A 72,089-nucleotide genomic window follows, 5' to 3' on the forward strand; every position below is an offset into this window, starting at 1 on the left:
TTGTAGCTCATTATAGACATGATAATGATTAATGTGATGCATTATGAGCGTAATAGCATAAAAACTCACTTGATTATAAACAAAATTAGTTTCTATAGGGTGACCAGATGGCCGGAGATGTAAAATCGCCCAGTATGGAGTCAATGTTAGTTTTATGTACTTTCTCTACATCCTAGAGGCATTTAATTCGGCATCCTGCAGTGGGATATTCTATAGAATGTGTTGCATTTGAAAATGAAGCTCTATCTAGTATGGATCATGAATTATGACACAATATACGTGAAATATTTGAAATAAATTGAGATTTTTTGTATTTAAAACATGCATTTAATCACTGAAAGATTCTCACCACTTGTAAGCATGGCACAAGCATGAAAACGGACACAGAACAGTGGCATGATGTTAGCTTTATGCGGCACTTTGAATTGAGGATCCAGATTGTATAGTTTTAGAATTATGGGCCAAAATGTAAGGCATACTTTTTCGAACTTGTGACATAATTGAAAAACATCATACATTCAACTTCACATTTTGACTACTATCCAATATGCCACATACATGATAATTCATGTGGGTAAGTAGCACAAGACTAGGAACAATGTGTTGTTTCAATTATGTCTCTATCATATATAGATTGTGAATTATAGCCAAAAGCAAAAAGAGTTATTCAACATACATGAAGGTGAAAGAGAGAAACCAACCTGAAGGTTACATTTGATTTGTACCTTGTCCCTATAAGCCACAAACATCAGAGTTGCCACTATAAAGTGTACATGTCTTAGCTACATACTGCAATTCGCCCATGTTGGAAAAAAAAATCGTGCTCAATCATAATATTTCGACGCCCTCTTTCATATGCACCCCCTTTTTTCAGAAAAAAATATTCGGGCGTGCCTTTTTTCGGAGAGCTACACCAATGCAGCTTTTTGAAAAAATAAATTTTTTTTCTGGGTCAACCAAAAAATTGAAAACATGTGGACCCGAAGCCTAAGTGTACAGTGACCATAAAAAACTTTATCTGGTGAAAAAATCTCAAACGCTCACTTATTTATACTAAAAATTACTATTTTTGACAATATTTTGAGAAGAAAAAAAGTTCGCAGGACATTTTTACATTGTTCGATTTTTGAAAACAAAGGTGTTGTTGGAAGCCTCTTGGATTTAGGCCAAAGAAACAAAAGGAATTTTTGACATATGTATTTCAGATTTTTTTTTATAGCTGTTTCCGTTTTTCGACTTAACCTTTCGTTGCACTAGTGCAACGGATGTTTTACATTGAGCTTGGGAAAAATGCAAAAAAATCAATATTGTGATTTTTTTTTTAGGGTATGTGACATATCAAATTAAGCCTTTTGTTATGTTGATTCTCAAGCCGGAAACGTTTTTAAAAAAAAATGTACCCTGACTGATTTATATGCTACTTTCTCAGGAGATGTTTTATGTAAGTGGTAAAATGGTGAAATTTGGGAATTTGTTTTTTGTAAAGTAAAACATTGGTTTGACTTGTTTTCACATTAGGCTGCATAAACAGATGCAAAAACACCTCTATGTGTCATTTTCACTTTTTTATGGCACATTTTCTTATTACACATAAGCTAAAAGCTGCATAGGTGTAACAAGTCTATTTCAATGAGGATTTTTAAGGTTAAAAAAACATGGTTTAGAATGCATTTTCATCTATTGTTCAATTGTAGCTCATTATAGACATGATAAGGATTAATGTGATGCATTATGAGCGTAATAGCATAAAAACTCACTTGATTATAAACAAAAATAGTTTCTATAGGGTGACCAGATGGCCGGAGATGTAAAATCGCCCAGTATGGAGTCAATGTTAGTTGTATGTACTTTCTCTACATCCTAGAGGCATGTAATTTGGCATCCTGCAGTGTGATATTCTATAGAATGTGTTGCATTTACAAATGAAGCTCTATCTAGTATGGATCATGAATTATGACACAATATACGTGAAATATTTGAAATAAATTGAGATTTTTTGTATTTAAAACATGCATTTAATCACTGAAAGATTCTCACCACTTCTAAGCATGGCACACGCATGAAAATGGACACAGAACAGTGGCATGATGTTAGCTTTAAGCGGCACTTTGAATTGAGGATCCAGATTGTATGGTTTCAGAATTATAGGCCAAAATGTAAGGCATACTTTTTCGAACTTGTGACGTAATTGAAAAACATCATACATTCAACTTCACATTTTGACTACTATCCAATATGCCACATACATGATAATTCACATGGGTAAGTAGCACAAGACTAGGAACAATGTGTTGTTTAAATGATGTCTCTATCATATATAGATTGTGAATTATAGCCAGAAGCAAAAAGAGTTCTTCAACATACATGAAGGTGAAAAAGAAAAACCAACCTGAAGGTTACACTTGATTTGTACCTTGTCCCTATAAGCCACAAACATCAGAGTTGCCACTATAAAGTGGACATGTCTTAGCTACATACTGCAATTCGCCCATGTCGGAAAAAAATCATCGTGCTCAATCATAATATTTCGACGCCCTCTTTCATATGCACCCCCTTTTTTCAGAAAAAATTATTCGGGCGTGCCTTTTTTCAGAGAGCTACACCAGTGCAGCTTTTTGAAAAAATAATTTTTTTTTCTGGGTCAACCAAAAAATTGAAAACATGTGGACCCGAAGCCTAAGTGTACAGTGACCATAAAAAACTTTATCCGGTGAAAAAATCTCAAACGCTCACTTATTTATACTAAAAATGACTATTTTTGACAATATTTTGAGAAGAAAAAAAGTTCGCAGGACATTTTTACATTGTTCGATTTTTGAAAAAAAGGTGTTGTTGGAAGCCTCTTGGGTTTAGGCCAAAGAAACAAAAGGAATTTTTGACATATGTATTTCAGATTTTTTTTTATAGCTGTTTCCGTTTTTCGACTTAACCTTTCGTTGCACTAGTGCAACGGATGTTTTACATTGAGCTTGGGAAAAATGCAAAAAAATCAATATTGTGATTTTCTTTTTAAGGTATGTGATATATCAAATTAAGCCTTTTGTTATGTAGATTCTCAAGCCGGAAACGTCTTTTAAAAAAAATGTACCCTGACTCATTTATATGCAACTTTCTCAGGAGATGTTTTATGTAAGTGGTAAAATGCGGAAATTTGGGAATTTATTTTTTGTAAAGTAAAACATTGGTTTGACTTGTTTTCACATTAGGCTGCATAAACAGATGCAAAAACACCTCTATGTGTCATTTTCACTTTTTTTTGGTCACATTTTCTCATTACACATAAGCTAAAAGCTGCATAGGTGTAACAAGTCTATTTCAATGAGGATTTTTAAGGTTAAAAAAAAACATGGTTTAGAATGCATTTTCATCTATTGTTCAATTGTAGCTCATTATAGACATGATAAGGATTAATGTGATGCATTATGAGCGTAATAGCATAAAAACTCACTTGATTATAAACAAAATTAGTTTCTATAGGGTGACCAGATGGCCGGAGATGTAAAATCGCCCAGTATGGAGTCAATGTTCGTTTTATGTACTTTCTCTACATCCTAGAGGCATGTGATTCGGCATCCTGCAGTGGGATATTCTATAGAATGTGTTGCATTTACAAATGAAGCTCTATCTAGTATGGATCATGAATTATGACACAATATACATGAAATATTTGAAACAAATTGAGATTTTTTGTATTTAAAACATGATTTAATCACTGAAAGATTTTCACCACTTCTAAGCATGGCACAAGCATGAAAATGGACACAGAACAGTGGCATGATGTTAGCTTTATGCGGCACTTTGAATTGAGGATCCAGATTGTATATTTTCAGAATTATGGGCCAAAATGTAAGGCATACTTTTTCGAACTTGTGACGTAATTGAAAAACATCATACATTCAACTTCACATTTTGACTACTATCCAATATGCCACACACATGATAATTCACATGGGTAAGTAGCACAAGACTAGGAACAAAGTGTTGTTTCAATTATGTCTCTATCATATATAGATTGGGAATTATAGCCAAAAGCAAAAAGAGTTCTTCAACATACATGAAGGTGAAAAAGAGAAACCATCCTGAAGGTTACATTTGATTTGTACCTTGTCCCTATAAGCCACAAACATCAGAGTTGCCACTATAAAGTGTACATGTCTTAGCTACATACTGCAATTCGCCCATGTCGGAAAAAAAAATCGTGCTCAATCATAATATTTCGACGCCCTCTTTCATATGCACCCCCTTTTTTCAGAAAAAAATATTCGGGCGTGCCTTTTTTCAGAGAGCTACACCAGTGCACCTTTTTGAAAAAATAATTTTTTTTTCTGGGTCAACCAAAAAATTGAAAACATGTGGACCCAAAGCCAAAGTGTACAGTGACCATAAAAAACTTTATCTGGTGAAAAAATCTCAAACGCTCACTTATTTATACTAAAAATGACTATTTTTGACAATATTTTGAGAAGAAAAAAAGTTCGCAGGACATTTTTACATTGTTCGATTTTTGAAAAAAAAGGTGTTGTTGGAAGCCTCTTGGGTTTAGGCCAAAGAAACAAAAGGAATTTTTGACATATGTATTTCAGATTTTTTTTTATAGCTGTTTCCGTTTTTCGACTTAACCTTTTATTGCACCAGTGCAACGGATGTTTTACATTGAGCTTGGGAAAAATGCAAAAAAATCAATATTGTGATTTTCTTTTTAAGGTATGTGATATATCAAATTAAGCCTTTTGTTATGTTTATTCTCAAGCCGGAAAAGTTTTTTAAAAAAAATGTACCCTGACTCATTTATATGCAACTTTCTCAGGAGATGTTTTATGTAAGTGGTAAAATGCGGAAATTTGGGAATTTATTTTTTGTGAAGTAAAACATTGGTTTGACTTGTTTTCACATTAGGCTGCATAAACAGATGCAAAAACAACTCTATGTGTCATTTTCACTTTTTTATGGCACATTTTCTCATTACACATAAGCTAAAAGCTGCATAGGTGTAACAAGTCTATTTCAATGAGGATTTTTAAAGTTAAAAAAAAACATGGTTGAGAATGCATTTTCATCTATTGTTCAATTGTAGCTCATTATAGACATGATAAGGATTAATGTGATGCATTATGAGCGTAATAGCATAAAAACTCACTTGAATATAAACAAAATTAGTTTCTATAGGGTGACCAGATGGCCGGAGATGTAAAGTCGCCCAGTATGGAGTCAATGTTAGTTTTATGTACTTTCTCTACATCCTAGAGGCATGTAATTCGGCATCCTGCAGTGGGATATTCTATAGAATGTGTTGCATTTGCAAATGAAGCTCTATCTAATATGGATCATGAATTATGACAAAATATACGTGAAATATTTGAAATAAATTGAGATTTTTTGTATTTAAAACATGCATTTAATCACTGAAAGATTCTCACCACTTGTAAGCATGGCACAAGCATGAAGATGGACACAGAACAGTGGCATGATGTTAGCTTTATGTGGCACTTTGAATTGAGGATCCAGATTGTATAGTTTTAGAATTATGGGCCAAAATGTAAGGCATACTTTTTCGAACTTGTGATGTAATTGAAAAACATCATACATTCAACTTCACACTTTGACTACTATCCAATATGCCACATACATGATAATTCACGTGGGTAAGTAGCACAAGACTAGGAACAATGTGTTGTTTCAATTATGTCTCTATCATATATAGATTGTGAATTATAGCCAAAAGCAAAAAGAGTTATTCAACATACATGCGGTGAAAACGAGAAACCAACCTGAAGGTTACATTTGATTTGTACCTTGTCCCTATAAGCCACAAACATCAGAGTTGCCACTATAAAGTGTACATGTCTTAGCTACATACTGCAATTCGCCCATGTTGGAAAAAAAAATCGTGCTCAATCATAATATTTCGACGCCCTCTTTCATATGCACCCCCTTTTTTCAGAAAAAAATATTCGGGCCTGCCTTTTTTCAGAGAGCTACACCAATGCAGCTTTTTGAAAAAATAATTTTTTTTTCTGGGTCAACCAAAAAATTGTAAACATGTGGACCCGAAGCCTAAGTGTACAGTGACCATAAAAATCTTTATCTGGTGAAAAAATCTCAAACGCTCACTTATTTATACTAAAAATGACTATTTTTGACAATATTTTGAGAAGAAAAAAAGTTCGCAGGACATTTTTACATTGTTCCATTTTTGAAACAAAGGTGTTGTTGAAAGCCTTTTGGGTTTAGGCCAAAGAAACAAAAGGAATTTTTGAAATACATATTTCAGATTTTTTTTATAGCTGTTTCCGTTTTTCGACTTAACCTTTTGTTGCACCAGTGCAACGGATGTTTTACATTGAGCTTGGGAAAAATGCAAAAAAATCAATATTGTGATTTTCTTTTTAAGGTATGTGATATATCAAATTAAGCCTTTTGTTATGTTGATTCTCAAGCCGGAAACGTTTTAAAAAAAAAATGTACCCTGACTCATTTATATGCAACTTTCTCAGGAGATGTTTTATGTAAGTGGTAAAATGCGGAAATTTGGGAATTTATTTTTTGTAAAGTAAAACATTGGTTTGACTTGTTTTCACATTAGGCTGCATAAACAGATGCAAAAACACCTCTATGTGTCATTTTCACTTTTTTATGGCACATTTTCTCATTACACATAAGCTAAAAGCTGCATAGGTGTAACAAGTCTATTTCAATGAGGATTTTTAAGGTTAAAAAAAAACATGGTTTAGAATGCATTTTCATCTATTGTTCAATTGTAGCTCATTATAGACATGATAAGGAATAATATGATGCATTATGAGCGTAATAGCATAAAAACTCACTTGATAATAAACAAAATTAGTTTCTATAGGGTGACCAGATGGGGGGAGATGTAAAATCGCCCAGTATGGAGTCAATGTTAGTTTTATGTACTTTCTCTACATCCTAGAGGCATGTAATTTGGCATCCTGCAGTGGGATATTCGATAGAATGTGTTGCATTTGCAAATGAAGCTCTATCTAGTATGGATCATGAATTATGACACAATATACGTGAAATATTTGAAATAAATTGAGATTTTTTGTATTTAAAACATGCATTTAATCACTGAAAGATTCTCACCACTTCTAAGCATGGCACAAGCATGAAAATGGACACAGAACAGTGGCATGATGTTAGCTTTATGCGGCACTTTGAATTGAGGATCCAGATTGTATGGTTTCAGAATTATGGGCCAAAATGAAAGGCATACTTTTTCGAACTTGTGACATAATTGAAAAACATCATATATTCAACTTCACATTTTGACTACTATCCAATATGCCACATACATGATAATTCACATGGGTAAGTAGCACAACACTAGGAACAATGTGTTGTTTAAATTATGTCTCTATCATATACAGATTGTGAATTATAGCCAAAAGCAAAAAGAGTTCTTCAACATACATGAAGGTGAAAAAGAAAAACCAACCTGAAGGTTACACTTGATTTGTACCATGTCCCTAAAAGCCACAAACATCAGACTTGCCACTATAAAATGTACATGTCTTAGCTACATACTGCAATTCGCCCATATCGGAAAAAAAAATCGTGCTCAATCATAATATTTCGACGCCCTCTTTCATATGCACCCCCCTTTTTTCAGAAAAAAATATTCGGGCGTGCCTTTTTTCAGAGAGCTACACCAGTGCAGCTTTTTGAAAAAAGAATTTTTTTTTCTGGGTCAACCAAAAAATTGAAAACATGTGGACCCGAAGCCTAAGTGTACAGTGTCCATAAAAAACTTGATCTGGTGAAAAAATCTCAAACGCTCACTTATTTATACTAAAAATGACTATTTTTGACAATATTTTGAGAAGAAAAAAAGTTCGCAGGACATTTTTACATTGTTCGATTTTTGAAAAAAAAGGTGTTGTTGGAAGCCTCTTGGGTTTAGGCCAAAGAAACAAAATGAATTTTTGACATATGTATTTCAGAGTTTTTTTTTATAGCTGCTTCCGTTTTTTCGACTTAACCTTTTGTTGCACTAGTGCAACGGATGTTTTACATTGAGCTTGGGAAAAATGCAAAAAAATCAATATTGTGATTTTTTTTTAGGGTATGTGATATATCAAATTAAGCCTTTTGTTATGTTGATTCTCAAGCCGGAAACGTTTTTTTAAAAAAATGTACCCTGACTCATTTATATGCAACTTTCTCAGGAGATGTTTTATGTAAGTGGTAAAATGGGGAAATTTGGGAATTTATTTTTTGTAAAGTAAAACATTGGTTTGACTTGTTTTCACATTAGGCTGCATAAACAGATGCAAAAACACCTCTATGTGTCATTTTCACTTTTTTATGGCACATTTTCTTATTACACATAAGCTAAAAGCTGCATAGGTGTAACAAGTCTATTTCAATGAGGATTTTTTTTTTTTTAAAACCTTTATTTACACATCGAATATTCACAGTCATGGGCCTACAACCACCCGGGCCGGCCGCTAATGTAGAGAAAACAACAACACAGCAGTTAGAAGAGCCGAAGCGAACCGCACACCTAACGGCTGCAGCCGCCCACAACTGAACATAGTATTTCAGAAAGGTTTCTTATTAACTTTTTACAAATAAAACAACAAAAAGAAACTTACACCAGGCAAAAGAACTCCATTAACAGGGACTTGCTCTCTCATGGGCGGGGGACAACAGCGACAACGCAGCCAATTACACATTTATTTGCGTGAAAAAGGGCACGGGGGCAGGGAGAGGCCCGGTCATCCCTCCCGCAAAGCGACCGGGAACATCAAAGTCAAGGGGACATCGTTACGTCTGGTGCGACCACCAAGGGGGGGGCGCAGATATCCCCCCAATAGGAATTCCAGGGACCCCACATCTTACCCCATGCCCTAGGCTTGCCTCTAGCCACATAAACCGTCTTCTCTCGGAACATGCACCAATCCATGTTTTCTTTCCATTTCGTAACTGTGGGGGGCCGGCCGGACCCCCAGAGCTGCGCAATGTCCCTTTTAGCGATCATGTTGCCCAAAGTCACCCAACGTTCTTGTGCCACATCGCAGTCAGTCGGTTCCCACACATTCAACACACATCGCCGAGCCTCAGGGAGCAGCGCCACACCCGTAACCTCCTCCATCACTGCATGTACACCAGTCCAGAAACGTATCACCTTCGGGCACTCCCACAGGATATGAAGAAAAGTATCAAGCAAGCCACAACCGCGCCGACATAAACCATCACTTGTGTAACCCATGTGAAGCAAGCGGGGACCGGTGACATAGACCCTATGTAGTATCTTCAACTGCACAAATCGAAGGCGAGCCGGTATAGCAACCTCCCTCGGTGAGGCTACGGCCGCGACCCAGTCCTCGTCATCCAACTCTAGGCCATCAGCGACCCAGACCTCTCGCAAATGTGTGAGAAGGTCCGCTCGAGTATTAATCAGTTTTTTGTAGATCAGGGAAATAGTACTATCTGGCAGGTAACCATCAAGCAGACGATCTTCCAACGGGGAGGCCTCGGGGATAACTGCAGGATTCGGGAAAGCTGAGAGTAGCGCTTGGCGCATCTGCGCATAACGAAAGAACTCCCTATCGCTCAGCTTATATTCCGTCTGAAGAGCTTCAAACAATTTAAAAGCGCCCTTCGTCCAAAGATCCCCCACACGACTAATTCTGATCAAGTCCCACTTCTCAAAGCCTTTCGAACGCCATAAACCTCCCAACGCGTCCGACGCATACAGTGGAGTCGCACGAGACAGACGGCCCGTCCATCCCGTAGCAGCGGTGGCACAACGCCAGGCGCGCACCGCATTTTTCGTAGGACCGGTCAATTTAGTACTTCCCTTCGTAGAATAAAGCGCCCTATTGAAATCTCTGCCCGGCAACAGTAGCTTATCCATCTCGTACGCGGGGTTCACCGCCGGGCCGTATGTCCCATGATTCACCGCCACCAACTGGGACGCCCAATAATATTGTCTAATATCAGGGAGAGCTATGCCACCGTCGTACCACGGTAGGGTCAATTTAGCGAGAGCAATGCGCGGTCTCCCATCCCAAACTAACTGCCTCTGTAAGCTCTCTACCTCACTAAAATATTGGGCGGGCACCACGTCCAGCGTATTCTGCAATGCATACAGAAAGCGTGGAAGAGACATCATTTTGAATAAGGCTGCCCGGCCAAGCGGCGATAGCGGGAGCTTACGCCACCGAGCTACATCGGCCCGCAGCCGCTGGAGCGGGGGCAACAGATTCAGAGCATAACGGACCGCCGGATCGAGGGATACGTGAATACCTAGATATTTGAATCCAGAATGTGAAATCTGAATTTGACAGCCACGCGGGAGAAGAGGGGGATGCCAACCAGCACATAGACACAGGATTTCACCCAATTAATGACAAGCCCTGAATTGCGACCAAAGGAGTTCAATACATCAAATAAGACTATCAACGATTTCCGCGGAGAGGTGAGATAGAGCAAAATATCATCTGCGTAGAGTGACACGCGATCCTCAAACGTCGGTGTCCACCGAATACCCGTCATGGAGGGTTCCCACCGGAGCCACACCGCCAGGGGCTCCAATGCAAGAGCAAAAAGAAGCGGGGACAGGGGGCAACCCTGCCGCGTGCCCCTGCCAAGCAAAAAGGGGGCAGAAACTCTACCATTCACCACCACCTGCGCCAGTGGTTCCACGTATAACAACTTCACCCATCCAATGAATCCAGGTCCAAAACCAAACCTAGCCAGCGCCGCCGAGAGATATGACCATTCCAGCGTGTCAAACGCCATCGTGGCGTCAAGAGACGCCAAAATGGCAGGCTCCCGAATAGAGTCAACTCTCGCGAGGACTCCGTGGAGGCGCCGCAGGTTCAGCGCGGTGTTGCGGTGCGGAATAAAACCAATTAGGATTTTTAAGGTTAAAAAAAACATGGTTTAGAATGCATTTTCATCTATTGTTCAATTGTAGCTCATTATAGACATGATAAGGATTAATGTGATGCATTATGAGCGTAATAGCATAAAAACTCACTTGATTATAAACAAAATTAGTTTCTATAGGGTGACCAGATGGCCGGAGATGTAAAATCGCCCAGTATGGAGTCAATGTTAGTTTTATGTACTTTCTCTACATCCTAGAGGCATGTAATTTGGCATCCTGCAGTGGGATATTCTATAGAATGTGTTGCATTTGCAAATGAAGCTCTATCTAGTATGGATCATGAATTATGACACAATATACGTGAAATATTTAAAATAAATTGAGATTTTGTGTATTTAAAACATGCATTTAATCACTGAAAGATTCTCACCACTTCTAAGCATGGCACAAGCATGAAAATGGACACAGAACAGTGGCATGATGTTAGCTTTATGCTGCACTTTGAATTGAGGATCCAGATTGTATGGTTTCAGAATTAAGGGCCAAAATGTAAGGCATACTTTTTCGAACTTGTGACGTAATTGAAAAACATCATACATTCAACTTCACATTTTGACTACTATCCAATATGCCACATACATGATAATTCACATGGGTAAGTAGCACAAGACTAGGAACAATGTGTTGTTTAAATTATGTCTCTATCATATATAGATTGTGAATTATAGCCAAAAGCAAAAAGAGTTCATCAACATACATGAAGGTGAAAAAGAAAAACAAACCTGAAGGTTACACTTGATTTGTACCTTGTCCCTATAAGCCACAAACATCAGAGTTGCCACTATAAAGTGTACATGTCTTAGCTACATACTGCAATTCGCCCATGTCGGAAAAAAAATCATGCTCAATCATAATATTTCGACGCCCTCTTTCATATGCACCCCCCTTTTTTCAGAAAAAAATATTCGGGCGTACCTTTTTTCAGAGAGCTACACCAGTGCAGCTTTTTGAAAAAAGAAATTTTTTTTCTGGGTCAACCAAAAAATTGAAAACATGTGGACCCGAAGCCTAAGTGTACAGTGACCATAAAAAACTTTATCTGGTGAAAAAATCTCAAACGCTCACTTATTTATACTAAAAATTACTATTTTTGACAATATTTTGAGAAGAAAAAAAGTTCGCAGGACATTTTTACATTGTTCGATTTTTGAAAAAAAAGGTGTTGTTGGAAGCCTCTTGGGTTTAGGCCAAAGAAACAAAAGGAATTTTTGACATATGTATTTCAGATTTTTTTTTATAGCTGTTTCCGTTTTTCGACTTAACCTTTCGTTGCACTAGTGCAACGGATGTTTTACATTGAGCTTGGGAAAAATGCAAAAAAATCAATATTGTGATTTTTTTTTTAGGGTATGTGATATATCAAATTAAGCCTTTTGTTATGTTGATTCTCAAGCCGGAAACGTTTTTTAAAAAAAAATGTACCCTGACTGATTTATATGCTTCTTTCTCAGGAGATGTTTTATGTAAGTGGTAAAATGGGGAAATTTGGGAATTTATTTTTTGTAAAGTAAAACATTGGTTTGACTTGTTTTCACATTAGGCTGCATAAACAGATGCAAAAACACCTCTATGAGTCATTTTCACTTTTTTATGGCACATTTTCTCATTACACATAAGCTAAAAGCTGCATAGGTGTAACAAGTCTATTTCAATGAGGATTTTTAAGGTTAAAAAAAAACATGGTTGAGAATGCATTTTCATCTATTGTTCAATTGTAGCTCATTATAGACATGATAATGATTAATGTGATGCATTATGAGCGTAATAGCATAAAAACTCACTTGATTATAAACAAAATTAGTTTCTATAGGGTGACCAGATGGCCGGAGATGTAAAATCGCCCAGTATGGAGTCAATGTTAGTTTTATGTACTTTCTCTACATCCTAGAGGCATTTAATTCGGCATCCTGCAGTGGGATATTCTATAGAATGTGTTGCATTTGAAAATGAAGCTCTATCTAGTATGGATCATGAATTATGACACAATATACGTGAAATATTTGAAATAAATTGAGATTTTTTGTATTTAAAACATGCATTTAATCACTGAAAGATTCTCACCACTTGTAAGCATGGCACAAGCATGAAAACGGACACAGAACAGTGGCATGATGTTAGCTTTATGCGGCACTTTGAATTGAGGATCCAGATTGTATAGTTTTAGAATTATGGGCCAAAATGTAAGGCATACTTTTTCGAACTTGTGACATAATTGAAAAACATCATACATTCAACTTCACATTTTGACTACTATCCAATATGCCACATACATGATAATTCATGTGGGTAAGTAGCACAAGACTAGGAACAATGTGTTGTTTCAATTATGTCTCTATCATATATAGATTGTGAATTATAGCCAAAAGCAAAATGAGTTATTCAACATACATGAAGGTGAAAGAGAGAAACCAACCTGAAGGTTACATTTGATTTGTACCTTGTCCCTATAAGCCACAAACATCAGAGTTGCCACTATAAAGTGTACATGTCTTAGCTACATACTGCAATTCGCCCATGTTGGAAAAAAAAATCGTGCTCAATCATAATATTTCGACGCCCTCTTTCATATGCACCCCCTTTTTTCAGAAAAAAATATTCGGGCGTGCCTTTTTTCGGAGAGCTACACCAATGCAGCTTTTTGAAAAAATAAATTTTTTTTCTGGGTCAACCAAAAAATTGAAAACATGTGGACCCGAAGCCTAAGTGTACAGTGACCATAAAAAACTTTATCTGGTGAAAAAATCTCAAACGCTCACTTATTTATACTAAAAATTACTATTTTTGACAATATTTTGAGAAGAAAAAAAGTTCGCAGGACATTTTTACATTGTTCGATTTTTGAAAACAAAGGTGTTGTTGGAAGCCTCTTGGATTTAGGCCAAAGAAACAAAAGGAATTTTTGACATATGTATTTCAGATTTTTTTTTATAGCTGTTTCCGTTTTTCGACTTAACCTTTCGTTGCACTAGTGCAACGGATGTTTTACATTGAGCTTGGGAAAAATGCAAAAAAATCAATATTGTGATTTTTTTTTTAGGGTATGTGACATATCAAATTAAGCCTTTTGTTATGTTGATTCTCAAGCCGGAAACGTTTTTAAAAAAAAATGTACCCTGACTGATTTATATGCTACTTTCTCAGGAGATGTTTTATGTAAGTGGTAAAATGGTGAAATTTGGGAATTTTTTTTTTGTAAAGTAAAACATTGGTTTGACTTGTTTTCACATTAGGCTGCATAAACAGATGCAAAAACACCTCTATGTGTCATTTTCACTTTTTTATGGCACATTTTCTTATTACACATAAGCTAAAAGCTGCATAGGTGTAACAAGTCTATTTCAATGAGGATTTTTAAGGTTAAAAAAACATGGTTTAGAATGCATTTTCATCTATTGTTCAATTGTAGCTCATTATAGACATGATAAGGATTAATGTGATGCATTATGAGCGTAATAGCATAAAAACTCACTTGATTATAAACAAAAATAGTTTCTATAGGGTGACCAGATGGCCGGAGATGTAAAATCGCCCAGTATGGAGTCAATGTTAGTTGTATGTACTTTCTCTACATCCTAGAGGCATGTAATTTGGCATCCTGCAGTGTGATATTCTATAGAATGTGTTGCATTTACAAATGAAGCTCTATCTAGTATGGATCATGAATTATGACACAATATACGTGAAATATTTGAAATAAATTGAGATTTTTTGTATTTAAAACATGCATTTAATCACTGAAAGATTCTCACCACTTCTAAGCATGGCACACGCATGAAAATGGACACAGAACAGTGGCATGATGTTAGCTTTAAGCGGCACTTTGAATTGAGGATCCAGATTGTATGGTTTCAGAATTATAGGCCAAAATGTAAGGCATACTTTTTCGAACTTGTGACGTAATTGAAAAACATCATACATTCAACTTCACATTTTGACTACTATCCAATATGCCACATACATGATAATTCACATGGGTAAGTAGCACAAGACTAGGAACAATGTGTTGTTTAAATGATGTCTCTATCATATATAGATTGTGAATTATAGCCAGAAGCAAAAAGAGTTCTTCAACATACATGAAGGTGAAAAAGAAAAACCAACCTGAAGGTTACACTTGATTTGTACCTTGTCCCTATAAGCCACAAACATCAGAGTTGCCACTATAAAGTGGACATGTCTTAGCTACATACTGCAATTCGCCCATGTCGGAAAAAAATCATCGTGCTCAATCATAATATTTCGACGCCCTCTTTCATATGCACCCCCTTTTTTCAGAAAAAATTATTCGGGCGTGCCTTTTTTCAGAGAGCTACACCAGTGCAGCTTTTTGAAAAAATAATTTTTTTTTCTGGGTCAACCAAAAAATTGAAAACATGTGGACCCGAAGCCTAAGTGTACAGTGACCATAAAAAACTTTATCCGGTGAAAAAATCTCAAACGCTCACTTATTTATACTAAAAATGACTATTTTTGACAATATTTTGAGAAGAAAAAAAGTTCGCAGGACATTTTTACATTGTTCGATTTTTGAAAAAAAGGTGTTGTTGGAAGCCTCTTGGGTTTAGGCCAAAGAAACAAAAGGAATTTTTGACATATGTATTTCAGATTTTTTTTTATAGCTGTTTCCGTTTTTCGACTTAACCTTTCGTTGCACTAGTGCAACGGATGTTTTACATTGAGCTTGGGAAAAATGCAAAAAAATCAATATTGTGATTTTCTTTTTAAGGTATGTGATATATCAAATTAAGCCTTTTGTTATGTAGATTCTCAAGCCGGAAACGTCTTTTAAAAAAAATGTACCCTGACTCATTTATATGCAACTTTCTCAGGAGATGTTTTATGTAAGTGGTAAAATGCGGAAATTTGGGAATTTATTTTTTGTAAAGTAAAACATTGGTTTGACTTGTTTTCACATTAGGCTGCATAAACAGATGCAAAAACACCTCTATGTGTCATTTTCACTTTTTTTTGGTCACATTTTCTCATTACACATAAGCTAAAAGCTGCATAGGTGTAACAAGTCTATTTCAATGAGGATTTTTAAGGTTAAAAAAAAACATGGTTTAGAATGCATTTTCATCTATTGTTCAATTGTAGCTCATTATAGACATGATAAGGATTAATGTGATGCATTATGAGCGTAATAGCATAAAAACTCACTTGATTATAAACAAAATTAGTTTCTATAGGGTGACCAGATGGCCGGAGATGTAAAATCGCCCAGTATGGAGTCAATGTTCGTTTTATGTACTTTCTCTACATCCTAGAGGCATGTGATTCGGCATCCTGCAGTGGGATATTCTATAGAATGTGTTGCATTTACAAATGAAGCTCTATCTAGTATGGATCATGAATTATGACACAATATACATGAAATATTTGAAACAAATTGAGATTTTTTGTATTTAAAACATGATCTAATCACTGAAAGATTTTCACCACTTCTAAGCATGGCACAAGCATGAAAATGGACACAGAACAGTGGCATGATGTTAGCTTTATGCGGCACTTTGAATTGAGGATCCAGATTGTATATTTTCAGAATTATGGGCCAAAATGTAAGGCATACTTTTTCGAACTTGTGACGTAATTGAAAAACATCATACATTCAACTTCACATTTTGACTACTATCCAATATGCCACACACATGATAATTCACATGGGTAAGTAGCACAAGACTAGGAACAAAGTGTTGTTTCAATTATGTCTCTATCATATATAGATTGGGAATTATAGCCAAAAGCAAAAAGAGTTCTTCAACATACATGAAGGTGAAAAAGAGAAACCATCCTGAAGGTTACATTTGATTTGTACCTTGTCCCTATAAGCCACAAACATCAGAGTTGCCACTATAAAGTGTACATGTCTTAGCTACATACTGCAATTCGCCCATGTCGGAAAAAAAAATCGTGCTCAATCATAATATTTCGACGCCCTCTTTCATATGCACCCCCTTTTTTCAGAAAAAAATATTCGGGCGTGCCTTTTTTCAGAGAGCTACACCAGTGCACCTTTTTGAAAAAATAATTTTTTTTTCTGGGTCAACCAAAAAATTGAAAACATGTGGACCCAAAGCCAAAGTGTACAGTGACCATAAAAAACTTTATCTGGTGAAAAAATCTCAAACGCTCACTTATTTATACTAAAAATGACTATTTTTGACAATATTTTGAGAAGAAAAAAAGTTCGCAGGACATTTTTACATTGTTCGATTTTTGAAAAAAAAGGTGTTGTTGGAAGCCTCTTGGGTTTAGGCCAAAGAAACAAAAGGAATTTTTGACATATGTATTTCAGATTTTTTTTTATAGCTGTTTCCGTTTTTCGACTTAACCTTTTGTTGCACCAGTGCAACGGATGTTTTACATTGAGCTTGGGAAAAATGCAAAAAAATCAATATTGTGATTTTCTTTTTAAGGTATGTGATATATCAAATTAAGCCTTTTGTTATGTTTATTCTCAAGCCGGAAAAGTTTTTTTAAAAAAATGTACCCTGACTCATTTATATGCAACTTTCTCAGGAGATGTTTTATGTAAGTGGTAAAATGCGGAAATTTGGGAATTTATTTTTTGTGAAGTAAAACATTGGTTTGACTTGTTTTCACATTAGGCTGCATAAACAGATGCAAAAACAACTCTATGTGTCATTTTCACTTTTTTATGGCACATTTTCTCATTACACATAAGCTAAAAGCTGCATAGGTGTAACAAGTCTATTTCAATGAGGATTTTTAAAGTTAAAAAAAAACATGGTTGAGAATGCATTTTCATCTATTGTTCAATTGTAGCTCATTATAGACATGATAAGGATTAATGTGATGCATTATGAGCGTAATAGCATAAAAACTCACTTGAATATAAACAAAATTAGTTTCTATAGGGTGACCAGATGGCCGGAGATGTAAAGTCGCCCAGTATGGAGTCAATGTTAGTTTTATGTACTTTCTCTACATCCTAGAGGCATGTAATTCGGCATCCTGCAGTGGGATATTCTATAGAATGTGTTGCATTTGCAAATGAAGCTCTATCTAATATGGATCATGAATTATGACAAAATATACGTGAAATATTTGAAATAAATTGAGATTTTTTGTATTTAAAACATGCATTTAATCACTGAAAGATTCTCACCACTTGTAAGCATGGCACAAGCATGAAGATGGACACAGAACAGTGGCATGATGTTAGCTTTATGTGGCACTTTGAATTGAGGATCCAGATTGTATAGTTTTAGAATTATGGGCCAAAATGTAAGGCATACTTTTTCGAACTTGTGATGTAATTGAAAAACATCATACATTCAACTTCACACTTTGACTACTATCCAATATGCCACATACATGATAATTCACGTGGGTAAGTAGCACAAGACTAGGAACAATGTGTTGTTTCAATTATGTCTCTATCATATATAGATTGTGAATTATAGCCAAAAGCAAAAAGAGTTATTCAACATACATGCGGTGAAAACGAGAAACCAACCTGAAGGTTACATTTGATTTGTACCTTGTCCCTATAAGCCACAAACATCAGAGTTGCCACTATAAAGTGTACATGTCTTAGCTACATACTGCAATTCGCCCATGTTGGAAAAAAAAATCGTGCTCAATCATAATATTTCGACGCCCTCTTTCATATGCACCCCCTTTTTTCAGAAAAAAATATTCGGGCCTGCCTTTTTTCAGAGAGCTACACCAATGCAGCTTTTTGAAAAAATAATTTTTTTTTCTGGGTCAACCAAAAAATTGTAAACATGTGGACCCGAAGCCTAAGTGTACAGTGACCATAAAAATCTTTATCTGGTGAAAAAATCTCAAACGCTCACTTATTTATACTAAAAATGACTATTTTTGACAATATTTTGAGAAGAAAAAAAGTTCGCAGGACATTTTTACATTGTTCCATTTTTGAAACAAAGGTGTTGTTGAAAGCCTTTTGGGTTTAGGCCAAAGAAACAAAAGGAATTTTTGAAATACATATTTCAGATTTTTTTTATAGCTGTTTCCGTTTTTCGACTTAACCTTTTGTTGCACCAGTGCAACGGATGTTTTACATTGAGCTTGGGAAAAATGCAAAAAAATCAATATTGTGATTTTCTTTTTAAGGTATGTGATATATCAAATTAAGCCTTTTGTTATGTTGATTCTCAAGCCGGAAACGTTTTAAAAAAAAAATGTACCCTGACTCATTTATATGCAACTTTCTCAGGAGATGTTTTATGTAAGTGGTAAAATGCGGAAATTTGGGAATTTATTTTTTGTAAAGTAAAACATTGGTTTGACTTGTTTTCACATTAGGCTGCATAAACAGATGCAAAAACACCTCTATGTGTCATTTTCACTTTTTTATGGCACATTTTCTCATTACACATAAGCTAAAAGCTGCATAGGTGTAACAAGTCTATTTCAATGAGGATTTTTAAGGTTAAAAAAAAACATGGTTTAGAATGCATTTTCATCTATTGTTCAATTGTAGCTCATTATAGACATGATAAGGAATAATATGATGCATTATGAGCGTAATAGCATAAAAACTCACTTGATAATAAACAAAATTAGTTTCTATAGGGTGACCAGATGGGGGGAGATGTAAAATCGCCCAGTATGGAGTCAATGTTAGTTTTATGTACTTTCTCTACATCCTAGAGGCATGTAATTTGGCATCCTGCAGTGGGATATTCGATAGAATGTGTTGCATTTGCAAATGAAGCTCTATCTAGTATGGATCATGAATTATGACACAATATACGTGAAATATTTGAAATAAATTGAGATTTTTTGTATTTAAAACATGCATTTAATCACTGAAAGATTCTCACCACTTCTAAGCATGGCACAAGCATGAAAATGGACACAGAACAGTGGCATGATGTTAGCTTTATGCGGCACTTTGAATTGAGGATCCAGATTGTATGGTTTCAGAATTATGGGCCAAAATGAAAGGCATACTTTTTCGAACTTGTGACATAATTGAAAAACATCATATATTCAACTTCACATTTTGACTACTATCCAATATGCCACATACATGATAATTCACATGGGTAAGTAGCACAACACTAGGAACAATGTGTTGTTTAAATTATGTCTCTATCCTATACAGATTGTGAATTATAGCCAAAAGCAAAAAGAGTTCTTCAACATACATGAAGGTGAAAAAGAAAAACCAACCTGAAGGTTACACTTGATTTGTACCATGTCCCTAAAAGCCACAAACATCAGACTTGCCACTATAAAATGTACATGTCTTAGCTACATACTGCAATTCGCCCATATCGGAAAAAAAAATCGTGCTCAATCATAATATTTCGACGCCCTCTTTCATATGCACCCCCCTTTTTTCAGAAAAAAATATTCGGGCGTGCCTTTTTTCAGAGAGCTACACCAGTGCAGCTTTTTGAAAAAAGAATTTTTTTTTCTGGGTCAACCAAAAAATTGAAAACATGTGGACCCGAAGCCTAAGTGTACAGTGTCCATAAAAAACTTGATCTGGTGAAAAAATCTCAAACGCTCACTTATTTATACTAAAAATGACTATTTTTGACAATATTTTGAGAAGAAAAAAAGTTCGCAGGACATTTTTACATTGTTCGATTTTTGAAAAAAAAGGTGTTGTTGGAAGCCTCTTGGGTTTAGGCCAAAGAAACAAAATGAATTTTTGACATATGTATTTCAGAGTTTTTTTTTATAGCTGCTTCCGTTTTTTCGACTTAACCTTTTGTTGCACTAGTGCAACGGATGTTTTACATTGAGCTTGGGAAAAATGCAAAAAAATCAATATTGTGATTTTTTTTTAGGGTATGTGATATATCAAATTAAGCCTTTTGTTATGTTGATTCTCAAGCCGGAAACGTTTTTTTAAAAAAATGTACCCTGACTCATTTATATGCAACTTTCTCAGGAGATGTTTTATGTAAGTGGTAAAATGGGGAAATTTGGGAATTTATTTTTTGTAAAGTAAAACATTGGTTTGACTTGTTTTCACATTAGGCTGCATAAACAGATGCAAAAACACCTCTATGTGTCATTTTCACTTTTTTATGGCACATTTTCTTATTACACATAAGCTAAAAGCTGCATAGGTGTAACAAGTCTATTTCAATGAGGATTTTTTTTTTTTTAAAACCTTTATTTACACATCGAATATTCACAGTCATGGGCCTACAACCACCCGGGCCGGCCGCTAATGTAGAGAAAACAACAACACAGCAGTTAGAAGAGCCGAAGCGAACCGCACACCTAACGGCTGCAGCCGCCCACAACTGAACATAGTATTTCAGAAAGGTTTCTTATTAACTTTTTACAAATAAAACAACAAAAAGAAACTTACACCAGGCAAAAGAACTCCATTAACAGGGACTTGCTCTCTCATGGGCGGGGGACAACAGCGACAACGCAGCCAATTACACATTTATTTGCGTGAAAAAGGGCACGGGGGCAGGGAGAGGCCCGGTCATCCCTCCCGCAAAGCGACCGGGAACATCAAAGTCAAGGGGACATCGTTACGTCTGGTGCGACCACCAAGGGGGGGGCGCAGATATCCCCCCAATAGGAATTCCAGGGACCCCACATCTTACCCCATGCCCTAGGCTTGCCTCTAGCCACATAAACCGTCTTCTCTCGGAACATGCACCAATCCATGTTTTCTTTCCATTTCGTAACTGTGGGGGGCCGGCCGGACCCCCAGAGCTGCGCAATGTCCCTTTTAGCGATCATGTTGCCCAAAGTCACCCAACGTTCTTGTGCCACATCGCAGTCAGTCGGTTCCCACACATTCAACACACATCGCCGAGCCTCAGGGAGCAGCGCCACACCCGTAACCTCCTCCATCACTGCATGTACACCAGTCCAGAAACGTATCACCTTCGGGCACTCCCACAGGATATGAAGAAAAGTATCAAGCAAGCCACAACCGCGCCGACATAAACCATCACTTGTGTAACCCATGTGAAGCAAGCGGGGACCGGTGACATAGACCCTATGTAGTATCTTCAACTGCACAAATCGAAGGCGAGCCGGTATAGCAACCTCCCTCGGTGAGGCTACGGCCGCGACCCAGTCCTCGTCATCCAACTCTAGGCCATCAGCGACCCAGACCTCTCGCAAATGTGTGAGAAGGTCCGCTCGAGTATTAATCAGTTTTTTGTAGATCAGGGAAATAGTACTATCTGGCAGGTAACCATCAAGCAGACGATCTTCCAACGGGGAGGCCTCGGGGATAACTGCAGGATTCGGGAAAGCTGAGAGTAGCGCTTGGCGCATCTGCGCATAACGAAAGAACTCCCTATCGCTCAGCTTATATTCCGTCTGAAGAGCTTCAAACAATTTAAAAGCGCCCTTCGTCCAAAGATCCCCCACACGACTAATTCTGATCAAGTCCCACTTCTCAAAGCCTTTCGAACGCCATAAACCTCCCAACGCGTCCGACGCATACAGTGGAGTCGCACGAGACAGACGGCCCGTCCATCCCGTAGCAGCGGTGGCACAACGCCAGGCGCGCACCGCATTTTTCGTAGGACCGGTCAATTTAGTACTTCCCTTCGTAGAATAAAGCGCCCTATTGAAATCTCTGCCCGGCAACAGTAGCTTATCCATCTCGTACGCGGGGTTCACCGCCGGGCCGTATGTCCCATGATTCACCGCCACCAACTGGGACGCCCAATAATATTGTCTAATATCAGGGAGAGCTATGCCACCGTCGTACCACGGTAGGGTCAATTTAGCGAGAGCAATGCGCGGTCTCCCATCCCAAACTAACTGCCTCTGTAAGCTCTCTACCTCACTAAAATATTGGGCGGGCACCACGTCCAGCGTATTCTGCAATGCATACAGAAAGCGTGGAAGAGACATCATTTTGAATAAGGCTGCCCGGCCAAGCGGCGATAGCGGGAGCTTACGCCACCGAGCTACATCGGCCCGCAGCCGCTGGAGCGGGGGCAACAGATTCAGAGCATAACGGACCGCCGGATCGAGGGATACGTGAATACCTAGATATTTGAATCCAGAATGTGAAATCTGAATTTGACAGCCACGCGGGAGAAGAGGGGGATGCCAACCAGCACATAGACACAGGATTTCACCCAATTAATGACAAGCCCTGAATTGCGACCAAAGGAGTTCAATACATCAAATAAGACTATCAACGATTTCCGCGGAGAGGTGAGATAGAGCAAAATATCATCTGCGTAGAGTGACACGCGATCCTCAAACGTCGGTGTCCACCGAATACCCGTCATGGAGGGTTCCCACCGGAGCCACACCGCCAGGGGCTCCAACGCAAGAGCAAAAAGAAGCGGGGACAGGGGGCAACCCTGCCGCGTGCCCCTGCCAAGCAAAAAGGGGGCAGAAACTCTACCATTCACCACCACCTGCGCCAGTGGTTCCACGTATAACAACTTCACCCATCCAATGAATCCAGGTCCAAAACCAAACCTAGCCAGCGCCGCCGAGAGATATGACCATTCCAGCGTGTCAAACGCCATCGTGGCGTCAAGAGACGCCAAAATGGCAGGCTCCCGAATAGAGTCAACTCTCGCGAGGACTCCGTGGAGGCGCCGCAGGTTCAGCGCGGTGTTGCGGTGCGGAATAAAACCAATTAGGATTTTTAAGGTTAAAAAAAACATGGTTTAGAATGCATTTTCATCTATTGTTCAATTGTAGCTCATTATAGACATGATAAGGATTAATGTGATGCATTATGAGCGTAATAGCATAAAAACTCACTTGATTATAAACAAAATTAGTTTCTATAGGGTGACCAGATGGCCGGAGATGTAAAATCGCCCAGTATGGAGTCAATGTTAGTTTTATGTACTTTCTCTACATCCTAGAGGCATGTAATTTGGCATCCTGCAGTGGGATATTCTATAGAATGTGTTGCATTTGCAAATGAAGCTCTATCTAGTATGGATCATGAATTATGACACAATATACGTGAAATATTTAAAATAAATTGAGATTTTGTGTATTTAAAACATGCATTTAATCACTGAAAGATTCTCACCACTTCTAAGCATGGCACAAGCATGAAAATGGACACAGAACAGTGGCATGATGTTAGCTTTATGCTGCACTTTGAATTGAGGATCCAGATTGTATGGTTTCAGAATTAAGGGCCAAAATGTAAGGCATACTTTTTCGAACTTGTGACGTAATTGAAAAACATCATACATTCAACTTCACATTTTGACTACTATCCAATATGCCACATACATGATAATTCACATGGGTAAGTAGCACAAGACTAGGAACAATGTGTTGTTTAAATTATGTCTCTATCATATATAGATTGTGAATTATAGCCAAAAGCAAAAAGAGTTCATCAACATACATGAAGGTGAAAAAGAAAAACAAACCTGAAGGTTACACTTGATTTGTACCTTGTCCCTATAAGCCACAAACATCAGAGTTGCCACTATAAAGTGTACATGTCTTAGCTACATACTGCAATTCGCCCATGTCGGAAAAAAAATCATGCTCAATCATAATATTTCGACGCCCTCTTTCATATGCACCCCCCTTTTTTCAGAAAAAAATATTCGGGCGTACCTTTTTTCAGAGAGCTACACCAGTGCAGCTTTTTGAAAAAAGAAATTTTTTTTCTGGGTCAACCAAAAAATTGAAAACATGTGGACCCGAAGCCTAAGTGTACAGTGACCATAAAAAACTTTATCTGGTGAAAAAATCTCAAACGCTCACTTATTTATACTAAAAATTACTATTTTTGACAATATTTTGAGAAGAAAAAAAGTTCGCAGGACATTTTTACATTGTTCGATTTTTGAAAAAAAAGGTGTTGTTGGAAGCCTCTTGGGTTTAGGCCAAAGAAACAAAAGGAATTTTTGACATATGTATTTCAGATTTTTTTTTATAGCTGTTTCCGTTTTTCGACTTAACCTTTCGTTGCACTAGTGCAACGGATGTTTTACATTGAGCTTGGGAAAAATGCAAAAAAATCAATATTGTGATTTTTTTTTTAGGGTATGTGATATATCAAATTAAGCCTTTTGTTATGTTGATTCTCAAGCCGGAAACGTTTTTAAAAAAAAAATGTACCCTGACTGATTTATATGCTACTTTCTCAGGAGATGTTTTATGTAAGTGGTAAAATGGGGAAATTTGGGAATTTATTTTTTGTAAAGTAAAACATTGGTTTGACTTGTTTTCACATTAGGCTGCATAAACAGATGCAAAAACACCTCTATGTGTCATTTTCACTTTTTTATGGCACATTTTCTTATTACACATAAGCTAAAAGCTGCATAGGTGTAACAAGTCTATTTCAATGAGGATTTTTAAGGTTAAAAAAACATGGTTTAGAATGCATTTTCATCTATTGTTCAATTGTAGCTCATTATAGACATGATAAGGATTACTGTGATGCATTATGAGCGTAATAGCATAAAAACTCACTTGATTATAAACAAAAGTAGTTTCTATAGGGTGACCAGATGTCCGGAGATGTAAAATCGGCCAGTATGCAGTCAATGTTAGTTTTATGTACTTTCTCTACATCCTAGAGGCATGTAATTTGGCATCATGCAGTGGGATATTCTATAGAATGGGTTGCAGTTGCAAATGAAGCTCTATATAGTATGGATCATGAATTATGACACAATATACGTGAAATATTTGAAATAAATTGAGATTTTTTGTATTTAAAACATGCATTTAATCACTGAAAGATTCTCACCACTTATAAGCATGGCACAAGCATGAAAATGGACACAGAACAGTGGCATGATGTGAGCTTTATGCTGCACTTTGAATTGAGGATCCAGATTGTATGGTTTCAGAATTATGGGCAAAAATGTAAGGCATACTTTTTCGAACTTGTGACGTAATTGAAAAACATCATACATTCAACTTCACATTTTGACTACTATCCAATATGCCAAATACATGATAATTCACATGGGTAAGTAGCACAAGACTAGGAACAATGTGTTGTTTAAATTATGTCTCTATCATATATAGATTGTGAATTATAGCCAAAAGCAAAAAGAGTTTGTCAACATACATGAAGGTGAAAAAGAAAAACTAACCTGAAGGTTACACTTGATTTGTACCTTGTCCCTATAAGCCACAAACATCAGAGTTGCCACTATAAAGTGTACATGTCTTAGCTACATACTGCAATTCGCCCATGTCGGAAAAAAAAATCATGCTCAATCATAATATTTCGACGCCCTCTTTCATATGCACCCCCCTTTTTTCAGAAAAAAATATTCGGGCGTACCTTTTTTCAGAGAGCTACACCAGTGCAGCTTTTTGAAAAAAGAATTTTTTTTTCTGGGTCAACCAAAAAATTGAAAACATGTGGACCCGAAGCCTAAGTGTACAGTGACCATAAAAAACTTTATCTGGTGAAAAAATCTCAAACGCTCACTTATTTATACTAAAAATTACTATTTTTGACAATATTTTGAGAAGAAAAAAAGTTCGCAGGACATTTTTACATTGTTCGATTTTTGAAAAAAAGGTGTTGTTGGAAGCCTCTTGGGTTTAGGCCAAAGAAACAAAAGGAATTTTTGACATATGTATTTCAGATTTTTTTTTATAGCTGTTTCCGTTTTTCGACTTAACCTTTCGTTGCACTAGTGCAACGGATGTTTTACATTGAGCTTGGGAAAAATGCAAAAAAATCAATATTGTGATTTTTTTTTAGGGTATGTGATATATCAAATTAAGCCTTTTGTTATGTTGATTCTCAAGCCGGAAACGTTTTTTAAAAAAAATGTACCCTGACTGATTTATATGCTACTTTCTCAGGAGATGTTTTATGTAAGTGGTAAAATGGGGAAATTTGGGAATTTATTTTTTGTAAAGTAAAACATTGGTTTGACTTGTTTTCACATTAGGCTGCATAAACAGATGCAAAAACACCTCTATGTGTCATTTTCACTTTTTTATGGCACATTTTCTTATTACACATAAGCTAAAAGCTGCATAGGTGTAACAAGTCTATTTCAATGAGGATTTTTAAGGTTAAAAAAACATGGTTTAGAATGCATTTTCATCTATTGTTCAATTGTAGCTCATTATAGACATGATAAGGATTAATGTGATGCATTATGAGCGTAATAGCATAAAAACTCACTTGATTATAAACAAAAGTAGTTTCTATAGGGTGACCAGATGTCCGGAGATGTAAAATCGGCCAGTATGCAGTCAATGTTAGTTTTATGTACTTTCTCTACATCCTAGAGGCATGTAATTTGGCATCATGCAGTGGGATATTCTATAGAATGGGTTGCAGTTGCAAATGAAGCTCTATATAGTATGGATCATGAATTATGACACAATATACGTGAAATATTTGAAATAAATTGAGATTTTTTGTATTTAAAACATGCATTTAATCACTGAAAGATTCTCACCACTTATAAGCATGGCACAAGCATGAAAATGGACACAGAACAGTGGCATGATGTGAGCTTTATGATGCACTTTGAATTGAGGATCCAGATTGTATGGTTTCAGAATTATGGGCAAAAATGTAAGGCATACTTTTTCGAACTTGTGACATAATTGAAAAACATCATACATTCAACTTCACATTTTGACTACTTTCCAATATGCCACATACATGATAATTCACATGGGTAAGTAGCACAAGACTAGGAACAATGTGTTGTTTAAATTATGTCTCTATCATATATAGATTGTGAATTATAGCCAAAAACAGAAAGAGTTCTTCAACATACATGAAGGTGAAAAAGAAAAACCAACCTGAAGGTTGCACTTGATTTGTACCTTGTCCCTATAAGCCACAAACATCAGAGTTGCCACTATAAAGTGTACATGTCTTAGCTACATACTGAAATTCGCCCATGTCGAAAAAAAAAATCGTGCTCAATCATAATATTTCGACGCCCTCTTTCATATGCACCCCCCTTTTTTCAGAAAAAAATATTCGGGCGTGCCTTTTTTCAGAGAGCTACACCAGTGCAGCTTTTTGAAAAAAAAAATATTTTTTCTGGGTCAACCAAAAAATTGAAAACATGTGGACCCGAAGCCTAAGTGTACATTGGCCATAAAAAACTTTCTCTGGGGAAAAAATCTCAAACGCTCACTTATTTATACTAAAAATGACTATTTTTGACAATATTTTGAGAAGAAAAAAAGTTCGCAGGACATTTTTACATTGTTTGATTTTTGCAAAAAAAGGTGTTTTTGGAAGCCTCTTGGGTTTAGGCCAAAGAAACAAAAGGAATTTTTGACATATGTATTTCAGATTTTTTTTTATAGCTGTTTCCGTTTTTCGACTTAACCTTTCAGTGCACTAGTGCAACGGATGTTTTACATTGAGCTTGGGAAAAATGCAAACAAATCAATATTGTGATTTTTTTTTAGGGTATGTGATATATCAAATTAAGCCTTTTGTTATGTTGATTCTCATGCCGGAAACGTTTTTAAAAAAAAATGTACCCTGACTGATTTATATGCAACTTTCTCAGGAGATGTTTTATGTAAGTGGTAAAATGGGGAAATTTGGGAATTTATTTTTTGTAAAGTAAAACATTGGTTTGACTTGTTTTCACATTAGGCTGCATAAACAGATGCAAAAACACCTATATGTGTCATTTTCACTTTTTTATGGCACATTTTCTTATTACACATAAGCTAAAAGCTGCATAGGTGTAACAAGTCTATTTCAATGAGGATTTTTAAGGTTAAAAAAAACATGGTTTAGAATGCATTTTCATGTATTGTTCAATTGTAGCTCATTATAGACATGATAAGGATTAATGTGATGCATTATGAGCGTAATAGCATAAAAACTCACTTGATTATAAACAAAATTAGTTTCTATAGGGTGACCAGATGGCCGGAGATGTAAAATTGCCCAGTATGGAGTCAATGTTAGTTTTATGTACTTTCTCTACATCCTAGAGGCATGTAATTCGGCATCCTGCAGTGGGATGTTCTATAGAATGTGTTGCATTTGCAAATGAAGCTCTATCTAGTATGGATCATAAATTATGACACAATACATGTGAAATATTTGAAATAAATTGAGATTTTTTGTATTTAAAACATGCATTTAATCACTGAAAGATTCTCACCACTTCTAAGCATGGCAGAAGCATGAAAATGGACACAGAACAGTGGCAGGATGTTAGCTTTATGCGGCACTTTGAATTGTGGATCCAGATTGTATAGTTTCAGAGTAATGGGCCAAAATGTAAGGCATATTTTTTCGAACTTGTGACGTAATTGAAAAACATCATACATTCAACTTCACATTTTGACTACTATCCAATATGCCACATACATGATAATTCACATGGGTAAGTAGCACAAGACTAGGAACAATGTGATGTTTAAATTAGTCTCTATCATATATAGATTGTGAATTATAGCCAAAAGCAAAAAGAGTTCTTCAACATACATGAAGGTGAAAAAGAAAAACCAACCTGAAGGTTGCACTTGATTTGTACCTTGTCCCTATAAGCCACAAACATCAGAGTTGCCACTATAAAGTGTACATGTCTTAGCTACATACTGAAATTCGCCCATGTCGAAAAAAAAAATCGTGCTCAATCATAATATTTCGACGCCCTCTTTCATATGCACCCCCCTTTTTTCAGAAAAAAATATTCGGGCGTGCCTTTTTTCAGAGAGCTACACCAGTGCAGCTTTTTGAAAAAAAAAATATTTTTTCTGGGTCAACCAAAAAATTGAAAACATGTGGACCCGAAGCCTAAGTGTACAGTGGCCATAAAAAACTTTATCTGGGGAAAAAATCTCAAACGATCACTTATTTATACTAAAAATGACTATTTTTGACAATATTTTGAGAAGAAAAAAAGTTCGCAGGACATTTTTACATTGTTTGATTTTTGAAAAAAAAGGTGTTTTTGGAAGCCTCTTGGGTTTAGGCCAAAGAAACAAAAGGAATTTTTGACATATGTATTTCAGATTTTTTTTTATAGCTGTTTCCGTTTTTCGACTTAACCTTTCAGTGCACTAGTGCAACGGATGTTTTACATTGAGCTTGGGAAAAATGCAAACAAATCAATATTGTGATTTTTTTTTTAGGGTATGTGATATATCAAATTAAGCCTTTTGTTATGTTGATTCTCATGCCGGAAACGTTTTTAAAAAAAAATGTACCCTGACTGATTTATATGCAACTTTCTCAGGAGATGTTTTATGTAAGTGGTAAAATGGGGAAATTTGGGAATTTATTTTTTGTAAAGTAAAACATTGGTTTGACTTGTTTTCACATTAGGCTGCATAAACAGATGCAAAAACACCTATATGTGTCATTTTCACTTTTTTATGGCACATTTTCTTATTACACATAAGCTAAAAGCTGCATAGGTGTAACAAGTCTATTTCAATGAGGATTTTTAAGGTTAAAAAAAACATGGTTTAGAATGCATTTTCATGTATTGTTCAATTGTAGCTCATTATAGACATGATAAGGATTAATGTGATGCATTATGAGCGTAATAGCATAAAAACTCACTTGATTATAAACAAAATTAGTTTCTATAGGGTGACCAGATGGCCGGAGATGTAAAATCGCCCAGTATGGAGTCAATGTTAGTTTTATGTACTTTCTCTACATCCTAGAGGCATGTAATTCGGCATCCTGCAGTGGGATGTTCTATAGAATGTGTTGCATTTGCAAATGAAGCTCTATCTAGTATGGATCATAAATTATGACACAATACATGTGAAATATTTGAAATAAATTGAGATTTTTTGTATTTAAAACATGCATTTAATCACTGAAAGATTCTCACCACTTCTAAGCATGGCAGAAGCATGAAAATGGACACAGAACAGTGGCAGGATGTTAGCTTTATGCGGCACTTTGAATCGTGGATCCAGATTGTATAGTTTCAGAGTAATGGGCCAAAATGTAAGGCATATTTTTTCGAACTTGTGACGTAATTGAAAAACATCATACATTCAACTTCACATTTTGACTACTATCCAATATGCCACATACATGATAATTCACATGGGTAAGTAGCACAAGACTAGGAACAATGTGATGTTTAAATTAGTCTCTATCATATATAGATTGTGAATTATAGCCAAAAGCAAAAAGAGTTCTTCAACATACATGAAGGTGAAAAAGAAAAACCAACCTGAAGGTTACATTTGATTTGTACCTTGTCCCTATAAGCCACAAACATCAGAGTTGCCACTATAAAGTGTACATGTCTTAGCTACATACTGCAATTCACCCATGTCGGAAAAAAAAATCGTGCTCAATCATAATATTTCGACGCCCTCTTTCATATGCACCTCCTTTTTTCTGAAAAAAATATTCGGTCGTGCCTTTTTTCAGAGAGCTACACCAGTGCAGCTTTTTGCAAAAATAATTTTTTTTTCTGGGTCAACCAAAAAATTGAAAACATGTGGACCCAAAGCCTAAGTGTACAGTGACCATAAAAGAACTTTATCTGGTGAAAAAATCTCAAACGCTCACTTATTTATACTAAAAATGACTACTTTTGAGAAATATTTTGAGAAGAAAAAAAGTTCGCAGGACATTTTGACATTGTTCGATTTTTGAAAAAAAGGTGTTGTTGGAAGCCTTTTGGGTTTAGGCCAAAGAAACAAAAGGAATTTTTGAAATACATATTTCAGATTTTTTTTTATAGCTGTTTCCGTTTTTCGACTTAACCTTTTGTTGCACCAGTGCAACGGATGTTTTACATTGAGCTTGGGAAAAATGCAAAAAAATCAATATTGTGATTTTCTTTTTAAGGTATGTGATATATCAAATTAAGCCTTTTGTTATGTAGATTCTCAAGCCGGAAACGTTTTTTTAAAAAAATGTACCCTGACTCATTTATATGCAACTTTCTCAGGAGATGTTTTATGTAAGTGGTAAAATGGGGAAATTTGGGAATTTATTTTTTGTAAAGTAAAACATTGGTTTGACTTGTTTTCACATTAGGCTGCATAAACAGATGCAAAAACACCTCTATGTGTCATTTTCACTTTTTTATGGCACATTTTCTTATTACACATAAGCTAAAAGCTGCATAGGTGTAACAAGTCTATTTCAATGAGGATTTTTAAGGTTAAAAAAAACATGGTTTAGAATGCATTTTCACCTATTGTTCAATTGTAGCTCATTATAGACATGATAAGGATTAATGTGATGCATTATGAGCGTAATAGCATAAAAACTCACTTGATTATAAACAAAATTAGTTTCTATAGGGTGACCAGATGGCCGGAGATGTAAAATCGCCCAGTATGCAGTCAATGTTAGTTTTATGTACTTTCTCTACATCCTAGAGGCATGTAATTTGGCATCATGCAGTGGGATATTCTATAGAATGGGTTGCAGTTGCAAATGAAGCTCTATATAGTATGGATCATGAATTATGACACAATATACGTGAAATATTTGAAATAAATTGAGATTTTTTGTATTTAAAACATGCATTTAATCACTGAAAGATTCTCACCACTTATAAGCATGGCACAAGCATGAAAATGGACACAGAACAGTGGCATGATGTGAGCTGTATGCTGCACTTTGAATTGAGGATCCAGATTGTATGGTTTCAGAATTATGGGCAAAAATGTAAAGCATACTTTTTCGAACTTGTGACGTAATTGAAAAACATCATACATTCAACTTCACATTTTGACTACTATCCAATATGCCAAATACATGATAATTCACATGGGTAAGTAGCACAAGACTAGGAACAATGTGTTGTTTAAATTATGTCTCTATCATATATAGATTGTGAATTATAGCCAAAAGCAAAAAGAGTTCGTCAACATACATGAAGGTGAAAAAGAAAAACTAACCTGAAGGTTACACTTGATTTGTACCTTGTCCCTATAAGCCACAAACATCAGAGTTGCCACTATAAAGTGTACATGTCTTAGCTACATACTGCAATTCGCCCATGTCGGAAAAAAAAATCATGCTCAATCATAATATTTCGACACCCTCTTTCATATGCACCCCCCTTTTTTCAGAAAAAAATATTCGGGCGTACCTTTTTTCAGAGAGCTACACCAGTGCAGCTTTTTGAAAAAAGAATTTTTTTTTCTGGGTCAACCAAAAAATTGAAAACATGTGGACCCGAAGCCTAAGTGTACAGTGACCATAAAAAACTTTATCTGGTGAAAAAATCTCAAACGCTCACTTATTTATACTAAAAATTACTATTTTTGACAATATTTTGAGAAGAAAAAAAGTTTGCAGGACATTTTTACATTGTTCGATTTTTGAAAAAAACGGTGTTGTTGGAAGCCTCTTGGGTTTAGGCCAAAGAAACAAAAGGAATTTTTGACATATGTATTTCAGATTTTTTTTTATAGCTGTTTCCGTTTTTCGACTTAACCTTTCGTTGCACTAGTGCAACGGATGTTTTACATTGAGCTTGGGAAAAATGCAAAAAAATCAATATTGTGATTTTTTTTTTAGGGTATGTGATATATCAAATTAAGCCTTTTGTTATGTTGATTCTCAAGCCGGAAACGTTTTTAAAAAAAAATGTACCCTGACTGATTTATATGCTACTTTCTCAGGAGATGTTTTATGTAAGTGGTAAAATGGGGAAATTTGGGAATTTATTTTTTGTAAAGTAAAACATTGGTTTGACTTGTTTTCACATTAGGCTGCATAAACAGATGCAAAAACACCTCTATGTGTCATTTTCACTTTTTTATGGCACATTTTCTTATTACACATAAGCTAAAAGCTGCATAGGTGTAACAAGTCTATTTCAATGAGGATTTTTAAGGTTAAAAAAACATGGTTTAGAATGCATTTTCATCTATTGTTCAATTGTAGCTCATTATAGACATGATAAGGATTAATGTGATGCATTATGAGCGTAATAGCATAAAAACTCACTTGATTATAAACAAAATTAGTTTCTATAGGGTGACCAGATGGCCGGAGATGTAAAATCGCCAAGTATGGAGTCAATGTTAGTTTTATGTACTTTCTCTACATCCTAGAGGCATGTAATTCGGCATCCTGCAGTGGGATGTTCTATAGAATGTGTTGCATTTGCAAATGAAGCTCTATCTAGTATGGATCATAAATTATGACACAATACACGTGAAATATTTGAAATAAATTGAGATTTTTTGTATTTAAAACATGCATTTAATCACTGAAAGATTCTCACCACTTCTAAGCATGGCAGAAGCATGAAAATGGACACAGAACAGTGGCAGGATGTTAGCTTTATGCGGCACTTTGAATTGTGGATCCAGATTGTATATTTTAAGAATAATGGGCCAAAATGTAAGGCATATTTTTTCGAACTTGTGACGTAATTGAAAAACATCATACATTCAACTTCACATTTTGACTACTATCCAATATGCCACATACATGATAATTCACATGGGTAAGTAGCACAAGACTAGGAACAATGTGATGTTTAAATTATGTCTCTATCATATATAGATTGTGAATTATAGCCAAAAGCAAAAAGAGTTCTTCAACATACATGAAGGTGAAAAAGAAAAACCAACCTGAAGGTTACATTTGATTTGTACCTTGTCCCTATAAGCCACAAACATCAGAGTTGCCACTATAAAGTGTACATGTCTTAGCTACATACTGCAATTCGCCCATGTCGGAAAAAAAAATCGTGCTCAATCATAATATTTCGACGCCCTCTTTCATATGCACCTCCTTTTTTCTGAAAAAAATATTCGGTCGTGCCTTTTTTCAGAGAGCTACACCAGTGCAGCTTTTTGAAAAAAGATTTTTTTTTTCTGGGTCAACCAAAAAATTGAAAACATGTGGACCCAAAGCCTAAGTGTACAGTGACCATAAAAGAACTTTATCTGGTGAAAAAATCTCAAACGCTCACTTATTTATACTAAAAATGACTACTTTTGAGAAATATTTTGAGAAGAAAAAAAGTTCGCAGGACATTTTGACATTGTTCGATTTTTGAAAAAAAGGTGTTGTTGGAAGCCTTTTGGGTTTAGGCCAAAGAAACAAAAGGAATTTTTGAAATACATATTTCAGATTTTTTTTTATAGCTGTTTCCGTTTTTCGACTTAACCTTTTGTTGCACCAGTGCAACGGATGTTTTACATTGAGCTTGGGAAAAATGCAAAAAAATCAATATTGTGATTTTCTTTTTAAGGTATGTGATATATCAAATTAAGCCTTTTGTTATGTAGATTCTCCAGCCGGAAACGTTTTTTTAAAAAAATGTACCCTGACTCATTTATATGCAACTTTCTCGGGAGATGTTTTATGTAAGTGGTAAAATGCGGAAATTTGGGAATTTATTTTTTGTAAAGTAAAACATTGGTTTGACTTGTTTTCACATTAGGCTGCATAAACAGATGCAAAAACACCTCTATGTGTCATTTTCACTTTTTTATGGCACATTTTCTCATTACACATAAGCTAAAAGCTGCATAGGTGTAACAAGTCTATTTCAATGAGGATTTTTAAGGTTAAAAAAAAACATGGTTTAGAATGCATTTTCATCTATTGTTCAATTGTAGCTCAGTATAGACATGATAAGGATTAATGTGATGCATTATGAGCGTAATAGCATAAAAACTCACTTGATTATAAACAAAATTAGTTTCTATAGGGTGACCAGATGGCCGGAGATGTAAAATCGCCCAGTATGGAGTCAATGTTCGTTTTATGTACTTTCTCTACATCCTAGAGGCATGTGATTCGGCATCCTGCAGTGGGATATTCTATAGAATGTGTTGCATTTGCAAATGAAGCTCTATCTAGTATGGATCATGAATTATGACACAATATACATGAGATATTTGAAATAAATTGAGATTTTTTGTATTTAAAACATGATTTAATCACTGAAAGATTTTCACCACTTCTAAGCATGGCACAAGCATGAAAATGGACACAGAACAGTGGCATGATGTTAGCTTTATGCGGCACTTTGAATTGAGGATCCAGATTGTATATTTTAAGAATTATGGGCCAAAATGTAAGGCATACTTTTTCGAACTTGTGACGTAATTGAAAAACATCATACATTCAACTTCACATTTTGACTACTATCCAATATGCCACACACATGATAATTCACATGGGTAAGTAGCACAAGACTAGGAACAAAGTGTTGTTTCAATTATGTCTCTATCATATATAGATTGGGAATTATAGCCAAAAGCAAAAAGAGTTCTTCAACATACATGAAGGTGAAAAAGAGAAACCATCCTGAAGGTTACATTTGATTTGTACCTTGTCCCTATAAGCCACAAACATCAGAGTTGCCACTATAAAGTGTACATGTCTTAGCTACATACTGCAATTCGCCCATGTCGGAAAAAAAAATCGTGCTCAATCATAATATTTCGACGCCCTCTTTCATATGCACCCCCTTTTTTCAGAAAAAAATATTCGGGCGTGCCTTTTTTCAGAGAGCTACACCAGTGCACCTTTTTGAAAAAATATTTTTTTTTTCTGGGTCAACCAAAAAATTGAAAACATGTGGACCCAAAGCCTAAGTGTACAGTGACCATAAAAAACTTTATCTGGTGAAAAAATCTCAAACGCTCACTTATTTATACTAAAAATGACTATTTTTGACAATATTTTGAGAAGAAAAAAAGTTCGCAGGACATTTTTACATTGTTCGATTTTTGAAAAAAAAGGTGTTGTTGGAAGCCTCTTGGGTTTAGGCCAAAGAAACAAAAGGAATTTTTGACATATGTATTTCAGATTTTTTTTTATAGCTGTTTCCGTTTTTCGACTTAACCTTTCGTTGCACTAGTGCAACGGATGTTTTACATTGAGCTTGGGAAAAATGCAAAAAAATCAATATTGTGATTTTTTTTTTAGGGTATGTCATATATCAAATTAAGCCTTTTGTTATGTTGATTCTCAAGCCGGAAACGTTTTAAAAAGAAAATGTACCCTGACTGATTTATATGCAACTTTCTCAGGAGATGTTTTATGTAAGTGGTAAAATGCGGAAATTTGGGAATTTATTTTTTGTAAAGTAAAACATTGGTTTGACTTGTTTTCACATTAGGCTGCATAAACAGATGCAAAAACACCTCTATGAGTCATTTTCACTTTTTTATGGCACATTTTCTCATTACACATAAGCTAAAAGCTGCATAGGTGTAACAAGTCTATTTCAATGAGGATTTTTAAGGTTAAAAAAAAACATGGTTGAGAATGCATTTTCATCTATTGTTCAATTGTAGCTCATTATAGACATGATGCATTATGAGCGTAATAGCATAAAAACTCACTTGATTATAAACAAAATTAGTTTCTATAGGGTGACCAGATGGCCGGAGATGTAAAATCGCCCAGTATGGAGTCAATGTTAGTTTTATGTACTTTCTCTACATCCTAGAGGCATGTAATTCGGCATCCTGCAGTGGGATATTCTATAGAATGTGTTGCATTTGAAAATGAAGCTCTATCTAGTATGGATCATGAATTATGACACAATATACGTGAAATATTTGAAATAAATTGAGATTTTTTGTATTTAAAACATGCATTTAATCACTGAAAGATTCTCACCACTTGTAAGCATGGCACAAGCATGAAAATGGACACAGAACAGTGGCATGATGTTAGCTTTATGCGGCACTTTGAATTGAGGATCCAGATTGTATAGTTTTAGAATTATGGGCCAAAATGTAAGGCATACTTTTTCGAACTTGTGACATAATTGAAAAACATCATACATTCAACTTCACATTTTGACTACTATCCAATATGCCACATACATGATAATTCACATGGGTAAGTAGCACAAGACTAGGAACAAAGTGTTGTTTCAATTATGTCTCTATCATATATAGATTGTGAATTATAGCCAAAAGCAAAAAGAGTTATTCAACATACATGAAGGTGAAAAAGAGAAACCAACCTGAAGGTTACATTTGATTTGTACCTTGTCCCTATAAGCCACAAACATCAGAGTTGCCACTATAAAGTGTACATGTCTTAGCTACATACTGCAATTCGCCCATGTTGGAAAAAAAAATCGTGCTCAATCATAATATTTCGACGCCCTCTTTCATATGTACCCCCTTTTTTCAGAAAAAAATATTCGGGCGTGCCTTTTTTCAGAGAGCTACACCAATGCAGCTTTTTGAAAAAATATTTTTTTTTTCTGGGTCAACCAAAAAATTGAAAACATGTGGACCCGAAGCCTAAGTGTACAGTGACCATAAAAATCTTTATCTGGTGAAAAAATCTCAAACGCTCACTTATTTATACTAAAAATGACTATTTTTGACAATATTTTGAGAAGAAAAAAAGTTCGCAGGACATTTTTACATTGTTCGATTTTTGAAAAAAAGGTGTTGTTGGAAGCCTTTTGGGTTTAGGCCAAAGAAACAAAAGGAATTTTTGAAATACATATTTCAGATTTTTTTTTATAGCTGTTTCCGTTTTTCGACTTAACCTTTTGTTGCACCAGTGCAACGGATGTTTTACATTGAGCTTGGGAAAAATGCAAAAAAATCAATATTGTGATTTTCTTTTTAAGGTATGTGATATATCAAATTAAGCCTTTTGTTATGTTGATTCTCAAGCCGGAAACATTTTTAAAAAAAAATGTACCCTGACTCATTTATATGCAACTTTCTCAGGAGATGTTTTATGTAAGTGGTAAAATGCGGAAATTTGGGAATTTATTCTTTGTAAAGTAAAACATTGGTTTGACTTGTTTTCACATTAGGCTGCATAAACAGATGCAAAAACACCTCTATGTGTCATTTTCACTTTTTTATGGCACATTTTCTCATTACACATAAGCTAAAAGCTGCATAGGTGTAACAAGTCTATTTCAATGAGGATTTTTAAGGTTAAAAAAAAACATGGTTTAGAATGCATTTTCATCTATTGTTCAATTGTAGCTCATTATAGACATGATAAGGATTAATGTGATGCATTATGAGCGTAATAGCATAAAAACTCACTTGATTATAAACAAAATTAGTTTCTATAGGGTGACCAGATGGCCGGAGATGTAAAATTGCCCAGTATGGAGTCAATGTTAGTTTTATGTACTTTCTCTACAACCTAGAGGCATGTAATTCGGCATCCTGCAGTGGGATATTCTATAAAATGTGTTGCATTTGCAAATGAAGCTCTATCTAGTATGGATCATGAATTATGACACAATATACGTGAAATATTTGAAATAAATTGAGATTTTTTGTATTTAAAACATGCATTTAAATTTAATCACTGAAAGATTTTCACCACTTCTAAGCATGGAACAAGCATGAAAATGGACACAGAACAGTGGCATGATGTTAGCTTTATGCGGCACTTTGAATTGAGGATCCAGATTATATAGTTTTAGAATTATGGGCCAAAATGTAAGGCATACTTTTTCGAACTTGTGACGTAATTGAAAAACATCATACATTCAACTTCACATTTTGACTACTATCCAATATGCCACATACATGATAATTCACATGGGTAAGTAGCACAAGACTAGGAACAAAGTGTTGTTTCAATTATGTCTCTATCATATATAGATTGTCAATTATAGCCAAAAGCAAAAAGAGTGTTTCAACATACATGAAGGTGAAAAAGAGAAACCATCCTGAAGGTTACATTTGATTTGTACCTTGTCCCTATAAGCCACAAACATCAGAGTTGCCACTATAAAGTGTACATGTCTTAGCTACATACTGCAATTCGCCCATGTCGGAAAAAAAAATCTTGCTCAATCATAATATTTCGACGCCCTCTTTCATATGCACCCCCTTTTTTCAGAAAAAAATATTCGGGAGTGCCTTTTTTCAGAGAGCTACACCAGTGCAGCTTTTTGAAAAAATATTTTTTTTTTCTGGGTCAACCAAAAAATTGAAAACATGTGGACCCGAAGCCTAAGTGTACAGTGACCATAAAAAACTTTATCTGGCGAAAAAATCTCAAATGCTCACTTATTTATACTAAAAATGACTATTTTTGACAATATTTTGAGAAGAAAAAAAGTTTGCAGGACATTTTTACATTGTTCGATTTTTGAAAAAAAAGGTGTTGTTGGAAGCCTCTTGGGTTTAGGCCAAAGAAACAAAAGGAATTTTTGACATATGTATTTCAGATTTTTTTTTATAGCTGTTTCCGTTTTTCGACTTAACCTTTTGTTGCACCAGTGCAACGGATGTTTTACATTGAGCTTGGGAAAAATGCAAAAAAATCAATATTGTGATTTTCTTTTTAAGGTATGTGATATATCAAATTAAGCCTTTTGTTATGTTTATTCTCAAGCCGGAAATGTTTTTTAAAAAAACATGTACCCTGACTCATTTATATGCAACTTTCTCAGGAGATGTTTTATGTAAGTGGTAAAATGCGGAAATTTGGGAATTTATTTTTTGTGAAGTAAAACATTGGTTTGACTTGTTTTCACATTAGGCTGCATAAACAGATGCAAAAACACCTCTATGTGTCATTTTCACTTTTTTATGGCACATTTTCTCATTACACATAAGCTAAAAGCTGCATAGGTGTAACAAGTCTATTTCAATGAGGATTTTTAAGGTTAAAAAAAACATGGTTGAGAATGCATTTTCATCTATTGTTCAATTGTAGCTCATTATAGACATGATAAGGATTAATGTGATGCATTATGAGCGTAATAGCATAAAAACTCACTTGATTATAAACAAAATTAGTTTCTAAAGGGTGACCAGATGGCCGGAGATGTAAAGTCGCCCAGTATGGAGTCAATGTTAGTTTTATGTACTTTATCTACATCCTAGAGGCATGTAATTCGGCATCCTGCAGTGGGATATTCTATAGAATGTGTTGCATTTGCAAATGAAGCTCTATCTAGTATGGATCATGAATTATGACAAAATATACGTGAAATATTTGAAATAAATTGAGATTTTTTGTATTTAAAACATGCATTTAATCACTGAAAGATTCTCACCACTTGTAAGCATGGCACAAGCATGAAGATGGACACAGAACAGTGGCATGATGTTAGCTTTATGCGGCACTTTGAATTGAGGATCCAGATTGTATAGTTTTAGAATTATGGGCCAAAATGTAAGGCATACTTTTTCGAACTTGTGACGTAATTGAAAAACATCATACATTCAACTTCACACTTTGACTACTATCCAATATGCCACATACATGATAATTCACGTGGGTAAGTAGCACAAGACTAGGAACAATGTGTTGTTTCAATTATGTCTCTATCATATATAGATTGTGAATTATAGCCAAAAGCAAAAAGAGTTATTCAACATACATGAAGGTGAAAAAGAGAAACCAACCTGAAGGTTACATTTGATTTGTACCTTGTCCCTATAAGCCACAAACATCAGAGTTGCCACTATAAAGTGTACATGTCTTAGCTACATACTGCAATTCGCCCATGTTGGAAAAAAAAATCGTGCTCAATCATAATATTTCGACGCCCTCTTTCATATGCACCCCCTTTTTTCAGAAAAAAATATTCGGGCATGCCTTTTTTCAGAGAGCTACACCAATGCAGCTTTTTGAAAAAATAATTTTTTTTTCTGGGTCAACCAAAAAATTGAAAACATGTGGACCCGAAGCCTAAGTGTACAGTGACCATAAAAATCTTTATCTGGTGAAAAAATCTCAAACGCTCACTTATTTATACTAAAAATGACTATTTTTGACAATATTTTGAGAAGAAAAAAAGTTCGCAGGACATTTTTACATTGTTCCATTTTTGAAACAAAGGTGTTGTTGAAAGCCTTTTGGGTTTAGGCCAAAGAAACAAAAGGAATTTTTGAAATACATATTTCAGATTTTTTTTATAGCTGTTTCCGTTTTTCGACTTAACCTTTTGTTGCACCAGTGCAACGGATGTTTTACATTGAGCTTGGGAAAAATGCAAAAAAATCAATATTGTGATTTTCTTTTTAAGGTATGTGATATATCAAATTAAGCCTTTTGTTATGTTGATTCTCAAGCCGGAAACGTTTTAAAAAAAAAATGTACCCTGACTCATTTATATGCAACTTTCTCAGGAGATGTTTTATGTAAGTGGTAAAATGCGGAAATTTGGGAATTTATTTTTTGTAAAGTAAAACATTGGTTTGACTTGTTTTCACATTAGGCTGCATAAACAGATGCAAAAACACCTCTATGTGTCATTTTCACTTTTTTATGGCACATTTTCTCATTACACATAAGCTAAAAGCTGCATAGGTGTAACAAGTCTTTTTCAATGAGGATTTTTAAGGTTAAAAAAAAACATGGTTTAGAATGCATTTTCATCTATTGTAGCTCATTATAGACATGATAAGGATTAATGTGATGCATTATGAGCGTAATAGCATAAAAACTCACTTGATTATAAACAAAATTAGTTTTTATAGGGTGACCAGATGGCCGGAGATGTAAAATCTCCCAGTATGGAGTCAATATTAGTTTTATGTACTTTCTCTACATCCTAGAGGCATGTAATTTGCCATCCTGCAGTGGGATATTCTATAGAATGTGTTGCATTTGCAAATGAAGCTCTATCTAGTATCGATCATGAATTATGACACAATATACGTAAAATATTTGAAATAAATTGAGATTTTTTGTATTTAAAACATGCATTTAATCACTGAAAGATTCTCACCACTTATAAGCATGGCACAAGCATGAAAATGGACACAGAACAGTGGCATGATGTTAGCTTTATGCGGCACTTTGAATTGAGGATTCAAATTGTATAGTTTTAGAATTATGGGCCAAAATGTAAGGCATACTTTTTCGAACTTGTGACGTAATTGAAAAACATCATACATTCAACTTCACATTTTGACTACTATCCAATATGCCACACACATGATAATTCACATGGGTAAGTAGCACAAGACTAGGAACAAAGTGTTGTTTCAATTATGTCTCTATCATATATAGATTGTGAATTATAGCCAAAAGCAAAAAGAGTTCTTCAACATACATGAAGGTGAAAAAGAGAAACCATCCTGAAGGTTACATTTGATTTGTACCTTGTCCCTATAAGCCACAAACATCAGAGTTGCCACTATAAAGTGTACATGTCTTAGCTACATACTGCAATTCGCCCATGTCGGAAAAAAAAATCGTGCTCAATCATAATATTTCGACGCCCTCTTTCATATGCACCCCCTTTTTTCAGAAAACACATATTCGGGCGTGCCTTTTTTCAGAGAGCTACACCAATGCAGCTTTTTGAAAAAATACATTTTTTTTCTGGGTCAACCAAAAAATTGAAAACATGTGGACCCGAAGCCTAAGTGTACAGTGACCATAAAAATCTTTATCTGGTGAAAAAATCTCAAACGCTCACTTATTTATACTAAAAATGACTATTTTTGACAATATTTTGAGAAGAAAAAAAGTTCGCAGGACATTTTTACATTGTTCGATTTTTGAAAAAAAGGTGTTGTTGGAAGCCTTTTGGGTTTAGGCCAAAGAAACAAAAGGAATTTTTAAAATACATATTTCAGATTTTTTTTTATAGCTGTTTCCGTTTTTCGACTTAACCTTTTGTTGCACCAGTGCAACGGATGTTTTACATTGAGCTTGGGAAAAATGCAAAAAAATCAATATTGTGATTTTCTTTTTAAGGTATGTGATATATCAAATTAAGCCTTTTGTTATGTTGATTCTCAAGCCGGAAACGTTTTTTAAAAAAAATGTACCCTGACTCATTTATATGCAACTTTCTCAGGAGATGTTTTATGTAAGTGGTAAAATGCGGAAATTTGGGAATTTATTTTTTGTAAAGTAAAACATTGGTTTGACTTGTTTTCACATTAGGCTGCATAAACAGATGCAAAAACACCTCTATGTGTCATTTTCACTTTTTTATGGCACATTTTCTCATTATACATAAGCTAAAAGCTGCATAGGTGTAACAAGTCTATTTCAATGAGGATTTTTAAGGTTAAAAAAAAAAACATGGTTTAGAATGCATTTTCATCTATTGTTCAATTGTAGCTCATTATAGACATGATAAGGATTAATGTGATGCATTATGAGCGTAATAGCATAAAAACTCACTTGATTATAAACAAAATTAGATTCTATAGGGTGACCAGATGGCCGGAGATGTAAAATCGCCCAGTATGGAGTCAATATTAGTTTTATGTACTTTCTCTACATCCTAGAGGCATGTAATTTGCCATCCTGCAGTGGGATATTCTATAGAATGTGTTGCATTTGCAAATGAAGCTCTATCTAGTATGGATCATGAATTATGACACAATATACGTAAAATATTTGAAATAAATTGAGATTTTTTGTATTTAAAACATGCATTTAATCACTGAAAGATTCTCACCACTTATAAGCATGGCACAAGCATGAAAATGGACACAGAACAGTGGCATGATGTTAGCTTTATGCGGCACTTTGAATTGAGGATCCAGATTATATAGTTTTAGAATTATGGGCCAAAATGTAAGGCATACTTTTTCGAACTTGTGACGTAATTGAAAAACATCATACATTCAACTTCACATTTTGACTACTATCCAATATGCCACATACATGATAATTCACATGGGTAAGTAGCACAAGACTAGGAACAAAGTGTTGTTTCAATTATGTCTCTATCATATATAGATTGTCAATTATAGCCAAAAGCAAAAAGAGTGTTTCAACATACATGAAGGTGAAAAAGAGAAACCATCCTGAAGGTTACATTTGATTTGTACCTTGTCCCTATAAGCCACAAACATCAGAGTTGCCACTATAAAGTGTACATGTCTTAGCTACATACTGCAATTCGCCCATGTGGGAAAAAAAAATCTTGCTCAATCATAATATTTCTACGCCCTCTTTCATATGCACCCCTTTTTTTCAGAAAAAAATATTCGGGCGTGCCTTTTTTCAGAGAGCTACACCAGTGCAGCTTTTTGAAAAAATAATTTTTTTTTCTGGGTCAACCAAAAAATTGAAAACATGTGGACCCGAAGCCTAAGTGTACAGTGACCATAAACAACTTTATCTGGCGAAAAAATCTCAAATGCTCACTTATTTATACTAAAAATGACTATTTTTGACAATATTTTGAGAAGAAAAAAAGTTTGCAGGACATTTTTACATTGTTCGATTTTTGAAAAAAAAGGTGTTGTTGGAAGCCTCTTGGGTTTAGGCCAAAGAAACAAAAGGAATTTTTGACATATGTATTTCAGATTTTTTTTTATAGCTGTTTCCGTTTTTCGACTTAACCTTTTGTTGCACCAGTGCAACGGATGTTTTACATTGAGCTTGGGAAAAATGCAAAAAAATCAATATTGTGATTTTCTTTTTAAGGTATGTGATATATCAAATTAAGCCTTTTGTTATGTTTATTCTCAAGCCGGAAATGTTTTTTAAAAAAAATGTACCCTGACTCATTTATATGCAACTTTCTCAGGAGATGTTTTATGTAAGTGGTAAAATGCGGAAATTTGGGAATTTATTTTTTGTGAAGTAAAACATTGGTTTGACTTTTTTTCACATTAGGCTGCATAAACAGATGCAAAAACACCTCTATGTGTCATTTTCACTTTTTTATGGCACATTTTCTCATTACACATAAGCTAAAAGCTGCATAGGTGTAACAAGTCTATTTCAATGAGGATTTTTAAGGTTAAAAAAAAACATGGTTGAGAATGCATTTTCATCTATTGTTCAATTGTAGCTCATTATAGACATGATAAGGATTAATGTGATGCATTATGAGCGTAATAGCATAAAAACTCACTTGATTATAAACAAAATTAGTTTCTATAGGGTGACCAGATGGCCGGAGATGTAAAATCGCCCAGTATGGAGTCAATGTTAGTTTTATGTACTTTCTCTACATCCTAGAGGCATGTAATTCGGCATCATGCAGTGGGATATTCTATAGAATGTGTTGCATTTGCAATTGAAGCTCTATCTAGTATGGATCATTAATTATGACAAAATATACGTGAAATATTTGAAATAAATTGAGATTTTTTGTATTTAAAACATGCATTTAATCACTGAAAGATTCTCACCACTTGTAAGCATGGCACAAGCATGAAAATGGACACAGAACAGTGGCATGATGTTAGCTTTATGCGGCACTTTGAATTGAGGATCCAGATTGTATAGTTTTAGAATTATGGGCCAAAATGTAAGGCATACTTTTTCGAACTTGTGACGTAATTGAAAAACATCATACATTCAACTTCACACTTTGACTACTATCCAATATGCCACATACATGATAATTCACGTGGGTAAGTAGCACAAGACTAGGAACAATGTGTTGTTTCAATTATGTCTCTATCATATATAGATTGTGAATTATAGCCAAAAGCAAAAAGAGTTCTTCAACATACATGAAGGTGAAAAAGAGAAACCAACCTGAAGGTTACATTTGATTTGTACCTTGTCCCTATAAGCCACAAACATCAGAGTTGCCACTATAAAGTGTACATGTCTTAGCTACATACTGCAATTCGCCCATGTTGGAAAAAAAAATCGTGCTCAATCATAATATTTCGACGCCCTCTTTCATATGCACCCCCTTTTTTCAGAAAAAAATATTCGGGCGTGCCTTTTTTCAGAGAGCTACACCAATGCAGCTTTTTGAAAAAATAATTTTTTTTTCTGGGTCAACCAAAAAATTGAAAACATGTGGACCCGAAGCCTAAGTGTACAGTGACCATAAAAATCTTTATCTGGTGAAAAAATCTCAAACGCTCACTTATTTATACTAAAAATGACTATTTTTGACAATATTTTGAGAAGAAAAAAAGTTCGCAGGACATTTTTACATTGTTCGATTTTTGAAAAAAAGGTGTTGTTGAAAGCCTTTTGGGTTTAGGCCAAAGAAACAAAAGGAATTTTTGAAATACATATTTCAGATTTTTTTTATAGCTGTTTCCGTTTTTCGACTTAACCTTTTGTTGCACCAGTGCAATGGATGTTTTACATTGAGCTTGGGAAAAATGCAAAAAAATCAATATTGTGATTTTCTTTTTAAGGTATGTGATATATCAAATTAAGCCTTTTGTTATGTTGATTCTCAAGCCGGAAACGTTTTTAAAAAAAAATGTACCCTGACTCATTTATATGCAACTTTCTCAGGAGATGTTTTATGTTAGTGGTAAAATGCGGAAATTTGGGAATTTATTTTTTGTAAAGTAAAACATTGGTTTGACTTGTTTTCACATTAGGCTGCATAAACAGATGCAAAAACACCTCTATGTGTCATTTTCACTTTTTTATGGCACATTTTCTCATTACACATAAGCTAAAAGCTGCATAGGTGTAACAAGTCTATTTCAATGAGGATTTTTAAGGTTAAAAAAAAACATGGTTGAGAATGCATTTTCATCTATTGTTCAATTGTAGCTCATTATAGACATGATAAGGATTATTGTGATGCATTATGAGCGTAATAGCATAAAAACTCACTTGATTATAAACAAAATTAGTTTCTATAGGGTGACCAGATGGCCGGAGATGTAAAATTGCCCAGTATGGAGTCAATGTTAGTTTTATGTACTTTCTCTACAACCTAGAGGCATGTAATTCGGCATCCTGCAGTGGGATATTCTATAAAATGTGTTGCATTTGCAAATGAAGCTCTATCTAGTATGGATCATGAATTATGACACAATATACGTGAAATATTTGAAATAAATTGAGATTTTTTGTATTTAAAACATGCATTTAAATTTAATCACTGAAAGATTCTCACCACTTCTAAGCATGGAACAAGCATGAAAATGGACACAGAACAGTGGCATGATGTTAGCTTTATGCGGCACTTTGAATTGAGGATCCAGATTATATAGTTTTAGAATTATGGGCCAAAATGTAAGGCATACTTTTTCGAACTTGTGACGTAATTGAAAAACATCATACATTCAACTTCACATTTTGACTACTATCCAATATGCCACATACATGATAATTCACATGGGTAAGTAGCACAAGACTAGGAACAAAGTGTTGTTTCAATTATGTCTCTATCATATATAGATTGTCAATTATAGCCAAAAGCAAAAAGAGTTCTTCAACATACATGAAGGTGAAAAAGAGAAACCATCCTGAAGGTTACATTTGATTTGTACCTTGTCCCTATAAGCTACAAACATCAGAGTTGCCACTATAAAGTGTACATGTCTTAGCTACATACTGCAATTCGCCCATGTCGGAAAAAAAAATCGTGCTCAATCATAATATTTCGACGCCCTCTTTCATATGCACCCCCTTTTTTCAGAAAAAAATATTCGGGCGTGCCTTTTTTCAGAGAGCTACACCAGTGCAGCTTTTTGAAAAAATAATTTTTTTTTCTGGGTCAACCAAAAAATTGAAAACATGTGGACACGAAGCCTAAGTGTACAGTGACCATAAAAAACTTTATCTGGCGAAAAAATCTCAAACGCTCACTTATTTATACTAAAAATGACTATTTTTGACAATATTTTGAGAAGAAAAAAAGTTTGCAGGACATTTTTACATTGTTCGATTTTTGAAAAAAAAGGTGTTGTTGGAAGCCTCTTGGGTTTAGGCCAAAGAAACAAAAGGAATTTTTGACATATGTATTTCAGATTTTTTTTTATAGCTGTTTCCGTTTTTCGACTTAACCTTTTGTTGCACCAGTGCACGGATGTTTTACATTGAGCTTGGGAAAAATGCAAAAAAATCAATATTGTGATTTTCTTTTTAAGGTATGTGATATATCAAATTAAGCCTTTTGTTATGTTCATTCTCAAGCCGGAAACGTTTTTAAAAAAAAATGTACCCTGACTCATTTATATGCAACTTTCTCAGGAGATGTTTTATGTAAGTGGTAAAATGCGGAAATTTGGGAATTTATTTTTTGTAAAGTAAAACATTGGTTTGACTTGTTTTCACATTAGGCTGCATAAACAGATGCAAAAACACCTCTATGTGTCATTTTCACTTTTTTATGGCACATTTTCTCATTACACATAAGCTAAAAGCTGCATAGGTGTAACAAGTCTATTTCAATGAGGATTTTTAAGGTTAAAAAAACATGGTTGAGAATGCATTTTCATCTATTGTTCAATTGAAGCTCATTATAGACATGATAAGGATTAATGTGATGCATTATGAGCGTAATAGCATAAAAACTCACTTGATTATAAACAAAATTAATTTCTATTGGGTGACCAGATGGCCGGAGATGTAAAATCGCCCAGTATGGAGTCAATGTTAGTTTTATGTACTTTCTCTACATCCTAGAGGCATGTAATTCGGCATCCTGCAGTGGGATATTCTATAGAATGTGTTGCATTTGCAAATGAAGCTCTATCTAGTATGGATCATGAATTATGACAAAATATACGTGAAATATTTGAAATAAATTGAGATTTTTTGTATTTAAAACATGCATTTAATCACTGAAAGATTCTCACCACTTGTAAGCATGGCACAAGCATGAAAATGGACACAGAACAGTGGCATGATGTTAGCTTTATGCGGCACTTTGAATTGAGGATCCAGATTGTATAGTTTTAGAATTATGGGCCAAAATGTAAGGCATACTTTTTCGAACTTGTGACGTAATTGAAAAACATCATACATTCAACTTCACACTTTGACTACTATCCAATATGCCACATACATGATAATTCACGTGGGTAAGTAGCACAAGACTAGGAACAATGTGTTGTTTCAATTATGTCTCTATCATATATAGATTGTGAATTATAGCCAAAAGCAAAAAGAGTTATTCAACATACATGAAGGTGAAAAAGAGAAACCAACCTGAAGGTTACATTTGATTTGTACCTTGTCCCTATAAGCCACAAACATCAGAGTTGCCACTATAAAGTGTACATGTCTTAGCTACATACTGCAATTCGCCCATGTTGGAAAAAAAAATCGTGCTCAATCATAATATTTCGACGCCCTCTTTCATATGCACCCCCTTTTTTCAGAAAACAATATTCAGGCGTGCCTTTTTTCAGAGAGCTACACCAATGCAGCTTTTTGAAAAAATAATTTTTTTTTCTGGGTCAACCAAAAAATTGAAAACATGTGGACCCGAAGCCTAAGTGTACAGTGACCATAAAAATCTTTATCTGGTGAAAAAATCTCAAACGCTCACTTATTTATACTAAAAATGACTATTTTTGACAATATTTTGAGAAGAAAAAAAGTTTGCAGGACATTTTTACATTGTTCAATTTTTGAAAAAAAGGTGTTGTTGAAAGCCTTTTGGGTTTAGGCCAAAGAAACAAAAGGAATTTTTGAAATACATATTTCAGATTTTTTTTATAGCTGTTTCCGTTTTTCGACTTAACCTTTTGTTGCACCAGTGCAACGGATGTTTTACATTGAGCTTGGGAAAAATGCAAAAAAATCAATATTGTGATTTTCTTTTTAAGGTATGTGATATATCAAATTAAGCCTTTTGTTATGTTGATTCTCAAGCCGGAAACGTTTTAAAAAAAAAATGTACCCTGACTCATTTATATGCAACTTTCTCAGGAGATGTTTTATGTAAGTGGTAAAATGCGGAAATTTGGGAATTTATTTTTTGTAAAGTAAAACATTGGTTTGACTTGTTTTCACATTAGGCTGCATAAACAGATGCAAAAACACCTCTATGTGTCATTTTCACTTTTTTATGGCACATTTTCTCATTACACATAAGCTAAAAGCTGCATAGGTGTAACAAGTCTATTTCAATGAGGATTTTTAAGGTTAAAAAAAACATGGTTTAGAATGCATTTTCATCTATTGTTCAATTGTAGCTCATTATAGACATGATAAGGATTAATGTGATGCATTATGAGCGTAATAGCATAAAAACTCACTTGATTATAAACAAAATTAGTTTCTATAGGGTGACCAGATGGCCGGAGATGTAAAATCTCCCAGTATGGAGTCAATATTAGTTTTATGTACTTTCTCTACATCCTAGAGGCATGTAATTTGCCATCCTGCAGTGGGATATTCTATAGAATGTGTTGCATTTGCAAATGAAGCTCTATCTAGTATGGATCATGAATTATGACACAATATACGTAAAATATTTGAAATAAATTGAGATTTTTTGTATTTAAAACATGCATTTAATCACTGAAAGATTCTCACCACTTATAAGCATGGCACAAGCATGAAAATGGACACAGAACAGTGGCATGATGTTAGCTTTATGCGGCACTTTGAATTGAGGATCCAAATTGTATAGTTTTAGAATTATGGGCCAAAATGTAAGGCATACTTTTTCGAACTTGTGACGTAATTGAAAAACATCATACATTCAACTTCACATTTTGACCACTATCCAATATGCCACACACATGATAATTCACATGGGTAAGTAGCACAAGACTAGGAACAAAGTGTTGTTTCAATTATGTCTCTATCATATATAGATTGTGAATTATAGCCAAAAGCAAAAAGAGTTCTTCAACATACATGAAGGTGAAAAAGAGAAACCATCCTGAAGGTTACATTTGATTTGTACCTTGTCCCTATAAGCCACAAACATCAGAGTTGCCACTATAAAGTGTACATGTCTTAGCTACATACTGCAATTCGCCCATGTTGGAAAATAAAATTGTGCTCAATCATAATATTTCGACGCCCTCTTTCATATGCACCCCCTTTTTTCAGAAAAAACATATTCGGGCGTGCCTTTTTTCAGAGAGCTACACCAGTGCAGCTTTTTGAAAAAATAATTTTTTTTTCTGGGTCAACCAAAAAATTGAAAACATGTGGACCCGAAGCCTAAGTGTACAGTGACCATAAAAATCTTTATCTGGTAAAAAAAATCTCAAACGCTCACTTATTTATACTAAAAATGACTATTTTTGACAATATTTTGAGAAGAAAAAAAGTTCGCAGGACATTTTTACATTGTTCGATTATTGAAAAAAAGGTGTTGTTGGAAGCCTTTTGGGTTTAGGCCAAAGAAACAAAAGGAATTTTTGAAATATATATTTCAGATTTTTTTTTATAGCTGTTTCCGTTTTTCGACTTAACCTTTTGTTGCACCAGTGCAACGGATGTTTTACATAGAGCTTGGGAAAAATGCAAAAAAATCAATATTGTGATTTTCTTTTTAAGGTATGTGATATATCAAATTAAGCCTTTTGTTATGTTGATTCTCAAGCCGGAAACGTTTTTAAAAAAAAATTTACCCTGACTCATTTATATGCAACTTTCTCAGGAGATGTTTTATGTAAGTGGTAAAATGCGGAAATTTGGGAATTTATTTTTTGTAAAGTAAAACATTGGTTTGACTTGTTTTCACATTAGGCTGCATAAACAGATGCAAATACACCTCTATGTGTCATTTTCACTTTTTTATGGCACATTTTCTCATTACACATAAGCTAAAAGCTGCATAGGTGTAACAAGTCTATTTCAATGAGGATTTTTAAGGTTAAAAAAAAACATGGTTGAGAATGCATTTTCATCTATTGTTCAATTGTAGCTCATTATAGACATGATAAGGATTAATGTGATGCATTATGAGCGTAATAGCATAAAAACTCACTTGATTATAAACAAAATTAGTTTCTATAGGGTGAGCAGATGGCCGGAGATGTAAAATTGCCCAGTATGGAGTCAATGTTAGTTTTATGTACTTTCTCTACAACCTAGAGGCATGTAATTCGGCATCCTGCAGTGGGATATTCTATAGAATGTGTTGCATTTGCAAATGAAGCTCTATCTAGTATGGATCATGAATTATGACACAATATACGTGAAATATTTGAAATAAATTGAGATTTTTTGTATTTAAAACATGCATTTAAATTTAATCACTGAAAGATTCTCACCACTTCTAAGCATTGAACAAGCATGAAAATGGACACAGAACAGTGGCATGCTGTTAGCTTTATGCGGCACTTTGAATTGAGGATCCAGATTGTATAGTTTTAGAATTATGGGCCAAAATGTAAGGCATACTTTTTTGAACTTGTGACGTAATTGAAAAACATCATACATTCAACTTCACATTTTGACTACTATCCAATATGCCACATACATGATAATTCACATGGGTAAGTAGCACAAGACTAGGAACAAAGTGTTGTTTCAATTATGTCTCTATCATATATAGATTGTCAATTATAGCCAAAAGCAAAAAGAGTTCTTCAACATACATGAAGGTGAAAAAGAGAAACCATCCTGAAGGTTACATTTGATTTGTACCTTGTCCCTATAAGCCACAAACATCAGAGTTGCCACTATAAAGTGTACATGTCTTAGCTACATACTGCAATTCGCCCATGTCGGAAAAAAAAATCGTGCTCAATCATAATATTTCGACGCCCTCTTTCATATGCACCCCCTTTTTTCAGAAAAAAATATTCAGGCGTGCCTTTTTTCAGAGAGCTACACCAGTGCAGCTTTTTGAAAAAATAATTTTTTTTTCTGGGTCAACCAAAAAATTGAAAACATGTGGACCCGAAGCCTAAGTGTACAGTGACCATAAAAAACTTTATCTGGCGAAAAAATCTCAAACGCTCACTTATTTATACTAAAAATGACTATTTTTGACAATATTTTGAGAAGAAAAAAAGTTTGCAGGACATTTTTACATTGTTCGATTTTTGAAAAAAAAGGTGTTGTTGGAAGCCTCTTGGGTTTAGGCCAAAGAAACAAAAGGAATTTTTGACATATGTATTTCAGATTTTTTTTTATAGCTGTTTCCATTTTTCGACTTAACCTTTTGTTGCACCAGTGCACGGATGTTTTACATTGAGCTTGGGAAAAATGCAAAAAAATCAATATTGTGATTTTCTTTTTAAGGTATGTGATATATCAAATTAAGCCTTTTGTTATGTTTATTCTCAAGCCGGAAACGTTTTTAAAAAAAAATGTACCCTGACTCATTTATATGCAACTTTCTCAGGAGATGTTTTATGTAAGTGGTAAAATGCGGAAATTTGGGAATTTATTTTTTGTAAAGTAAAACATTGGTTTGACTTGTTTTCACATTAGGCTGCATAAACAGATGCAAAAACACCTCTATGTGTCATTTTCACTTTTTTATGGCACATTTTCTCATTACACATAAGCTAAAAGCTGCATAGGTGTAACAAGTCTATTTCAATGAGGATTTTTAAGGTTAAAAAAACATGGTTGAGAATGCATTTTCATCTATTGTTCAATTGAAGCTCATTATAGACATGATAAGGATTAATGTGATGCATTATGAGCGTAATAGCATAAAAACTCACTTGATTATAAACAAAATTAGTTTCTATAGGGTGACCAGATGGCCGGAGATGTAAAATCGCCCAGTATGGAGTCAATGTTAGTTTTATGTACTTTCTCTACATCCTAGAGGCATGTAATTCGGCATCCTGCAGTGGGATATTCTATAGAATGTGTTGCATTTGCAAATGAAGCTCTATCTAGTATGGATCATGAATTATGACAAAATATACATGAAATATTTGAAATAAATTGAGATTTTTTGTATTTAAAACATGCATTTAATCACTGAAAGATTCTCACCACTTGTAAGCATGGCACAAGCATGAAAATGGACACAGAACAGTGGCATGATGTTAGCTTTATGCGGCACTTTGAATTGAGGATCCAGATTGTATAGTTTTAGAATTATGGGCCAAAATGTAAGGCATACTTTTTCGAACTTGTGACGTAATTGAAAAACATCATACATTCAACTTCACACTTTGACTACTATCAAATATGCCACATACATGATAATTCACGTGGGTAAGTAGCACAAGACTAGGAACAATGTGTTGTTTCAATTATGTCTCTATCATATATAGATTGTGAATTATAGCCAAAAGCAAAAAGAGTTATTCAACATACATGAAGGTGAAAAAGAGAAACCAACCTGAAGGTTACATTTGATTTGTACCTTGTCCCTATAAGCCACAAACATCAGAGTTGCCACTATAAAGTGTACATGTCTTAGCTACATACTGCAATTCGCCCATGTTGGAAAAAAAAATCGTGCTCAATCATAATATTTCGACGCCCTCTTTCATATGCACCCCCTTTTTTCAGAAAACAATATTCAGGCGTGCCTTTTTTCAGAGAGCTACACCAATGCAGCTTTTTGAAAAAATAATTTTTTTTTCTGGGTCAACCAAAAAATTGAAAACATGTGGACCCGAAGCCTAAGTGTACAGTGACCATAAAAATCTTTATCTGGTGAAAAAATCTCAAACGCTCACTTATTTATACTAAAAATGACTATTTTTGACAATATTTTGAGAAGAAAAAAAGTTCGCAGGACATTTTTACATTGTTCGATTTTTGAAAAAAAGGTGTTGTTGAAAGCCTTTTGGGTTTAGGCCAAAGAAACAAAAGGAATTTTTGAAATACATATTTCAGATTTTTTTTATAGCTGTTTCCGTTTTTCGACTTAACCTTTTGTTGCACCAGTGCAACGGATGTTTTACATTGAGCTTGGGAAAAATGCAAAAAAATCAATATTGTGATTTTCTTTTTAAGGTATGTGATATATCAAATTAAGCCTTTTGTTATGTTGATTCTCAAGCCGGAAACGTTTAAAAAAAAAAATGTACCCTGACTCATTTATATGCAACTTTCTCAGGAGATGTTTTATGTAAGTGGTAAAATGCGGAAATTTGGGAATTTATTTTTTGTAAAGTAAAACATTGGTTTGACTTGTTTTCACATTAGGCTGCATAAACAGATGCAAAAACACCTCTATGTGTCATTTTCACTTTTTTATGGCACATTTTCTCATTACACATAAGCTAAAAGCTGCATAGGTGTAACAAGTCTATTTCAATGAGGATTTTTAAGGTTAAAAAAAAACATGGTTTAGAATGCATTTTCATCTATTGTTCAATTGTAGCTCATTATAGACATGATAAGGATTAATGTGATGCATTATGAGCGTAATAGCATAAAAACTCACTTGATTATAAACAAAATTAGTTTCTATTGGGTGACCAGATGGCCGGAGATGTAAAATCTCCCAGTATGGAGTCAATATTAGTTTTATGTACTTTCTCTACATCCTAGAGGCATGTAATTTGCCATCCTGCAGTGGGATATTCTATAGGATGTGTTGCATTTGCAAATGAAGCTCTATCTAGTATGGATCATGAATTATGACACAATATACGTAAAATATTTGAAATAAATTGAGATTTTTTGTATTTAAAACATGCATTTAATCACTGAAAGATTCTCACCACTTATAAGCATGGCACAAGCATGAAAATGGACACAGAACAGTGGCATGATGTTAGCTTTATGCGGCACTTTGAATTGAGGATCCAAATTGTATAGTTTTAGAATTATGGGCCAAAATGTAAGGCATACTTTTTCGAACTTGTGACGTAATTGAAAAACATCATACATTCAACTTCACATTTTGACTACTATCCAATATGCCACACACATGATAATTCACATGGGTAAGTAGCACAAGACTAGGAACAAAGTGTTGTTTCAATTATGTCTCTATCATATATAGATTGTGAATTATAGCCAAAAGCAAAAAGAGTTCTTCAACATACATGAAGGTGAAAAAGAGAAACCATCCTGAAGGTTACATTTGATTTGTACCTTGTCCCTATAAGCCACAAACATCAGAGTTGCCACTATAAAGTGTACATGTCTTAGCTACATACTGCAATTCGCCCATGTTGGAAAAAAAAATTGTGCTCAATCATAATATTTCGACGCCCTCTTTCATATGCACCCCCTTTTTTCAGAAAAAACATATTCGGGCGTGCCTTTTTTCAGAGAGCTACACCAGTGCAGCTTTTTGAAAAAATAATTTTTTTTTCTGGGTCAACCAAAAAATTGAAAACATGTGGACCTGAAGCCTAAGTGTACAGTGACCATAAAAATCTTTATCTGGTGAAAAAATCTCAAACGCTCACTTATTTATACTAAAAATGACTATTTTTGACAATATTTTGAGAAGAAAAAAAGTTCGCAGGACATTTTTACATTGTTCGATTATTGAAAAAAAGGTGTTGTTGGAAGCCTTTTGGGTTTAGGCCAAAGAAACAAAAGGAATTTTTGAAATATATATTTCAGATTTTTTTTTATAGCTGTTTCCGTTTTTCGACTTAACCTTTTGTTGCACCAGTGCAACGGATGTTTTACATAGAGCTTGGGAAAAATGCAAAAAAATCAATATTGTGATTTTCTTTTTAAGGTATGTGATATATCAAATTAAGCCTTTTGTTATGTTGATTCTCAAGCCGGAAACGTTTTTAAAAAAAAATGTACCCTGACTCATTTATATGCAACTTTCTCAGGAGATGTTTTATGTAAGTGGTAAAATGCGGAAATTTGGGAATTTATTTTTTGTAAAGTAAAACATTGGTTTGACTTCTTTTCACATTAGGCTGCATAAACAGATGCAAAAACACCTCTATGTGTCATTTTCACTTTTTTATGGCACATTTTCTCATTACACATAAGCTAAAAGCTGCATAGGTGTAACAAGTCTATTTCAATGAGGATTTTTAAGGTTAAAAAAAAACATGGTTGAGAATGCATTTTCATCTATTGTTCAATTGTAGCTCATTATAGACATGATAAGGATTATTGTGATGCATTATGAGCGTAATAGCATAAAAACTCACTTGATTATAAACAAAATTAGTTTCTATAGGGTGACCAGATGGCCGGAGATGTAAAATTGCCCAGTATGGAGTCAATGTTAGTTTTATGTACTTTCTCTACAACCTAGAGGCATGTAATTCGGCATCCTGCAGTGGGATATTCTATAAAATGTGTTGCATTTGCAAATGAAGCTCTATCTAGTATGGATCATGAATTATGACACAATATACGTGAAATATTTGAAATAAATTGAGATTTTTTGTATTTAAAACATGCATTTAAATTTAATCACTGAAAGATTCTCACCACTTCTAAGCATTGAACAAGCATGAAAATGGACACAGAACAGTGGCATGGTGTTAGCTTTATGCGGCACTTTGAATTGAGGATCCAGATTATATAGTTTTAGAATTATGGGCCAAAATGTAAGGCATACTTTTTCGAACTTGTGACGTAATTGAAAAACATCATACATTCAACTTCACATTTTGACTACTATCCAATATGCCACATACATGATAATTCACATGGGTAAGTAGCACAAGACTAGGAACAAAGTGTTGTTTCAATTATGTCTCTATCATATATAGATTGTCAATTATAGCCAAAAGCAAAAAGAGTTCTTCAACATACATGAAGGTGAAAAAGAGAAACCATCCTGAAGGTTACATTTGATTTGTACCTTGTCCCTATAAGCTACAAACATCAGAGTTGCCACTATAAAGTGTACATGTCTTAGCTACATACTGCAATTCGCCCATGTCGGAAAAAAAAATCGTGCTCAATCATAATATTTCGACGCCCTCTTTCATATGCACCCCCTTTTTTCAGAAAAAAATATTCGGGCGTGCCTTTTTTCAGAGAGCTACACCAGTGCAGCTTTTTGAAAAAATAATTTTTTTTTCTGGGTCAACCAAAAAATTGAAAACATGTGGACCCGAAGCCTAAGTGTACAGTGACCATAAAAAACTTTATCTGGCGAAAAAATCTCAAACGCTCACTTATTTATACTAAAAATGACTATTTTTGACAATATTTTGAGAAGAAAAAAAGTTTGCAGGACATTTTTACATTGTTCGATTTTTGAAAAAAAAGGTGTTGTTGGAAGCCTCTTGGGTTTAGGCCAAAGAAACAAAAGGAATTTTTGACATATGTATTTCAGATTTTTTTTTATAGCTGTTTCCGTTTTTCGACTTAACCTTTTGTTGCACCAGTGCACGGATGTTTTACATTGAGCTTGGGAAAAATGCAAAAAAATCAATATTGTGATTTTCTTTTTAAGGTATGTGATATATCAAATTAAGCCTTTTGTTATGTTCATTCTCAAGCCGGAAACGTTTTTAAAAAAAAATGTACCCTGACTCATTTATATGCAACTTTCTCAGGAGATGTTTTATGTAAGTGGTAAAATGCGGAAATTTGGGAATTTATTTTTTGTAAAGTAAAACATTGGTTTGACTTGTTTTCACATTAGGCTGCATAAACAGATGCAAAAACACCTCTATGTGTCATTTTCACTTTTTTATGGCACATATTCTCATTACACATAAGCTAAAAGCTGCATAGGTGTAACAAGTCTATTTCAATGAGGATTTTTAAGGTTAAAAAAACATGGTTGAGAATGCATTTTCATCTATTGTTCAATTGAAGCTCATTATAGACATGATAAGGATTAATGTGATGCATTATGAGCGTAATAGCATAAAAACTCACTTGATTATAAACAAAATTAGTTTCTATAGGGTGACCAGATGGCCGGAGATGTAAAATCGCCCAGTATGGAGTCAATGTTAGTTTTATGTACTTTCTCTACATCCTAGAGGCATGTCATTCGGCATCCTGCAGTGGGATATTCTATAGAATGTGTTGCATTTGCAAATGAAGCTCTATCTAGTATGGATCATGAATTATGACACAATATACGTGAAATATTTGAAATAAATTGAGATTTTTTGTATTTAAAACATGCATTTAATCACTGAAAGATTCTCACCACTTGTAAGCATGGCACAAGCATGAAAATGGACACAGAACAGTGGCATGATGTTAGCTTTATGCGGCACTTTGAATTGAGGATCCAGATTGTATAGTTTTAGAATTATGGGCCAAAATGTAAGGCATACTTTTTCGAACTTGTGACGTAATTGAAAAACATCATACATTCAACTTCACACTTTGACTACTATCCAATATGCCAAATACATGATAATTCACGTGGGTAAGTAGCACGAGACTAGGAACAAAGTGTTGTTTAAATTATGTCTCTATCATATATAGATTGTGAATTATAGCCAAAAGCAAAAAGAGTTATTCAACATACATGAAGGTGAAAAAGAGAAACCATCCTGAAGGTTACATTTGATTTGTACCTTGTCCCTATAAGCCACAAACATCAGAGTTGCCACTAAAAAGTGTACATGTCTTAGCTACATACTGCAATTCGCCCATGTCGGGAAAAAAAAATCGTGCTCAATCATAATATTTCGACGCCCTCTTTCATATGCAACCCCTTTTTTCAGAAAAAAATATTCGGGCGTGCCTTTTTTCAGAGAGCTACACCAGTGCAGCTTTTTGAAAAAATAATTTTTTTTTCTGGGTCAACCAAAAAATTGAAAACATGTGGACCCAAAGCCTAAGTGTACAGTGACCATAAAAATCTTTATCTGGTGAAAAAATCTCAAACGCTCACTTATTTATACTAAAAATGACTATTTTTGACAATATTTTGAGAAGAAAAAAAGTTCGCAGGACATTTTTACATTGTTCGATTTTTGAAAAAAAGGTGTTGTTGGAAGCCTTTTAGGTTTAGGCCAAAGAAACAAAAGGAATTTTTGAAATATATATTTCAGATTTTTTTTTATAGCTGTTTCCGTTTTTCGACTTAACCTTTTGTTGCACCAGTGCAACGGATGTTTTACATAGAGCTTGGGAAAAATGCAAAAAAATCAATATTGTGATTTTCTTTTTAAGGTATGTGATATATCAAATTAAGCCTTTTGTTATGTTGATTCTCAAGCCGGAAACGTTTTTAAAAAAAAATGTACCCTGACTCATTTATATGCAACTTTCTCAGGAGATGTTTTATGTAAGTGGTAAAATGCGGAAATTTGGGAATTTATTTTTTGTAAAGTAAAACATTGGTTTGACTTGTTTTCACATTAGGCTGCATAAACAGATGCAAAAACATGTGTCATTTTCACTTTTTTATGGCACATTTTCTCATTACACATAAGCTAAAAGCTGCATAGGTGTAACAAGTCTATTTCAATGAGGATTGTTAAGGTTAAAAAAAAACATGGTTGAGAATGCATTTTCATCTATTGTTCAATTGTAGCTCATTATAGACATGATAAGGATTATTGTGATGCATTATGAGCGTAATAGCATAAAAACTCACTTGATTATAAACAAAATTAGTTTCTATAGGGTGACCAGATGGCCGGAGATGTAAAATTGCCCAGTATGGAGTCAATGTTAGTTTTATGTACTTTCTCTACAACCTAGAGGCATGTAATTCGGCATCCTGCAGTGGGATATTCTATAAAATGTGTTGCATTTGCAAATGAAGCTCTATCTAGTATGGATCACGAATTATGACACAATATACGTGAAATATTTGAAATAAATTGAGATTTTTTGTATTTAAAACATGCATTTAAATTTAATCACTGAAAGATTCTCACCACTTCTAAGCATGGAACAAGCATGAAAATGGACACAGAACAGTGGCATGATGTTAGCTTTATGCGGCACTTTGAATTGAGGATCCAGATTATATAGTTTTAGAATTATGGGCCAAAATGTAAGGCATACTTTTTCGAACTTGTGACGTAATTGAAAAACATCATACATTCAACTTCACATTTTGACTACTATCCAATATGCCACATACATGATAATTCACATGGGTAAGTAGCACAAGACTAGGAACAAAGTGTTGTTTCAATTATGTCTCTATCATATATAGATTGTCAATTATAGCCAAAAGCAAAAAGAGTTCTTCAACATACATGAAGGTGAAAAAGAGAAACCATCCTGAAGGTTACATTTGATTTGTACCTTGTCCCTATAAGCTACAAACATCAGAGTTGCCACTATAAAGTGTACATGTCTTAGCTACATACTGCAATTCGCCCATGTCGGAAAAAAAAATCGTGCTCAATCATAATATTTCGACGCCCTCTTTCATATGCACCCCCTTTTTTCAGAAAAAAATATTCGGGCGTGCCTTTTTTCAGAGAGCTACACCAGTGCAACTTTTTGAAAAAATAATTTTTTTTTCTGGGTCAACCAAAAAATTGAAAACATGTGGACCCGAAGCCTAAGTGTACAGTGACCATAAAAAACTTTATCTGGCGAAAAAATCTCAAACGCTCACTTATTTATACTAAAAATGACTATTTTTGACAATATTTTGAGAAGAAAAAAAGTTCGCAGGACATTTTTACATTGTTCGATTTTTGAAAAAAAGGTGTTGTTGGAAGCCTTTTAGGTTTAGGCCAAAGAAACAAAAGGAATTTTTGAAATATATATTTCAGATTTTTTTTTATAGCTGTTTCCGTTTTTCGACTTAACCTTTTGTTGCACCAGTGCAACGGATGTTTTACATAGAGCTTGGGAAAAATGCAAAAAAATCAATATTGTGATTTTCTTTTTAAGGTATGTGATATATCAAATTAAGCCTTTTGTTATGTTTATTCTCAAGCCGGAAACGTTTTTAAAAAAAAATTTACCCTGACTCATTTATATGCAACTTTCTCAGGAGATGTTTTATGTAAGTGGTAAAATGCGGAAATTTGGGAATTTATTTTTTGTAAAGTAAAACATTGGTTTGACTTGTTTTCACATTAGGCTGCATAAACAGATGCAAAAACACCTCTATGTGTCATTTTCACTTTTTTATGGCACATTTTCTCATTACACATAAGCTAAAAGCTGCATAGGTGTAACAAGTCTATTTCAATGAGGATTTTTAAGGTTAAAAAAACATGGTTGAGAATGCATTTTCATCTATTGTTCAATTGAAGCTCATTATAGACATGATAAGGATTAATGTGATGCATTATGAGCGTAATAGCATAAAAACTCACTTGATTATAAACAAAATTAGTTTCTATAGGGTGACCAGATGGCCGGAGATGTAAACTCGCCCAGTATGGAGTCAATGTTAGTTTTATGTACTTTCTCTACATCCTAGAGGCATGTAATTCGGCATCCTGCAGTGGGATATTCTATAGAATGTGTTGCATTTGCAAATGAAGCTCTATCTAGTATGGATCATGAATTATGACAAAATATACGTGAAATATTTGAAATAAATTGAGATTTTTTGTATTTAAAACATGCATTTAATCACTGAAAGATTCTCACCACTTGTAAGCATGGCACAAGCATGAAAATGGACACAGAACAGTGGCATGATGTTAGCTTTATGCGGCACTTTGAATTGAGGATCCAGATTGTATAGTTTTAGAATTATGGGCCAAAATGTAAGTCATACTTTTTCGAACTTGTGACGTAATTGAAAAACATCATACATTCAACTTCACACTTTGACTACTATCCAATATGCCACATACATGATAATTCACGTGGGTAAGTAGCACAAGACTAGGAACAATGTGTTGTTTCAATTATGTCTCTATCATATATAGATTGTGAATTATAGCCAAAAGCAAAAAGAGTTATTCAACAGACATGAAGGTGAAAAAGAGAAACCAACCTGAAGGTTACATTTGATTTGTACCTTGTCCCTATAAGCCACAAACATCAGAGTTGCCACTATAAAGTGTACATGTCTTAGCTACATACTGCAATTCGCCCATGTTGGAAAAAAAAATCATGCTCAATCATAATATTTCGACGCCCTCTTTCATATGCACCCCCTTTTTTCAGAAAACAATATTCGGGCGTGCCTTTTTTCAGAGAGCTACACCAATGCAGCTTTTTGAAAAAATATTTTTTTTTTCTGGGTCAACCAAAAAATTGAAAACATGTGGACCCGAAGCCTAAGTGTACAGTGACCATAAAAATCTTTATCTGGTGAAAAAATCTCAAACGCTCACTTATTTATACTAAAAATGACTATTTTTGACAATATTTTGAGAAGAAAAAAAGTTCGCAGGACATTTTTACATTGTTCGATTTTTGAAAAAAAGGTGTTGTTGAAAGCCTTTTGGGTTTAGGCCAAAGAAACAAAAGGAATTTTTGAAATACATATTTCAGATTTTTTTTATAGCTGTTTCCGTTTTTCGACTTAACCTTTTGTTGCACCAGTGCAACGGATGTTTTACATTGAGCTTGGGAAAAATGCAAAAAAATCAATATTGTGATTCTCTTTTTAAGGTATGTGATATATCAAATTAAGCCTTTTGTTATGTTGATTCTCAAGCCGGAAACGTTTAAAAAAAAAATGTACCCTGACTCATTTATATGCAACTTTCTCAGGAGATGTTTTATGTAAGTGGTAAAATGCGGAAATTTGGGAATTTATTTTTTGTAAAGTAAAACATTGGTTTGACTTGTTTTCACATTAGGCTGCATAAACAGATGCAAAAACACCTCTATGTGTCATTTTCACTTTTTTATGGCACATTTTCTCATTACACATAAGCTAAAAGCTGCATAGGTGTAACAAGTCTATTTCAATGAGGATTTTTAAGGTTAAAAAAAAACATGGTTTAGAATGCATTTTCATCTATTGTTCAATTGTAGCTCATTATAGACATGATAAGGATTAATGTGATGCATTATGAGCGTAATAGCATAAAAACTCACTTGATTATAAACAAAATTAGTTTCTATAGGGTGACCAGATGGCCGGAGATGTAAAATCTCCCAGTATGGAGTCAATATTAGTTTTATGTACTTTCTCTACATCCTAGAGGCATGTAATTTGCCATCCTGCAGTGGGGTATTCTATAGAATGTGTTGCATTTGCAAATGAAGCTCTATCTAGTATGGATCATGAATTATGACAAAATATACGTGAAATATTTGAAATAAATTGAGATTTTTTGTATTTAAAACATGCATTTAATCACTGAAAGATTCTCACCACTTGTAAGCATGGCACAAGCATGAAAATGGACACAGAACAGTGGCATGATGTTAGCTTTATGCGGCACTTTGAATTGAGGATCCAGATTGTATAGTTTTAGAATTATGGGCCAAAATGTAAGGCATACTTTTTCGAACTTGTGACGTAATTGAAAAACATCATACATTCAACTTCACACTTTGACTACTATCCAATAAGCCACATACATGATAATTCACGTGGGTAAGTAGCACAAGACTAGGAACAAAGTGTTGTTTCAATTATGTCTCTATCATATATAGATTGTGAATTATAGCCAAAAGCAAAAAGAGTTCTTCATCATACATGAAGGTGAAAAAGAGAAACCATCCTGAAGGTTACATTTGATTTGTACCTTGTCCCTATAAGCCACAAACATCAGAGTTGCCACTATAAAGTGTACATGTCTTAGCTACATACTGCAATTCGCCCATGTCAGAAAAAAAAAATCGTGCTCAATCATAATATTTCGACGCCCTCTTTCATATGCAACCCCTTTTTTCAGAAAAAAATATTCGGGCGTGCCTTTTTTCAGAGAGCTACACCAGTGCAGCTTTTTGAAAAAATAATTTTTTTTTCTGGGTCAACCAAAAAATTGAAAACATGTGGACCCAAAGCCTAAGTGTACAGTGACCATAAAAATCTTTATCTGGTGAAAAAATCTCAAACGCTCACTTATTTATACTAAAAATGACTATTTTTGACAATATTTTGAGAAGAAAAAAAGTTCGCAGGACATTTTTACATTGTTCGATTTTTGAAAAAAAGGTGTTGTTGGAAGCCTTTTGGGTTTAGGCCAAAGAAACAAAAGGAATTTTTGAAATATATATTTCAGATTTTTTTTTATAGCTGTTTCCGTTTTTCGACTTAACCTTTTGTTGCACCAGTGCAACGGATGTTTTACATAGAGCTTGGGAAAAATGCAAAAAAATCAATATTGTGATTTTCTTTTTAAGGTATGTGATATATCAAATTAAGCCTTTTGTTATGTTGATTCTCAAGCCGGAAACGTTTTTAAAAAAAAAATGTACCCTGACTCATTTATATGCAACTTTCTCAGGAGATGTTTTATGTAAGTGGTAAAATGCGGAAATTTGGGAATTTATTTTTTGTAAAGTAAAACATTGGTTTGACTTGTTTTCACATTAGGCTGCATAAACAGATGCAAAAACACCTCTATGTGTCATTTTCACTTTTTTATGGCACATTTTCTCATTACACATAAGCTAAAAGCTGCATAGGTGTAACAAGTCTATTTCAATGAGGATTTTTAAGGTTAAAAAAAACATGGTTGAGAATGCATTTTCATCTATTGTTCAATTGTAGCTCATTATAGACATGATAAGGATTATTGTGATGCATTATGAGCGTAATAGCATAAAAACTCACTTGATTATAAACAAAATTATTTTCTATAGGGTGACCAGATGGCCGGAGATGTAAAATTGCCCAGTATGGAGTCAATGTTAGTTTTATGTACTTTCTCTACAACCTAGAGGCATGTAATTCGGCATCCTGCAGTGGGATATTCTATAAAATGTGTTGCATTTGCAAATGAAGCTCTATCTAGTATGGATCATGAATTATGACACAATATACGTGAAATATTTGAAATAAATTGAGATTTTTTGTATTTAAAACATGCATTTAAATTTAATCACTAAAAGATTCTCACCACTTCTAAGCATGGAACAAGCATGAAAATGGACACAGAACAGTGGCATGATGTTAGCTTTATGCGGCACTTTGAATTGAGGATCCAGATTGTATAGTTTTAGAATTATGGGCCAAAATGTAAGTCATACTTTTTCGAACTTGTGACGTAATTGAAAAACATCATACATTCAACTTCACACTTTGACTACTATCCAATATGCCACATACATGATAATTCACGTGGGTAAGTAGCACAAGACTAGGAACAATGTGTTGTTTCAATTATGTCTCTATCATATATAGATTGTGAATTATAGCCAAAAGCAAAAAGAGTTATTCAACAGACATGAAGGTGAAAAAGAGAAACCAACCTGAAGGTTACATTTGATTTGTACCTTGTCCCTATAAGCCACAAACATCAGAGTTGCCACTATAAAGTGTACATGTCTTAGCTACATACTGCAATTCGCCCATGTTGGAAAAAAAAATCATGCTCAATCATAATATTTCGACGCCCTCTTTCATATGCACCCCCTTTTTTCAGAAAACAATATTCGGGCGTGCCTTTTTTCAGAGAGCTACACCAATGCAGCTTTTTGAAAAAATATTTTTTTTTTCTGGGTCAACCAAAAAATTGAAAACATGTGGACCCGAAGCCTAAGTGTACAGTGACCATAAAAATCTTTATCTGGTGAAAAAATCTCAAACGCTCACTTATTTATACTAAAAATGACTATTTTTGACAATATTTTGAGAAGAAAAAAAGTTCGCAGGACATTTTTACATTGTTCGATTTTTGAAAAAAAGGTGTTGTTGAAAGCCTTTTGGGTTTAGGCCAAAGAAACAAAAGGAATTTTTGAAATACATATTTCAGATTTTTTTTATAGCTGTTTCCGTTTTTCGACTTAACCTTTTGTTGCACCAGTGCAACGGATGTTTTACATTGAGCTTGGGAAAAATGCAAAAAAATCAATATTGTGATTCTCTTTTTAAGGTATGTGATATATCAAATTAAGCCTTTTGTTATGTTGATTCTCAAGCCGGAAACGTTTAAAAAAAAAATGTACCCTGACTCATTTATATGCAACTTTCTCAGGAGATGTTTTATGTAAGTGGTAAAATGCGGAAATTTGGGAATTTATTTTTTGTAAAGTAAAACATTGGTTTGACTTGTTTTCACATTAGGCTGCATAAACAGATGCAAAAACACCTCTATGTGTCATTTTCACTTTTTTATGGCACATTTTCTCATTACACATAAGCTAAAAGCTGCATAGGTGTAACAAGTCTATTTCAATGAGGATTTTTAAGGTTAAAAAAAAACATGGTTTAGAATGCATTTTCATCTATTGTTCAATTGTAGCTCATTATAGACATGATAAGGATTAATGTGATGCATTATGAGCGTAATAGCATAAAAACTCACTTGATTATAAACAAAATTAGTTTCTATAGGGTGACCAGATGGCCGGAGATGTAAAATCTCCCAGTATGGAGTCAATATTAGTTTTATGTACTTTCTCTACATCCTAGAGGCATGTAATTTGCCATCCTGCAGTGGGATATTCTATAGAATGTGTTGCATTTGCAAATGAAGCTCTATCTAGTATGGATCATGAATTATGACAAAATATACGTGAAATATTTGAAATAAATTGAGATTTTTTGTATTTAAAACATGCATTTAATCACTGAAAGATTCTCACCACTTGTAAGCATGGCACAAGCATGAAAATGGACACAGAACAGTGGCATGATGTTAGCTTTATGCGGCACTTTGAATTGAGGATCCAGATTGTATAGTTTTAGAATTATGGGCCAAAATGTAAGGCATACTTTTTCGAACTTGTGACGTAATTGAAAAACATCATACATTCAACTTCACACTTTGACTACTATCCAATAAGCCACATACATGATAATTCACGTGGGTAAGTAGCACAAGACTAGGAACAAAGTGTTGTTTCAATTATGTCTCTATCATATATAGATTGTGAATTATAGCCAAAAGCAAAAAGAGTTCTTCATCATACATGAAGGTGAAAAAGAGAAACCATCCTGAAGGTTACATTTGATTTGTACCTTGTCCCTATAAGCCACAAACATCAGAGTTGCCACTATAAAGTGTACATGTCTTAGCTACATACTGCAATTCGCCCATGTCAGAAAAAAAAAATCGTGCTCAATCATAATATTTCGACGCCCTCTTTCATATGCAACCCCTTTTTTCAGAAAAAAATATTCGGGCGTGCCTTTTTTCAGAGAGCTACACCAGTGCAGCTTTTTGAAAAAATAATTTTTTTTTCTGGGTCAACCAAAAAATTGAAAACATGTGGACCCAAAGCCTAAGTGTACAGTGACCATAAAAATCTTTATCTGGTGAAAAAATCTCAAACGCTCACTTATTTATACTAAAAATGACTATTTTTGACAATATTTTGAGAAGAAAAAAAGTTCGCAGGACATTTTTACATTGTTCGATTTTTGAAAAAAAGGTGTTGTTGGAAGCCTTTTGGGTTTAGGCCAAAGAAACAAAAGGAATTTTTGAAATATATATTTCAGATTTTTTTTTATAGCTGTTTCCGTTTTTCGACTTAACCTTTTGTTGCACCAGTGCAACGGATGTTTTACATAGAGCTTGGGAAAAATGCAAAAAAATCAATATTGTGATTTTCTTTTTAAGGTATGTGATATATCAAATTAAGCCTTTTGTTATGTTGATTCTCAAGCCGGAAACGTTTTTAAAAAAAAAATGTACCCTGACTCATTTATATGCAACTTTCTCAGGAGATGTTTTATGTAAGTGGTAAAATGCGGAAATTTGGGAATTTATTTTTTGTAAAGTAAAACATTGGTTTGACTTGTTTTCACATTAGGCTGCATAAACAGATGCAAAAACACCTCTATGTGTCATTTTCACTTTTTTATGGCACATTTTCTCATTACACATAAGCTAAAAGCTGCATAGGTGTAACAAGTCTATTTCAATGAGGATTTTTAAGGTTAAAAAAAACATGGTTGAGAATGCATTTTCATCTATTGTTCAATTGTAGCTCATTATAGACATGATAAGGATTATTGTGATGCATTATGAGCGTAATAGCATAAAAACTCACTTGATTATAAACAAAATTATTTTCTATAGGGTGACCAGATGGCCGGAGATGTAAAATTGCCCAGTATGGAGTCAATGTTAGTTTTATGTACTTTCTCTACAACCTAGAGGCATGTAATTCGGCATCCTGCAGTGGGATATTCTATAAAATGTGTTGCATTTGCAAATGAAGCTCTATCTAGTATGGATCATGAATTATGACACAATATACGTGAAATATTTGAAATAAATTGAGATTTTTTGTATTTAAAACATGCATTTAAATTTAATCACTAAAAGATTCTCACCACTTCTAAGCATGGAACAAGCATGAAAATGGACACAGAACAGTGGCATGATGTTAGCTTTATGCGGCACTTTGAATTGAGGATCCAGATTATATAGGTTTAGAATTATGGGCCAAAATGTAAGGCATACTTTTTCGAACTTGTGACGTAATTGAAAAACATCATACATTCAACTTCACATTTTGACTACTATCCAATATGCCACATACATGATAATTCACATGGGTAAGTAGCACAAGACTAGGAACAAAGTGTTGTTTCAATTATGTCTCTATCATATATAGATTGTCAATTATAGCCAAAAGCAAAAAGAGTTCTTCAACATACATGAAGGTGAAAAAGAGAAACCATCCTGAAGGTTACATTTGATTTGTACCTTGTCCCTATAAGCTACAAACATCAGAGTTGCCACTATAAAGTGTACATGTCTTAGCTACATACTGCAATTCGCCCATGTCGGAAAAAAAAATCGTGCTCAATCATAATATTTCGACGCCCTCTTTCATATGCACCCCCTTTTTTCAGAAAAAAATATTCGGGCGTGCCTTTTTTCAGAGAGCTACACCAGTGCAGCTTTTTGAAAAAATAATTTTTTTTTCTGGGTCAACCAACAAATTGAAATCATGTGGACCCGAAGCCTAAGTGTACAGTGACCATAAAAATCTTTATCTGGTGAAAAAATCTCAAACGCTCACTTATTTATACTAAAAATGACTATTTTTGACAATATTTTGAGAAGAAAAAAAGTTCGCAGGACATTTTTACATTGTTCGATTTTTGAAAAAAAGGTGTTGTTGGAAGCCTTTTGGGTTTAGGCCAAAGAAACAAAAGGAATTTTTGAAATATATATTTCAGATTTTTTTTTATAGCTGTTTCCGTTTTTCGACTTAACCTTTTGTTGCACCAGTGCAACGGATGTTTTACATAGAGCTTGGGAAAAATGCAAAAAAATCAATATTGTGATTTTCTTTTTAAGGTATGTGATATATCAAATTAAGCCTTTTGTTATGTTGATTCTCAAGCCGGAAACGTTTTTAAAAAAAAATGTACCCTGACTCATTTATATGCAACTTTCTCAGGAGATGTTTTATGTAAGTGGTCAAATGTGGAAATTTGGGAATTTATTTTTTGTAAAGTAAAACATTGGTTTGACTTGTTTTCACATTAGGCTGCATAAACAGATGCAAAAACACCTCTATGTGTCATTTTCACTTTTTTATGGCACATTTTCTCATTACACATAAGCTAAAAGCTGCATAGGTGTAACAAGTCTATTTCAATGAGGATTTTTAAGGTTAAAAAAAAACATGGTTGAGAATGCATTTTCATCTATTGTTCAATTGTAGCTCATTATAGACATGATAAGGATTAATGTGATGCATTATGAGCGTAATAGCATAAAAACTCACTTGATTATAAACAAAATTAGTTTCTATAGGGTGACCAGATGGCCGGAGATGTAAAATTGCCCAGTATGGAGTCAATGTTAGTTTTATGTACTTTCTCTACAACCTAGAGGCATTTAATTCGGCATCCTGCAGTGGGATATTCTGTAAAATGTGTTGCATTTGCAAATGAAGCTCTATCTAGTATGGATCATGAATTATGACACAATATACGTGAAATATTTGAAATAAATTGAGATTTTTTGTATTTAAAACAAACATGCATTTAAATTTAATCACTGAAAGATTCTCACCACTTCTAAGCATGGAACAAGCATGAAAATGGACACAGAACAGTGGCATGATGTTAGCTTTATGCGGCACTTTGAATTGAGGATCCAGATTATATAGTTTTAGAATTATGGGCCAAAATGTAAGGCATACTTTTTCGAACTTGTGACGTAATTGAAAAACATCATACATTCAACTTCACATTTTGACTACTATCCAATATGCCACATACATGATAATTCACATGGGTAAGTAGCACAAAACTAGGAACAAAGTGTTGTTTCAATTATGTCTCTATCATATATAGATTGTCAATTATAGCCAAAAGCAAAAAGAGTTCTTCAACATACATGAAGGTGAAAAAGAGAAACCATCCTGAAGGTTACATTTGATTTGTACCTTGTCCCTATAAGCTACAAACATCAGAGTTGCCACTATAAAGTGTACATGTCTTAGCTACATACTGCAATTCGCCCATGTCGGAAAAAAAAATCGTGCTCAATCATAATATTTCGACGCCCTCTTTCATATGCACCCCCTTTTTTCAGAAAAAAATATTCGGGCGTGCCTTTTTTCAGAGAGCTACACCAGTGCAGCTTTTTGAAAAAATATTTTTTTTTTCTGGGTCAAGAAAAAAATTGAAAACATGTGGACCCGAAGCCTAAGTGTACAGTGACCATAAAAAACTTTATCTGGCGAAAAAATCTCAAACGCTCACTTATTTATACTAAAAATGACTATTTTTGACAATATTTTGAGAAGAAAAAAAGTTTGCAGGACATTTTTACATTGTTCGATTTTTGAAAAAAAAGGTGTTGTTGGAAGCCTCTTGGGTTTAGGCCAAAGAAACAAAAGGAATTTTTGACATATGTATTTCAGATTTTT

This window comes from Triturus cristatus, chromosome 11 (assembly GCF_964204655.1).
Source record: "Triturus cristatus chromosome 11, aTriCri1.1, whole genome shotgun sequence".
Taxonomy (NCBI): Eukaryota; Metazoa; Chordata; class Amphibia; order Caudata; family Salamandridae; genus Triturus; species Triturus cristatus.